The sequence below is a fragment of the Pinus tabuliformis genome, chromosome 8, assembly GCF_031772625.1.
Source record: "Pinus tabuliformis cultivar Carrire ecotype Pingquan chromosome 8, CPIR1, whole genome shotgun sequence".
NCBI lineage: Eukaryota > Viridiplantae > Streptophyta > Pinopsida > Pinales > Pinaceae > Pinus > Pinus tabuliformis.
Genome location: NC_142294.1, coordinates 334149600 through 334221688, shown reverse-complemented (window position 1 = coordinate 334221688; position 72089 = coordinate 334149600). Strand labels below are relative to the sequence as shown.

The 72089-nt window shown below is 35.3% G+C and overlaps 3 pseudogenes across 1 annotated transcript; 1 reads left to right on the top strand and 2 right to left on the bottom strand.

Annotated features, from left to right (window-relative positions):
* The first annotated feature begins 39309 nt into the window (after positions 1 to 39309).
* LOC149235497 (protein SULFUR DEFICIENCY-INDUCED 2-like) lies at positions 39310 to 42842 on the top strand (annotated as a pseudogene). Its single transcript, XR_016245877.1, has 5 exons — positions 39310 to 39458; positions 39548 to 39703; positions 39788 to 39849; positions 39948 to 40298; positions 42630 to 42842. The product of XR_016245877.1 is annotated as a protein SULFUR DEFICIENCY-INDUCED 2-like (transcript).
* A 1490-nt stretch (positions 42843 to 44332) lies between these two features.
* On the bottom strand, positions 44333 to 46018 carry LOC149235496 (putative pectinesterase 11; annotated as a pseudogene).
* A 23552-nt stretch (positions 46019 to 69570) lies between these two features.
* Positions 69571 to 71334, bottom strand: LOC149235495 (putative pectinesterase 11; annotated as a pseudogene).
* Positions 71335 to 72089: the final 755 nt, after the last annotated feature.

Sequence of the window (72089 nt, the reverse complement as noted above, 5' to 3'; positions counted from 1 at the left end):
AAGCTTGATCGCTTGAAGGAAGATCTAACATCATGAGCAACTACGAGAGGGAAGCATCAATCAGGCCACCGATCTTTGATGGAACAAACTTCGTATATTGGAAGGTAAGAGTTACTGCCTCTCTTCAATCTTTGGGTACAGAAGTATGGGACATTATAGAAACAGGGTATACTTTTCCATCAGCTACTCCTACAGATTCAGCTGAGAAGAAGAAATATGAAGCAAATGCAAAGGCGGTTAATACTCTTCTAGGATGTCTATCTCAATCTGAACTCGTGAAGGTTATGCAATATAAATCCGCAAAAGAAATATGGGACAAGATTGTTTTGAGATACGAAGGAGATGAACAGGTAAAACGTGCAAAACTTCAAACCCTCAGGATTCAGTATGAGAATCTCAAAATGTATAATGATGAAAGTGTGGCTAACTATTTCCTTCGGGTAGATGAGATTGTTAATTGTATGAAAAACATGGGTGAAGAAATAAAAGAGGCTATTGTGGTTGAAAAAGTCCTAAGATCATTGTCCCCAAAGTTTGAATCTAAAGTGTCTGCAATAGAAGAAAAGGAAAATCTACGAACTCTTACTATGTCTCAGCTACACGGAATTCTAACTGCTTATGAAATGAGAAAAGGAGGTCCATCAAACAGGAGAGAAGCTGCTTTTAAGGCTTCAGGCAAAGGAGACTACTATGAATCAAGTCACGTGCCAGAAGAAGAAGAAGAATCAAATTTTGTCAGAAATCTTTGACGGGGTACTGGAAGGTTCAGAGGTAAGCCACCTTTGAAATGTTTTGCTTGTGGAAGAGTAGGTCATTATGCTGCCAAATGTCCTCATAAGGATAAGATTGACAAAGGAAAGGAACCTGCCAGATGGAACAAGAAACGGAATGCAAATAAGAAAAGCTACTACACTCATGAAGATAGTGATGGTCTATCAAATAGTGATGAAGATGAACGAGGTAATGACTATAAACTTTTAATGGCATTTGAAGATGATGATTACATGGATGCTATAGATGTGGATAGTTTTTATGAAGAGATTTCTAGACTTAAGACATGTATAGAAGAAAAGAATATGATCATTGATACTCTACAATTTCAAATTGATGAAAAAGAAAAATATCTTGAAAAGTTAGAAGGTGAAATTGTTGGCCTTAGAAAATAAATTGAGAAAACAAAGGTTATTAATCTTAAGTTTGTCAAAGGATCTGAAACTCTGGATGAGATCATCAATGTACAGCGTTCTCCGCTAAACAAGACAGGTCTGGGATATAATGGAGAAACATATCAAGCATCCACCTCAAAGAGTTATCTTGGTGCAGCAAGAAGGAATGAGCAAAAGCACAATGGAGATCACCAGGTAAAGCAGGGACGAATTACATCAAAAACTAACAAAGACTACCAGGTAAACCAGGGGAAATCTGTCTTAAGGGTGAACAAAAGCTACAACCAGCCACAGGTAAAATCTTCTCAATTTGCTTCAAGAATGGATGACAATAAGAATTGCAATCATTTGAGTGGTAGATTTGATAAGCGCAGAAGTTTCTTCAATGGCCAATGTTTCTCTTGCCATAACTTTGGTCACAAAGCAGTTCAATGTGTTGCATATAAAACAATCATGACTAGAGAAGCTCAAAAACAAAGAAGTATGACTGGGATTACAAAAAGGACCTATAACAACTTTTCGGCTCTTGAAAATGAAATTGAATGTTCTATTTGTAATAACTTCAGTCATGAAGATTCTGAATGCAGGAGCAGATTTCAGCAGACAAAGGAAAAAGCCTCAAGAACCAGAACATGGAGAATAAAGGAACCACAATCAGAAAGATGTGGGATAGCCTTTTATGCAGAGGGATAGGAAAATCTATGGTACATCGACAGTGGATGTTCGAAGCATATGACAGGTGATAAGGAAAAACTTGAATCATATTCTGCTTTAGAAAAGGGAAAGAAAGTTTCTTTTGGAAATGATACTACAGCAGCTATAAAAGGAAAAGGCACAGCTCAGTTAAAAGAAAAGGTCAAAGCTGGAAATGTTTTGTATGTTGATGGCTTGAAGCATAACCTTCTGAGTGTCAGTCAGATGTGCGATCAAGGAACCGAGGTAATATTTCGATCAAATGGATGTAGCATTCGTGATCTTGATACAGGGAAAACAGTGATCAAAGGTAGAAGAACTCCAAATAATCTATACATATTTGAAGAAGGACAACAACAATGCTATTTGCGCAAGGATGATGAACATTGGTTATGGCACCGGAGGTTGGGGCATCTACGCTTTTCACAAATAAGGAAGGCATGCAAATATCAGGCAGTTCGTGGTCTTCCAAATATCAAAATTCCTGACAACACTATATGAAAATCATGTCAGTTTGGTAAGCAAACCAGAACCAACTTCCCGGAGAAGGAAGGATCAGCCAGCAGGCCTCTTGAACTAGTCCATACAGATGTATGTGGTCCTTTCAGGACGAGGTCACCTCGAGGAGAAGAATACTTGATATTATTCATTGACGATTTCTCCAGGTTTGTTTGGTTAGGACTTTTGAAGCACAAAGATGAAGCATTCGAAAAATTCAAATCCTTCAAAGCCTTGGTTGAAAATGAATCAGGTTACAAAATTAAGTGCCTCGGGTCCGACAGAGGTGGGGAGTTTACCTCAAATGAATTTTTCGATTTCTGTGAAGAACATGGGATAAGAAGGGAATTCTCTACAGCTAGAACTCCTCAGCAAAATGGAGTGGTGGAAAGGATGAATAGAACAGTCCAACAAATGGCCCGTGCTATGCTTGATGAGTCCGAAACTCCCGCAACTTTCTGGGGTGAAGATGCATATGCTGCGATTGTTATTCTCAATAAAACAAATGTACGAGTGAACAGCACTCAAACTCCTCATGAACTCTAGTATGGTGAGACTCCTTCGGTAAAACACTTCAAAATCTTTGGGAGAAAATGCTATATTAAGAATACTAATGAGAAACTTGGCAAACTTGAACCTAGAGCAGATGAAGGAATTCTTCTTGGTTATTCTCCACACAGCAAAGCATATAAGTGCTACAAAAAAAGATTTGGAAGAATTGTTGACAGCATTGATGTAGTGGTTGATGAAAAAGGATACATTCCTAGGCAAGTAAATCATGAAAATATCGAAGAAGATGAAGACTACCCTCAAAGAGAGAATGATGAAGAAGAAGAACCTCAAGAAGCACCAGAGGAACAGATAAGGGTAGAAGAGAAGACTCCATCCAGGTACGTTCAGAAGAATCATCCAGAATCTCAGATTTTGGGGCAAAAATAAGCAGGTGTACAAACAAGAAGAACAATTGCAGAAGCTTCAAGCTATTTGGCATTACTCTCATCCACTGAACCACAAAATGTAAAAGAGGCATACAAAGATGAATGTTGGGTCAAATCAATGGATGAAGAACTTGAGCAGATCAAAAAGAACAACACTTGGGAGTTGGTTCCTAGACCAAAGGATAAGAATGTTATAGGGACAAAATGGGTCTTCAAAAATAAGTTGAATGAAAATGGGGAAGTAATTAGAAACAAGGCCAGACTTGTTTGTATAGGGTATGCGCAGCAAGAAGGAATAGATTTTGAAGAAACTTTTGCTCCTGTTGCAAGACTTGAGGCCATCTGAATGTTCCTTGCTCTCTCAAGCTTTCAAAAGTTCAAAGTATTTCAAATGGACGTGGAATCAGCCTTTCTGAATGGAGACTTAGAAGAAGAAGTATACATTGAGCAGCCAGATGGTTTCATTCTTGGAAATGATCCAAATCTTGTATGCAGATTGAAAAAGGCTCTCTATGGTCTTAAACAAGCTCCAAGGGCTTGGTACTATCGTTTGGACAAATATCTTCATCAACAAGGTTTTTCAAAAGGATCAATAGATAGCAATCTTTATATAAAAATTGAAAATGACAAATTGCTAATACTTGTTGTGTATGTAGATGACATTATCTTTGGCAGCAATGAAGAATCTATGAGTCAAAGCTTTGCCTTGGTGATGCAGAAAGAATTCAAAATGTCCTTGCTTGGAGAATTGACATATTTTCTTGGTTTGCAAATCCAACAAAATGAAGGAGGGATCTTCTTGTCTCAAACCAAGTATCTCAAGAAGATTTTGAAGAAATATGGTATGGAAGAAGCAAAACTAGTATGTACACCCATGGTCACAGGATGTAACCTCAGTGCAAATGATGAATCAGCAGCAGTGCATCAACCAACTTACAGATCTATGATTGGAAGTCTACTTTATTTGACAGGTACCCGACCAGACATCATGCATGCAGTGGGAATAGTTGGAAGATTTCAGGCAAATCCAAAGGAAACTCATCTTCAGGCAGTGAAGAGAATCTTCAAATATCTTCAAGAGACTCAAAACTATGGCTTATGGTATCTTAGAGATACAGATCTCACACTTCATGCTTATACAGATGCAGATTGGGCCGGAAGCATGGATGACAGGAAGAGCACAAGTGGTGGTGCATTCTTTATGGGTTCCAGATTAGTATCTTGGTTCAGCAAGAAACAGAGTTCGATTGCCTTGTCTACAGCTGAAGCAGAATATGTTGCTACTGCATCTTGCTGCACTCAACTCCTTTGGATGATGCAGACCTTGCAGGATTTTCAAATCACTTGTACACCACCCATCTCCATCTTATGTGATAATACAAGTGCAATCAGCATTTCAAAGAACCCAGTCATGCATTCAAAAACCAAGCACATACCAATCAAGTATCACTTTCTCTGGGAACAAGTGCTTGAACAAAAGGTCAAGTTGGAGTATATTCCTTCTAAGGAACAGGTTGCTGATATACTCACCAAACCATTGCCTAGGGAGACCTTTGAATACCTTAGGCAAAAGCTGGGGGTTGTTGATGCATCATCTTGTTGTTGAATCTCTTCTGATTGTTGGTTGTATGCAAGGTTCATCTGAAGTATATGCGTACATGTGCTGGGTTGCGGATTGGTCAAAGATCGAATGGCACAGGTTCAGGGGGAGCATATCATGCATTGTTGGCATTATGGAGGAAGTACAGAAGGAGATCATGGATGCTGGTCTGAATATTGCTGCAATACGTCTCTATCTCTTTCATGGTCATGGATTATGGTTCTTATTTTCAGATCTGGTTTATAGTCAGGGGGAGCATGTTCTTAGGGGGAGCATAACCCTTTGATCTTGATGTCAAAGGGGGAGAGTGATTGTTTGTTATGGCCATCAAGTCCAAACGGGGAGATTGTTGGCATTATGATACATATGTTGTACTTGATGGCAACCCACTCATCTCAGATGATAAATTATAGTGCAACAAAGTTCACGCACTTTCATGAAGATAAAAGTTTCTTTCATGAAGATAAAAGTTTATTTCATGTAGAGAAAAGTTCACGCACTTATATGCAGAGAAAAGTTTATTTCATGTAGAGAAAAGTTCACGCACTTTTATGCAGAGAAAAGTTTATTTCATATAGAGAAAAGTTCACGCACTTTTATGCAGAGAAATGTTTATTTCATGTAGAGAAAAGTTCACGCACTTTTATGCAGAGAAAAGTTTATTTCATGTAGAGAAAATTTCACGCACTTTTATGCAGAGAAACGTTTATTTCATGTAGAGAAAAAGTTCACGCACTTTCATGCAAGGAAAAGCGCGTATATGTTGGAGAACTTACCTTTGGTCCATGGTATTTAGTCCTTGGTATTTGAACTATGGTTTTGGACCATGCTACCTCGTCAGAAGTGTTGATCCCAAGTATTGGGTTCGTGGTATTGGTTTATTATGGTTTTGGTCTGTGGTATTGCATCCAAAAGTGTTGATCTCACGCACTTTCATGGTTGGTTCATGGTATTAGTCCGATAGTTTTTGATCCTATGGTTTTGGTTCGTGGTATTGCATCCAAAAGTGTTGATCTCACGCACTTTCATGGTTGGTTCATGGTACTAGTCCAACAGTTTTTTGATCCTATGGTTTTGGACCGTGGTATTGTAGAAGGCCTAAGACTATATAAGAGGAAGAAGATCATTTGGCAAGGTATCATCGAATGAATTGAATATCTAATAAGTGCTAGATCTGAAATATTTGTGATTGGGTTATGGTGCAGATATGGATCTGAATGAAGGAGGAACCTTAGCGCATAAAGAAGGATAAGTTAATTGAATATCTAATAAGTGCTAGATCTGAAATATTTGTGATTGGGTTATGGTGCAGATCTGGATCTGAATGAAGGAGGAACCTTAGCGCATAAAGAAGGATAAGTTCTATTGATGGGTCATAATCTTTATGCTTGAATAATAGTATCTTTGTATGATTTTGATCTGTTATATAAGGCGCATGCTTGATCTATAAATCTGGCAATCTGGGTAAATTAGTGTCTGAATATTTGAAAGAAGGAATTATTCTTTATAGATCTGCACGCAGGTTTCAAGTTGTTGAAGTACCGTATATCTTTAAATTATTATCTAGCTGCCTCTGTCTATTGCAGCAGTATTCCGGGTTCAGAATTTGGTGTGTGGTTACTGTTACTGTGTTCTGGGTACAACTGTCAGAGAAGTGTTTACTTGATTCAGTGCTAATTGGGAAAAGGAGATTGTTTGATGCAGATATACTTGATGATTGGTTGATGTTCATGGATCAAGTTTGAAAATTTATGAAAAGTGGTCCTTGAAAGAAAAGAAGTAGGGGGTTGTAACTCCCTTCCAGGAGAGAGAGTTGTAGCTCTCTTTAGGTTGCAGCCTGCGTACTGGTAAAGGACTGCACCAGTACAAAATCATTGTAAAAGGAGTTTCTAATTGAAAGAAGATAGAGACATATTGTAGCAGGTGGTTTTCACCCACATTGGGTTTCCACCTTATATCTGGTGTTCTTTGGTGTGACTATCTGTTTTTCTTGTTCATGCTCATTATTTTATGGTACTGACATACAATAATTCAAAGTATAAATATATTGAAAAAGAATTAGATAATGCTGATTCACCCCCCCCTCTCAGTATTATTTCCAACACATTTCATGTTCCATCTCTACTAGCATGTCCAGTACAATCAATACCCAGTTCACTGGATCTCTCTAGCTAATAGGAGTGTTACAAATATGCCCACATAGTGCTTCAAATGGACTCATCCTTAGTGACTCATGGGATCCATTATTATAAGAAAAATCAATCAGTGGAAGGTACTCCTCCCACCTCCTTTGTTGGTGCATAACATACATCCTCAACATGTCCTCCATAATCTTGTTGACTCTCTCTATCTTTCGATATGTCAATGGATGATAAGCCGTAATGAAGGCCAATTCTGTACCCAAACCTGCAAATAACTTCTTCCAAAATGTGGAAGTGAACTTGACATCTTTGTTTGACACAACAGTCTTAGGAATACCATGCAACATCACTATGTCCCTGATGAATAACGAAGCTACCTCACTATCTAAATTAGTATACTTCACTAGAATGAAGTGAGCTACCTTGGTTAATGATAACCATGATGGAATCATGATGTCTAGATGTCCTTGGCAAACTTGTAATAAAATCCTTGGAAATGACCTCCCATTTTCACTATGGAATCAACTAATGAACCACCTAGGTGCTGGCACTCTACTTTTACCTATTGAAAATCCAAACACCTTGTGATGAAATAAGCCACCTAATCCATCAAATTTGGCCAATAGTAAAATTTCTTCACAACTATTAAAGTCTTTTGATATCCCATATGACCTGAATATGGCTTAACATGAAATTCACTCAAGATCAGATTTTTGAGCTCACTTTTGTCTAACACATAGATCATGTCCCTAAATCTCACCAAACTATCTCCATGAGATGATAATCCACATTTTGGTCACCTGTACCGTTTTTTTGTAACATATGATTAAGTTATTGGTACATATCATCCTGTTTTCCTACCTACAAGGTCTAATATTGTAAATCTATCCCATATGAACTCATTGCTACAATGTGATTTACCTGCACTCTTATGCTAAGAGCATCTACAACCCTATTCTCCTTACCCTTAATGTACTTAATCTCAATGTCAAACTCACTGAGGATGGCCAAACATATAGCTTGTCTGACATTCAGATTAGGTTGGTCAAACAAGTGTCTCATCCCACTATCATCACTCATCAACAAAAACTCATGCAAATAAGATAATTCTTGTGACATATTCAATGCATGAATGAATGTTTCCAACTCAACATCATGAATCACATAGTTTTTCTCATGCTCATTCATTGTCCTTGACTTGTAGAATACCAACTATCCCTCCCGCATCAAGGCTCCACCAAGTACTCTCTTGCAAGCATCCGTACACACCACAAACTCTTTATTTGGATCTACAATATTTATAACTTGAGAATTTGTAAGAAACTTCTTCAACTGCTCAAAACTAACTACACATTCCTTTATCCATTCAAATTTATTTCCTTTCCTCTGCAAGGATGTAACATGATAGGTAATCTATGAGATGTTCTTTATGAACCTCCTGTAATAACCTGGTAACCCCATGAATAATTTGAACTCATCCACATTCCTAGGAGTTTCGCACTCCATGATAGCTCTGATATTTTTCGAGTGCACTGCTATAACTTCCTTAGAAACAACATGTCCCAAGTAATGTACCTTTTCTAAAAGAAACTACATTTACTAACCTTGGCATACAACTAATGCTCTCTCAACATTCATAACAATGCTTCTAGGTGTTCTACATGCTCTTCCTCATTCTTAGAATATATCAATATATCATAAATGAATACTATCACAAACTTATCCAAATAAGGACACAACACTTTATTCATGAAACACATAAAAGTAGTTGGAGTATTAGACAAAACTATAGAAACCACAACAAACTCATAATGCTCGTACTTGGTAAGAAAAGAAGTCTTGTAAATCTCTTCTTCTTTCATGCATACCTAATGATATCCTCATCTCAGGTCAATCTTCAAGAACATTGTCTCTCCATTCAATTGATCAAAAAATTCATCAATCCTCGACTATGGGTACTTGTCCTTGATCATCAACTTGTTTAGCTACTTGTAATAAATACACAACCTGAGAGAACGATCCTTGTTCTTCACAAACAAAACTAGTGCACGCAAAGGTGACACACTTGTCCTAATGTATCTCCTGCCAATCATTCCTTCAACTAAAACCTCAATTCCACTAACTCTGTAGTGCTCATCCTGTAAGGTGCTTTCCATGCTTATGTTACCCCTAGTGCCAACTCAATAGAGAAATCCACTTCCCTGTGGGGAGAAAATTATCAAATCTTTGTTGGAAATACATCCTGAAACTGCTGCAAAATCAAATACCCCTTCAAGACTTCTACATCCTAAAAATCCTTACCTTTATCACTAGAAACATGCACTGCAAACAATACACACCCTTTGTTGTGGATGTGTTTTTCCTGCATAGTTGTAACCATTCTCACCGATGTAGGCTTCTTCTTACCCTATAATATTTTCTTCTCTCCATCATCATCCAAGAACTCAATAGCCTTCTCATAAAAATCCACCTTAGTCCTATGAAGGTACAACCAATCCATACCTAGAAGCATACTGTGTGAACCCAATGGAAGAAGATTTAGATGTGTTGATATAGGCATACCATTAAGCTTAACTACATAAGCTCTTACCCAATGGTGAACCCTTTTCTTAGTACCTGTAGCCAATTACACCAACCACGACTCTGGATGCACTTCTTTTCTCAAACCACACTAATCCATTAGGTCAACATTAATATAAATATAATTAGATCCCAGGTCAATCAAAATGGAAACAAATTGATCAAAAAGCTTATCTTCCATCTCAATAATGGATGTCTGGTGATCAACTTTATTGTTATCAAAATATGTACAAATCTCAGGAATTCTTTGGCCCACATCCCCAACACTATGCACCTCTTGAGCATTGTAGATATGAGTTCTACCACCCTTATGCAATGGAAAATACTTCTTTCGATGATCCTTTCCACATATACAATAGTGCAAAATTTTCCTTCCACTACCTTTATTTTGATGCTCTACAGGCTGAGACCCATGTCCCTTCTAACCTACAATAAAATTCTTGTAAGGAGCAACATTTTCCTTCTCAATTGCATCCTGAGGTATTTCTCGCTTTGGTAGCCATTTACCTTTATTATTATCATTCCCCTTTCGATCCTTACTTAGATTTTTTCTTAAAATTTGATTTCTCATAACATTGCTTCGTCTTTCCAATGACTTCTTCCAGAGACCAAGGTTCATCATACTCAATCCGATCCTTAAATGCTAATGGTAGTTGACTGATAAATCTCTAAAATTTTGTCTTCTCATCCCTATGGTAAGGAACATACTTCAATAACTCCAGGAAAGTCGTCGTGTACTCCTTATATGTCATAGATCCTATCTTCAACTCATACAACTCCTTAGACTTACCGTCATAATATCTCTCTGAAAAGTACTTCTTCCTGATGAGTCTCTTGAATTCATGTCAGGTCAACTCCTTTGTCCTGATGTCCTTGACACACTCCACATCTTCCCACTAGATGTCTACTTTCTCTTTGAGGATGAAAATATCTATCTTGGCCTCCATGTTCTCTGTATAGTCATGCATCTCACAGAACTTCTTCATCCCAGGAAACCCTGCCTCTGCTTCTTCTGACTTCTTCAACTCTCCATCAAATTTAGATGGCTTGGGTTTATTGAACTGATCTGGGAAATATCCCCTCCCACTCCTCCTTTAAGGGTGATAAAGAAAATGATCATGACACATGTATGAACCAGAACTAGAGTATAATCCATATCCATAGCCTCTCCTACCAAGTGTATCCAAGAACCTTTCATCTCAAATTGTGTCATCTATGTCCGGCCTATGCCCACCATGAGGCCTACTACCATATGCCCCATTAATATTGTCCTCTTGTCCATAACGGATCCTTGGATGTCCCTCTCTCTACAATTTTAACAAACTCTGAAGGATAACTGCATTAACTTCTGTTTGTTTTTCATGTACCCTGCTAAGTATTTCCTATAACTAAATCATCTTATCATTATCTTCCTTGCAAATTATAATTTATCCCTATAAAATTCTCAAGGTATCTACTATGTATACAAAGTACTCATATCTGTGTTTCTCATATGATCTATAAGGAGAATTTCATGAACTATAATCCACCATTTTGCTAGTCATTTCTAATCGTCTTGTTCATGCAAACATACCATGTCATATAACCAAATATAAACATAGTCAACATGCCTCAGTGAAGTTCAAAAGAGGGTATGTCATCTGCAAAATCAATTCAGGTTAGCACGATACATGTATATACATAATAATACCAATATATTTGCATCATGCATGATGACACTAACTGCATTCAATGACCTCATGTATGAAAACTATAACCATGACAATGCATGCATAACAACTACATAGACATTAACATGCATGCATGACAAACAAATTTTTCCCATCCAGTCCAAGTGTTGAACCTAGGAGATCTTATACCAATATGTATTATCATATATAACCCAAAGAGAATGAAACTCAATCAGATACCAATCTATAGCCACCCCTCCCACATTTACCCAATTTCTCCAATTTGTTAGGGTAAACATGAGACGAAGAGTTACTATGACATGACCTGACCTCCAAGATTTAGTTACGGAAGGTGGATGAATAACTAGAACTTACATACCATAATTTGACATCCTACAAGGCTTACAAGATACTTAAGGGCCAAAGAACAACCCCAAGTGACCAAACCCTAAGATAAATTACTTTTTCAGTTCCCTGGGCCCACACTCGCACCCTTGACACTGCATACATTTGACTATGAGGCTATAACCACACCCATAGGCTTGCCTCCATGTAGTTATGGCCCAAAATCCTTAGTTATGTGGTTGTAGTACCAATATTTGAGCCACAATTGTAGGCCATCCACCAGACCACTGCCCAAACTTCCTAAAACTTTCTCAAATGATAAATAACTTAATGAAAATGCTAAACATACAAAACTTGATGAAGGACTTGACCTAACCAGGCCTAACCATGACACTCATTTTTTCAAACATATAGTGAGCATGTAATCCACAGATCATGAATGCATATTTGAACATAGGAGTCTGAAAATTATCAGAAAATCACCAAAAAGTTCTAAGTCCCTCTCATAATAGTTATAATACTTCTTATTATCCCATGCATTCGTTAAGAATCATATATTTAAGGAATTTAGACTTCTGTGATCCATAGCATTGTTTAGATAATCTTCGGCAAAATCACATAACCAATCTTTTGTCGACGCGTTTCGAACCAACCAGTGTGGTTCATCGTCAGGACAAGTTGAAGAACAGATCCAGCTTAGCCTGTTTAAATAGCTAGAGCAGAGACACCAACGGTTACCTGGCCAAAGGTTGACTCAAGGAGCAAGGTCAAAATTAGTTATATAAGGTAAGAAATACATAAATATATCAATGATAAAATTATAAATAAATCAAAAATAAATAAATATATATAAATTTAGTTAAAATTAGGTGTGAGATAACCAAATTAATATATAAATAAAGTAATAATAAATTATTTATTTATTAAAAATATATAACTATATAAATAATAATTTATATTTATTTATTTAAATAAATAAAATTAATAATAATTTCTATTTATTTATTTATTAAATAAATATAAATATAAAAATAAATACATAAATATATCAATGATAAAATTATAAATAAATCAAAAATAAATATATATATATATATATAAATTTCGTTAAAATTAGGTGTGAGATAACCAAATTAATATATAAATATATAAATAAAGTAATAATAAATTATTTATTTATTAAAAATATATAACTATATAAATAGTAATTTATATTTATTTATTTAAATAAATAAAATTAATAATAATTTATATTTATTTATTTATTAAATAAAAATAAATATAAAAAATATAAATTAATACATATAATAGCAAAGGTAAATTATTTACTTAATTTATATAAATGGTATTATTAGTGAGGTAAATAAATATAAAATCATATATAAACATATAAGATTAGTTATATTAGGTGGAGATAACTAAATATATAGATATATAAATAAAATAGTAAATTATTTATTTTTTAAATAAATATATCAATAATAAAAATATATTTGTTTATTTATTAAAGAAATAAATAAATAGTAAATTAATAATTAATAATTATAATAGTAAATTATTTATTTAATTTATATAAATGGTAATTATTAGTGAGGTAAATAACTATATAAATTTAGTTATATTAGGTGTAAGATAATTGGGCAAAAGATAGTTATATTAGATAAATATTCCAATAAAATTATTAAAGTTAATTCTGTCATTAGGTAATTAAATTATTACTTATATGGTTTAAAAAGAGTTATAGAAGAACTAAATATAAAGGCATAAACAGTTGACATTAAGGAAACAAAAATTCAAATTTAATTAAAATATATCCAATAGTATCATAAACGGGATAGGTCAATACACTAATAGCCTGAAATTAATTAATAACCTAAAAAACTCAAACACTCCACAATATTAGGACCAACCCGCCAAAAACAAACTAAGGGAGAGGGAAGACAGAAACCCTAAGACCTAACAAACGGGGAATGAGGAGGCTTAGGAAGCCAAGGCTGGGACCCAGCAACTGCTAATCCTCCAGCCATCATCCCTATTAAGATTGTTTGGCCTTTTCTCAATCTCCAGGGCCTCTCTAAATTTGCGATGGTGAAACTGCGTAACTTTGGCAATGACTTGAGCCTCCTCTATACATACATGATGCATAGTCTTCTCTGCATGCTCAGCCAGGGCTGAGGACTTGGTCCTACCATGCCTTAAGTCAGCCGAATGACCTCACTAATAATACCATTTATATAGATTAAGTAAATAATTTACGTTTGCTATTATATGTATTAATTTATATTTTTTGTATTTATTTTTATTTAATAAATAAATAAATATAAATTATTATTAATTTTATTTATTTAAATAAATAAATATAAATTATTATTAATTTTATTTATTTAAATAAATAAATATAAATTATTATTTATATAGTTATATATTTTTAATAAATAAATAGTTTATTATTACTTTATTTATATATTTATATATTAATTTGGTTATCTCACACCTAATTTTAACGAAATTTATATATATTTATTTATTTTTGATTTATTTATAATTTTATCATTGATATATTTATGTATTTATTTTTATATTTATTTTTATTTAATAAATAAATAAATAGAAATTATTATTAATTTTATTTATTTAAATAAATAAATATAAATTATTATTTATATAGTTATATATTTTTAATAAATAAATAATTTATTATTACTTTATTTATATATTTATATATTAATTTGGTTATCTCACACCTAATTTTAACTAAATTTATATATATTTATTTATTTTTTATTTATTTATAATTTTATCATTGATATATTTATGTATTTCTTACCTTATATAACTAATTTTGACCTTGCTCCTTGAGTCAACCTTTGGCCAGGTAACCGTTGGTGTCTTTGCTCTAGCTATTTAAACAGGCTAAGCTGGATCTGTTCTTCAACTTGTCCTGATGATGAACCACACTGGTTGGTTCGAAACGCGTCGACAAAAGATTGGTTATGTGATTTTGCCGAAGATTATCTAAACAATCATATATTTATCAAATCTTGAACAAGACATAGCTAGATTAGATTACAAATCCATCCTTATAACGAACATATAACCATAATATTAACCATGATAGAATAGCCATCGAATCACCATAATAGAACGTAAAAATTCTCATAGAATCCAATAGGAAAAATAACTCTTATTAATAAATGAAAAATCCAACCAAGTCAGCAACTTCCACGTAACGCTCGACCATAGATTGGGTTGAACCAAATATTTCTCTTGGCCAATAACCCCCATGCCATATTCCAAGCATGAATGTGGGAACTCCAAACATAACCAACCAGGGTTTCTCGAAGATTAAGCCACCTCCTCCATTAGGATATCGTGATCCCACTAAAATCGGTCAAGAGATCACAATGCCCAAAACAAGATTGGTGATGAAAACTCAATTGTTTTGAAAATTTTCAACAATTAGCCCCGCGTTTTCTATCTCCTTTACAGTCCAACCTTCCATTGTGCCACTATGATTTCCTCTTAAACAATCCCAACAATAGATATTTCACTTTATTTAAGAGAGTCGCTTGCAATTCTCTGTAGGTCGTCTCACCTTAGATCCTAGAGTCCACATTGTATCGCATAATCACAAGTCAAAAAGGTTTTCGGCACAGTGCTTTCCCCTTTGAATTATTGCGATGTGATGTATTGCAATCAAATATTGCACTTTTCCACGGCTGGGGTCCGATAACACATAAAGGCTTTATGCAATGCAATATTTTAGCGATCGCACTTCGTAACTTCTTAAGGCCTGCGGTCCGACCACACACTAATGTTTTACTACGATGTGATATTGCGGTGATCGCACATCGCAATTCTTCAAGGCCTGAGGTCTGCTCCCTTGTAAACAAACATTGCGATGTGATATGGGATGATCCAACGGTTGGCGGGATTTCGCACCGTTGGTTGGAACTTAGATCAACGACTAGAATTTAAGTAGGCTTCAACCATTGTTATTAATAGTAAGGACTACAATTTCCGTTGAACTCCAAGTTTTATAACGTAAAGCATAAAACAAGGAAGAGTGCTTCATTTGTTCCAAATGCAAATAAATATAGGAAACGAGAGTTTTCAATGGAAACGACACAATAATGCACATTGAATCATTTATTCAATACAATAAAACTTAAAGTGTCTCGGCCTTCTAGCTCGATTACAGAAATTAAAAATACCCCTATTTTAATATGGAAATCCTCGCTCTATTACTTGACTCTCGCTTCACTGAATCCTCTCTCATCTCTGCCGATCCTTTTTCATTACATTTTTCTTCTTTTTATCAATCCAATCCTGCCTAACAACTCAATCTCTATTTTTAAACATTCTAACAGTCAATCTCTATTTTCCAGCTTTATCAGATACCTATGCTAACAACTTATCTTTCGATCTAAAATAAGACAATTTCTACTTATTACAATAATGAAATACAACTCATTTCTTGAGAGATCCAACCCTCTCGGTAAAACTGACTTTTGACCACTCAGGTCAGTGAAATTCAACTTGTTTAGCCACAACATGTGAACAGACTTTCACATTGCTGGCTAAGTCCAGATGCTCCTACATCAGACTCCCAAGGAAGAAAAGAATCATCCTTCAAACTTTCAGGGCTTACTCCATACTTCTACAACTTTGTTGTTGTCAACCAGCTAGCATCCTCCACTGGTTGTCCTTTCCATTTGACTAGATATTGAAAATAAATCTGTCCTCTGGTTCTTTTGGATACTCTTTTCTCCAAAACAGCTTCAACTTCTTTCTTAATGGCCTTTGGCATTTTTTCTTCCCAGTTCAAGGTTTGAACTTCATCTTCTTTAGTTTCCTCCTATAGCTCTATCTTTGTCACTTTGCATGGATACAAATCTATAATATTGAAAATAGGTGATATCCCAATCACTTATGGCAATTCAATTTCATATGCATTAGCTGAAAACTTTCTTACAATTGTACATGGTCCTACCTTTTTCATCTTTAGTTTATTGTAATTTGTAGCAGGAAATATTTTTTTCTTAAATATACCATCACTAAATCTCCCACTTGGAATTCTTTCTCTCTTCTTTTCATATCCACTCTCTGTTTGTATTTACCATTGCTTTCCTGCAATCTGCCTTTGACATCTTCTTGTAGTCTTTGCATCTGTTCTACAAACTCTTCAGCTTTTTCACTTCTTGTCTCCTGTTTACCCAAATTTCTGAGCTCATACACACCCTTTGGATTCATTCCAAAAACGATCTGAAATGAACTCATTGCAGTACTTCGGTTTGGACTGTGATTATAAGAAAATTTAGCCTGAGCTAGTGCTAAATCCCATTGTTTAGGATTTTGATACACTAAACTTCTCAATATGTTTGCCAAGCTCCTGTTTACTACTTCGATTTGTCCATCTGTTTGAGGGTGGTATGTTGAACTAAAACCAAGGTTAGCTCCTAGTTTCTTTCAAAGAGTTCTCTAGAAATGTCCTACAAACTTTGTATCTCTATCAGACACAATACTTACAGGTAATCCATGTATTCTTACAATTTCTGAAAAAAAAAAATAGATTAGCTATATGTGTTGCATCACTAGTATTATTACAAGCATTAAAATGTGCCATCTTGGAAAATCTATCTACCACAACATAAATGGAATCATTCCCTCATTGAGTTTTTGGTAATCCCAAAACAAAATCCATGCTAACTGCATCCCACGGTCAGTCTGGTATTGGCAATGGCTGATACAATCCTGTGTTCTAACTTCTCCCCTTAGCATGCTGACATATCCTGCACTTGTCAACAAATATCTTAACATCAGTTTGCATTTTTGGCCAATAATAAAAAGCATTCACCTAAGAAAAGGTTTTATCTTGTCCAAAGTGACCAAATAATCCTCCATTATGTTTCTCCTCCATTATGTTTTCCCTCATAGAAAATTTGGGAATACACAACTTGTTACCTTTAAACAATAAGCCTCCTTGGATGAGATAATCTAATCATTGACTTATGTTATGAACTATTGGATTTTGAACCGCTGTATAGATATCTTTGAAATCGGCATCATCTTTGTACATTTCAATCATTTCTTCAAATCCTACAACACCAACTTTGAATTCTTGCACAATAAAACTTACCCTGCTGAACACATCAACAACTTTATTCAAATTACCACTTGTATGCTTTATCACAAAAGTAAAGCTCTGCAAAAATTCTACCCACTTGGCATGTTTATGGTTCAATTTCAGCTGGTTATTTATGAACTACAATGCAAGATTGTCCGAATACAATATGAATTCCTTTGGCAATAAATATTGTCTCCATTTTTTCAAGGCTTGCACAATAGCGTAAAACTCTTTATCGTAAGAAGAATACTTCTTCTTCGGTTCATTCAATTTCTCACTGAAGTATGCTATTGGTCTTTCTTCTTGACTCAAAACTGCGCCAACTGCAACTCCGCTAGCATCTATTTCAACTTGAAATACTTTTTCAAAATCAGGTAAATCTAAAATTGGTTCCTCTGTGATTTTCCTCTTCTGAAATTTAAATTCCTGTCTACTGCTTCCGTCCACTTGAATGACTAATTAGTCTCCTTAATTGTTTCAAGAATTGGTGCACAAATTTGACTAAAACATCTGATAAACTTACTATAAAAGCTTGCAATATCATGGAAGCTTCTTACCTCTAATATATTTCTAAGAATAGGCCAGTTCCAAATTGCTTGGACTTTCTCTGGGTCCATTTTCAATCCTTCTTTAGAAACTACAAATCTCAAGTAAATTAATTCTTCTTTCATGAAACTACATTTCTTCAGATTTATCATTAGTTTCTCTTTCTGCGGAGTTTTTAAAACCAATTTAAGATGCTCTAGATGTTCTTCCTTACTCTTACTAAAAACTAGAATATCATCAAGATAATCAATAACAAACTTTCCTGCATATTCCTTCAAGACTTTGTTCATTAATCTCATGAACGTGCTAGGTGCATTAGTGAGTCCAAAAGGCATCACTAACCACTCATACAACCCACTATTTGTTTTAAATGCAGTCTTCCACTCATCTCCTTCTCGAATTCTTATTTGATAATATCCACTCTTCAGATCGATTTTAGTAAAATACTTTGATCCACTCAAACAATCCGTTAAATCATCCATGTGTGGCAAAGGAAATCTATACCTGATTGTGATCTTGTTTATGGCTCTGGAATCTATGCACATACGCCATTCACCTCCTTTCTTTGGACTGAGTGTTGTTGGTACAGCACATGGACTAAGACTTTCTCTGATTAGTCCCTTATCCATCAGCTCTTGCACTTGTCTTCCAACTTCTGCATTCTCTTGAGGAGTTAATCTATACGCTGCTTTATTTGGCAAACTCGCTCCTAATATTAAGTCAATGTGATGACTGATACTTCGAACAAGTGGTAATGCATTCGACAACTCAACCACAATAATATTAGCGAAATCATCTAACAGAGTTTTAACTTCTTCAGGAAAATCATCCAAGTTCATGGAAGTTAAAATTACCTTCGGTCTCCCTATGACAGCAAAATGCATTTCTTGACCCTTTCCAATCTCTTGCAACAACTCCTTTCTTCTCATCAGCGTATCACTACTTCCAAGCGCTCCTTTGTCAGTGTCATCCTTAAATGGCAACAATGTATGTTTAGTTCCATCCTTCTCGAGAGTAAAAGTGTTTCTCCTCGCATCATGAATAGCTTTCCGATCAAACTGCCACGGTCTACCCAAAAATACATGGCATACATCCATTGGCATTACATAACATAATATTGCATCCTTATACGTACCAATTTGTATCTCAACCTTACATTGTTCTGTCACAATGATCTGATGTCATTTTTGCAACAATGACACTTTGTAAGGAGTAGGGTGCATTGTCTTCACTAATCTAAGCTTGTCCACCATCTTTGTAGAAATAAGGTTATCAGTACTTCTACTGTCAATTATTACTTAACAACACTTACCTTTGGATTTACAGGTATCTTCGAATAAATTCTTCCTCTACACTGGTTCTTCAATCTCTTTCTCTGTCTTAAGCAATGTCCTTCTCAACAATAGGGATTCTCCTACTTCAGGGGGTTCTTCCTTTTCCATAAGTCGAGGTGTTTCTGGCTTTGCCTCAGCCACATTCGCATTCCTCTTACTTGTTGGTTTATTATGAGGATATTCCCATGATACGTGTCCCCATTCTCCACATGTGTAGCACCGAATATCTCTACCTCAGCCTCTTCCTCTGGGCGCAAATCTTCATATATTAAAATCTCCTCTCTGTGGTGGTCTTCTACTTGAACTGCCTTCTTCATGTTGATATTGTTGTCCCCTTGGTCTAGTAGTTCCTCTACCTCTTACTACGTTTCTTCCTCTATTAGTCTGATTTTGTTTTCTCAACATCTTCTCCTCTTCCTTCAAACTTGCTTGATAGGCATGCTCAATAGTCTTCAGACTTAACGAGCCGATCTTGTCTTGTATGTCATATCTTAAGCCATTGATACATCTCGCTACCTTCTCCATGTCATCCTCTGCATATCCTGCTCTAATACTTAATATATAAAAAAAATTGTGTACTCTTTAACAAACATTCCTTTTTGCCTTAAATTCTACAACTATTTATAAAGATTTAACTGATAATCTTTAGGCATAAATTTGGCTTTCATCTTACTTAACATTTTGTCCCATTGCTTGATCTTGGACTTTCCTTTCCTCTTTCTGGATATCTGTAGCTCATCCCACCAAATAGCTGCATGACCCTTCAATCTAGTAACTGCAAATTTCACCTTCTTCTTGTCATCAACTCCCTCTTCATAGTCAAATTATTTGTCTAATGATCTCATCCAATCCATTAGCTCTTCTGCATTGAGACTCCCTTCATACGTAGGAATTTCCACCTTTGGTTTTCCTCCTACTTTCGCCAGCATCTTAACAACTCTAATAGTTTCATTTTCCTCCTCTTCTTCTTCCTCAGAAGATTCTTCTTTAGCACTGTCATCCCCTTCATTAGGTGTTCTTCTCTGAGAAGTCTCAATTGTTTCCATCCTCGTACGCAGACTTCGGACCTCTTGCAGCAGAACTGCATTTGCTTCTGGTCTTCCTCGACCAATGCCAGCTCCTCTCCTTGGCATCATGTTTACTGCAATCAATCTTTAATCTCTCTTTGCTCTGATAACACAAATGAAGTAGAACTCAATTATTTTGAGAAATCTCAACAATCGGCCCCGCGTTTGCTATCTCCTTTACAGTCCAACCTTCCACTATGCTACTCTGGTTTCCTCTTAAACAAGCCCGACAACAGATATTTCACTTTATTTAACAGAGCCGCTTGCAATTCTTCATAGGTCGTCCCACCCTAGATTCCATGGTCCACATTGTATCACATAATCGCAAGTCGCAAAGGTTTTCAGCCCAGTCCTTTCCCCTTTGAATTATCGTGATGTGATGTATCGCAATCGAATATCGCATTATTCCACGATTGGGGTCCGATAACACACAAAGGATTTATGTGATGTGATATTTCGGCGATTGCACTACGCAACTTCTTAAGGCCTGCAGTCCGACCACACATTAATGTTTTACTATGATGCGATATTGCAGTGATCGCACATCGCAATTCTTCAAGGCCTGAGGTCCATTCCCTCGTAAATAAACATTGCGATGTGATATGGGATGATCCAATGGACGGTGGGATTTCACACTATTGGTTGGAACTTGGATCAACGACTGGGATTTAAGTGGGCTTCAACCACTGTTATTAACACTAAGGACTGCAATTTCCATTGAACTCCGAGTTTTATAATGTAAAGCATAAAACAGAGAAGAGTGCTTTATTTGTTCCAAATGCAAATAAACAGAGGCAACGAGAGTTTTCAATGGAAACGACACATTAATGCACATTGAATCATTTATTCAATACAATAACACTTACAGAGTCTCGGCCTTCTGGCTCGATTACAGCAATTAAAAAGACCCCTGTTTCAATATGGAAATCCTCGCTCTATTACTTGACTCTCGCTTCACTCAATCCTCTCTCATCTCTGCCGATCCTTTTGCATTACATTTTTCTTCTTTTTATCAATCCAATCCTACCTAACAACTCAATCTCTATTTTTAAACATTCTAACAGTAAATCTCTATTTTCCATCTCTATCACACACCTATGCTAACAACTTATCTTTGGGTCCAAAATAAGGCAATTTTTACTTATTACAATAATGAAATACAACTCATTTCTTGAGAGATCCAACCCTCTCGGTAAAAGCTAACTTTTTACCACTCAGGTCAAATTCAGCTTGTTTAGCAACAACATGTGAACAGATTTTCACATTAATGGCTAAGTCCAGATGCTCCTGCATCAAATGGATGCCTCATAATTTCTTCAAACTTAATTTAAGTAATTTTCCTCTCTCTACCCACCTATTGAGGGATTCCAGTACATTAAGCCACCTCCACCCCGAAACCTTGGGAATTTTTCTGAGACCACCTCACCTGGTTCGAAAACCTTCCAGTAATCCAAATTTCAACCAAATAAAAGAATCACATCACACCATGATTATCAGGAAATGGAAAGGAAAGGCTGAAACCATTGACAAACCTGGAAAAACCCATCTGAATGATAGAAAATGAACTAAATACGCCAATGCATGTACCATGCATTCACAAAGTAGAGCCAAATACGCCAATGCATGTACCATGCATTCATAAACTAGCTGGGAAATCACACATACAACTTGTTACATGCAAGTCTTCATGTTGAAGATGATTGATCCAACCTTCCTTTCTTGCCCTTTTCTTTCCTTGTCCTTCCTTTTCCAATTCTAGAGTGCTCCAATAATTCTCTAAATATGAAATAGTGTGAGAGAATAGAGAGAACTACAAAACTCAACTGGGAAAAAGCTAAACCAACAAAAATCTAAACTAACCAAAATATTGTGAACTGATCATCATAAGCATTTTTATTATTCAGGCCTCTATTTTCTTTAGTTTCCTCTATTTTTCCTTCAATTTTCCTCTCATGCAAATTTGTGACCCTTCATCTCCCTTTCCTCCTACTTTCCTTTAGTTTCATAAATAAAATGACAATGATTTCCTCTTTTCCTTTATCAATGTCTTTGACAATTTCCTTAGCCATAATAAACCAAAATTGACACCCACTAGGATATTTTTCCCAACATTTAGCTTGGAATACGTGTCTCATGACCTTGGCATTATTCTTTTTCCTTTATTAAATTTATTACGTGAAATTTTAACCCGGGGCTGTTACAGGGGAATGAATTGATCATTAGTAAAAGGGGCCACATCAACATTCTTAAAATATTTTAGCAGAATCAGACCAGCATGTCTAGCAGGATAATCTAGAGGAATGTCAAACAATTCCCATAAAAATTAATGCTTGGTGGCGTATTTAATCACCTTCCAAGTATGTGAGCCTCTAACCTCTAGCCTCATAATCATATGTATGGAATATAGGAAGTGGATGTGTGGGCCTTCTCTCTAGTATGTCTCGATCAACCTATTGATGCTATCTAGAATCAAAGATAAATTATGAATAGTAGGAAAATTATCAGAGATTTTATCCATCTTGCATTTGATCCATGTCTGTTGAGCCCTAACATCCCCAACTGTGATACTAGATAGAGCATCATTCCATGGAGGGATTGAAGCTACATTGTGATCCTCATCTTTTCCTGCTAATGATCTACAAATCATAAACATAATTTAACATATATATAAACTAGAAGCATAATAAAATATACATTAAATTCAAACACATCAAATGAAGATGATTTAAAAAACAAAGACAATTTCAAGACATAAACACATAAAGTTTAAAGAGGATTTAGAATGCAAGATATGTACCTATAACTGGTGAAGAAGTTCCACTATTAGTAGAAATATCATTAATAGAGATTGAAACACTACTTCTGACACTTCGGCTAGTGCCAGAGGGAGAATCTATGAATGGGAGACACACTCTATCTAGGCTACATGATAGAAGATTCCCCAATTCTCCGACAGGTTGTGGTTGGGGGGTGTATGGGAGGTGGCTTTGTATATTACATATAAAATGTTCACATAGAAAAAATGTTGACAAGAAAACCATTTATAAACTCAAGTAGAATAATCTAGGCTAAAGTCCCATTAGGGGACTTTTGAGGTCTAAAATGGACCTCCTAAGGAAATTATAAAATAATAGTGAAAATAATAAAATAAGATTAGATTACATCATCAAATTTTAGAGGGGGAAAATAAAAAACCATTTGTTCAACTCTTATTTTCAACTTATCTCCCTATGTATTTACTCAAGTTTTGAGCAGAAACACCCGTTGGATGAAAAATTTGATTCCTCATCCAAAGAGTATCCATGTTGCATACTTTTGATGGACCCTACTACACGAAGAATGAGAAATATATGAAAAACGTGATTGCAATGACGTTTTTTCATGTATTTCTCATTTTTCATATAACAGAGACCATCAAAAGTATGCAACATGGGTACTTCTTGGATGGGGAATTAAATTTTTCATCCAAGTACAACCACTCGAAATTTGAGTAAAACCTTAGGGAGATATGTTGAAAATACAAGTTGAAAAAGTAGTTTTATTATTTTATTATTTTTAAATCTTTTTACTTTTATACTCCAAAAATGGTGAATCATCCCCCATGGTTGACATCATCATCTTAAATCCTATTAGTTTTCATAAAGTTTATTATGGTTGTATTTTATTCATAGAGAAAAAATATGTAAATATATGTAAAAATTTGAAATAAACCTATTTGCAAAACCAATAAAATTTCATGACAACCAAGTACTCGATAAGACAAGTTCTTATAATGTTTTTTGTTTACACATAACATGTACTAGGTGCAAGCACATGAAGACAATGTTTTTGGTACAGCACACTACATAATGAAACAATATTGTAGAAATTAGAAAAGAGACAAGATGCTTATATTCACTTTAAATGCACTTTTCATCATGTATTTAATGTATGCATCAATGATGCATAGTTGAAACATGAACTTATATATATATGTTATGTTATGTTGCTAAATAAAAATATAGGAAGTGTAAGTTACAAAATCATTTCTCAACTAATAAATTTAATGAGTGTGGGAACTAAGAGATATATAGTTGTCATATCATTAAATTAAAATAATTCTACAATATGAGTAGTGAAATTTTTCATTTGAAGATGTTATAGCTATAGTTATGTTATATATAATAATGTTACATGCTATCCTATGTTATAGAATTATTGTGCAGAGAGGCACAAATTGGTGCTTCACAACCCAGTATAAGCTATATGTGTATATGTAATGTAAGTATGTAAATAATTTTAAATGTCGGCCCAATTTAAAAAAAGAAGAAGTTAAAATTGATATCTGAAATGAGTGTAAACATTTAAATGTTTGCTCAATTCATAATAAAAATATAAAGTAATAAACATAATAAAATTCAATTTGTTATATTTCGATTTTTTTATTAATTTTTGAATAGGCTTTGTTACATACTATGGGTCAATCCCACATGCCCAAAAATCATAACCTATTTGAAAATATTTTATAACAATACAAGATTCTTAACGATGGGTATTCATCCCCACTGTATAGTGGATATTATTAACTTGTAAAAAATAGACGTTTTTAGAATACCATGAGCCAATACCATGGATTATCAATACCACATGCCCAAAACACATAACTTATTTTACAATCAAAATATTTTATATCACTATGAAAAAATTTTCAACCATGGATATTTACTTCCACTTTACCATGGATATTATTAACTTGCAAATATGCTTTGTTACAATACCATGGCTTATCAATACCACATGCCTAAAAAACATAACTTATTTCAGAATCAAAATATTTTATAACAATATGAAGATCTTCTTAACCATGGAAATTCACCCCCACTTTACCATAGATATTATTAACTTGTAATTAGGCTTTGTTACAATGCCATGGCTTATTAATACCACATGCCCAAAAAACATATTTCACAATCAAAATATTTTATAGCAATATGACAAGATTCTTAACCATAGATATTGACCTCCACTTTTTCCATTCATACTTTTGAATAAGATTTGTAACAATACCACTGGCCAATACCATGTGTAATTAATACCACATGTCCAAAACAAATAACTTATTTATTTTATAACAACATGAAAAGATTCTTAACCACAAATATTATTAACTTGTAAATAGGTTTTGTTACAATACCATGGGCCAATACCATAGCTTATCAATACCACTTGCCCAAAAAACGTAACTTATTTGACAATATAAATATTTATTTTAATTTAATTTTATAACATTTCTTTAATTGAATCAAAAAAGAAAAATTTATAATTACTTTTGAGATATATATGTAAACCTTGTATCCTCCTGACTACTAAAAATATTCCTATAGAAATTAAGTTAAGGTTTTAATAAAGTTGAAAATGAGAATACTTTTATATATAAAGATGTGAAATTTATATAATATAAATAATATTATTAAAAACTAGTATAGTTCCATCCTAACTAAGGTTCTAAGCGATGAGAGAAAGAAGAGTGATTAATATAGTGTATGGCATGATTTTTTTAAGTATTTCATTATTGTATTTCAGTTAACATGATTGATCCAAAATAGAGGTTCAATATTTTACAACCAATTATTTTTTTTTTAATTTAGATACTTTTCTAAACACAATACAACGAGATCAAATTTAAGAGAGGAGGGTGGGGTGTCAAGGAGAGAGGGAATAAATAACAAATACATAGAGAGATATAGGTGGAGAGAGAGAGAAAGTGACAAAGGAGAGGTGGAGAGAGGAGAGGGGGGGAGAAAAATAAGGGGAGAGGAGAGAGATAGGGAGAGAAGGGGAAGAGACAGATGAGGGCAAAAAGATAGATGGGAGAGAGAGATGGAGAGAGGGAGGGAGATAGTGATAATTTTAGGGAGAGATGGAGAGAGGGAGGGAGATAGTGATAATTTTGGGGAGAGAGAGAGAGAGAGTTGGAGGGGAGGGAGGAAGGAAGATAGTGACAGATTTGAAGGGAAGAGATAGAGAGAGAAGAGGGGAGAGACAGAGGGAGGAGGGAGATAAAGGGAGAGAGAGGATGGAATAGAGAGATGATTAAAGAGAGATAAGGAGAGAGAGTTGAAGTTGAATGGGGAGAGAGAGGGAGAGAAGAAGAAATACATAAAGGGAGAAAGGTGGAGAGAGAGAGGGAGTGACAAGGGAGCAATGGAAAGAGAGTGAGAGAGCGAGAGATGGATAGATATAGAGAGAGAATTTGTATGTTTTGGGGGTGAGATAGAGAGATATAATAACAAAGAGACACATAGATAAAAATATAGATATTATATAGAATTATATAACTAGTCTTGATCCATCTTAAACACATATCTATGAGGGATAAAATCTCTAGAGGTGCAATCCACTCCTCATTTATCACTAAAGAAATAGGTTTTCACCTTGAGAGATTGGATCCCTCTTGGTGCTTGATAAATTTGGGGTTAAGATGGATCTAGGCTGGTATATAGTTATAGTTATGTTATATACTAGATGTTTTATATAGTTATATTATATCGTAATATATATATATATATATATATATATATAACAAAATTTAATTAAATAACAAAAATTCTCGTTTTGGACTTTTAATTTACTTAATATATTATTTAAGTATAATTAATTTTTTAAAACAAATTACTATATTTATTATTAAAAAAATATTTAAAATATAAATTAATTTAAATTTAAAATAAGATCTCAAATAAAATTTCTTATTTGATTTAACAAAGATTCACCATGAGCAACCATATTCATCATTTGAAAACAATTTCAGAAGAAATCACATTGGTAGATTTAGGCCGACGCGTTTCGAACCAACCAATGTGGTTCATCACTGGTTGGTTCGAAACCACATTGGTTTGTTCAAACATGTCGGCCTAAATCTACCAATCTGATTTCTTACGAAATTGTTTTCAAATCAAAATATAGATCACAGAAACTTGAATTTGAACATATTCATCATGTGAATCTACAACTCCCACTTTATTTATTTATTAGTTATAGTTTAGTTGTTTTATGTTTTGGAATTTTTGTGGGCATATTTCTGTCAAATTTGTTTGAAATTTAAAATGCATTTTAAATAACATATTTGTTTTGTTTGAAAATTTATTTCACTAAATTCCTAAAAAAAAAATTAAAACCTAAAAAAATTAAAAAATAAATCTTTTAAAATAGAAAATATTCATAGTAAACATGCTACCATTGCAGATAACTAATACGATGAAAAAAAAAAAAAAAAAAAACCTAAATTATAGGTTTTGTTTTTGTGGTTTTGAAGGGTTTTCTTGGTGTTTTTCTAAGTTTTTTTTTGGCCTTCAAGGGTTTTCTTGGATTATTTTTATGGTTTTGAAAGGTTTTCTTAACATATTTTGTGGTTTTCTATGGTGGTTTTGTGGTTTTTTTTGCAATTTTTGTATGGTAAGTTTATTTTTACCAAATCAAATTATCTTAGTTTGCAAGAAAAAATAAACAAAAGAGACAAAAATGACAAAAAAGCTACCTTGGCTTGAGCCTCTAGGTCATTGGGATGGTTTATGAGCCACTAGATTGAGTTCTTCCATCTCAGTCGAGCTTATAAAACTTTCGTCGAACTCCTTTTTGCTCACAGTTTACTTAAAATTGTTTGTGCAAACCACAACCTAGGGCTTTTAATAAGAAATAGGTTTTGATTGACCCATAGCACTTGAGAGAGCCATAGAGCTTGATCAAACCATATAGCTTAATTAATCCCTAACTCTCAATCGAGCTTCTAACTAAGTTTAGAAAGGATCTCGATCAAGGGTTTTCTTGAACGCGCGATCAAGTTATTTTTAAACCCCTAAGAAACTTGATTGAGCATTTACAAATTAATTGATTGAGCACTTAAAATTGTTTGATTGAGCATCATTTTTTCACCAAAAAATTCCCTCACTTTTCTAAAATGTGTAACCCAAGTCCATGTGCTCACTCCTGTGCTAAATCAGAGATGCTCATACAATAAGGTGCCTTACATACTGGAGCAGCCCCTGGAATTAGCTAAATTTTAAAATCAATATTGCATTTAGGGGGTAGCCCAAGGATATCTTTAGGAAATATGTCTACAAAGTCTTAAAAAATAAGCAGATCTTCTAAATTTGTTGTCTTTTCCTTCAAATTAGTATATCCCACCTAATAACATAGATTTGATAGCCTTTCCTTATACTTTTCTTAAACTAATCTGTCTCAACCTTACTGATGTCACTCTTCCTTGAATATCCTACCTCGCACCTCTCCCATTAATATAGTTAATAATTATGTCTTTATAGTTTATAATAGACCAATATTTTTCTAGCCAATCCATCCATATGAAAATATCATAAGATCCCAAAGGTAAAATATTTAGGTGTGCCTCTATTGGCTATCCTGCTAATTCTAATGAACATTTTTCAAATTGTGTTATTACTTTTTTTTTGGCTCCAATGACCAACTGAACCAACCAAGGAAACTTAAATTTATTAATTTGTAAGTGACACAACTCCACTATCTTGGGGTTAATATAGCTCAAACGTGCCCCAAGATCTATTAAAACTGATATATAATGGTTATAGTTTCATCTTCAAACTTGATCATTGTCAATTGGTGTTAAGCATGTCAAGCTTCTAGAGTAGCATTAACCTTAGACATGCTTGGTGCCACCTCTTCTACCATAGATTCCTCATGGAAATTTGTTGTTTGTTTTGTCTTTTCATGATAAGGGAATTATCGAAGGTAGTTTGGTCCCCCAAAACCCCAACACTAGGTTGGGGGTTTCTAAGGTTGCTAAAATTCATTTCACTTGGTAACTCCAACTATTTGGACCCACTTTTACGTTGAACTTTACCTTGCTACCCTTTACTAAAATTCTCGGACACAACCCCCTTTACACCTTTATTACTTGAAGAATATTTCAACCCCTTCTTAGTTGACCAAGACTTATTATTTTCTGCCTTTCGTTTCTGTTGTTGCTAGTAGTAGATTCATGCCTTATGAACAACTTCGCCCATTGTCTTAGGATTATTAAACTCTAGGTGCTATTTCATGGTCAATGACATACTTCTTATAAAATTCTATACTTTAGCCTTCTCCTCCCGTATATAAGGTACATATCGCGATAGGGAAGTAAACTTGGAAACACATTCATCCATAGTCAGTTGTCCTATTCAAAGGTCATGGAACTCCTTCAATTTTTTGTCATAATATTGTTTAGTTAAATATTTATTCTAAAAATGTTGCTAAAAATTATCCCATAATACTTCTTACTCATTGCTTCCATGAACTTCCACGGTTTCTTCCCAACACAAGGCTACCTTCCCTTGAAGCTGGTAAATTTCTAAATGAGACTTTAGATTTCTATCCTATTCATACACATGGAAATATTTCTTAATTTTTAACAATCATGCCTCTACTCCTTCTTTGATTTTTCCATCAAACGTTGGGAGTTTAATTTTCTAAAATTCCCCTTGGAGCTCCATCCTCTATCCTTTTACTTGTTTCTGAGATTTTTTCTAGGAAATGTTTTCTGACTCCTCTTGCTCAAACTCTTTACCATCCCCAAATTCACATGAAATGATTCTCTCGGGAACAATATCCCCTCTATGCATATATGATTATAATTTATTTCCATTATCAGGAGTTGGGGCCGATATCCTTTGGTTCTTCCTATCATTCAGAATTTTAAGTGTTCTTTCTTGATCCCACAATAATCATTCATTGTGAGTCCTCAAGTTGGCCATTTCGTCTCTCAGCCACTACACTATTTCAAATAGCAATAGAAATGTGCACCAGGGTTCTTCACCCAAATGTACGCACATTCTTGGATTAGGTCTTGGAAATAGTATAAAACTTGGTCAAGTAGGTAATGATGTAACATTATTAGACCCTCTTTCTTCCATTCGGTGAATCATAGAACACAATTTTGTTGCTTTTCAACTTACTTATGAACAGACCACAATGCTGGAACCATGGCTCTAATAACACATGTAACATTCCTTCACAACCATTTCTTTTTCTCTACTCAATGTTACCACACTCAACCTCCAGAGGTCAAGATTACATTTTACTTTACTAAATTATATTTCACTAAAGGTTAAATTTTTTACTTTCCATTGAGTTTTGTAATCTCTTTATTAGACTTTATTAACAATGTATATATATATATATTAGATTAAGCAATCTTATGATATCTCCACCATATACTTCCCTTTAAGGTTAATCAGTAATGGTATGGTGTTTATCTGAATGTTAGGGACTTGAGCTCTTGAATTGTTTATATCCAAACTTCGAACTATTGATTCAATCATTTAACATGTGTCTTAACTTTACTTTGGTTTATCACACGGTCTCTCTTTTTGTTTGTGGTGCTCTAATATTTAACACAATACATTAAGGTTTTAATTTAATATGGGTTCATTGAACCCTCCATAAGTGTTAGCTGACGGCTTGGATTTCACGTTCGGTAGCGACAAGCCTCACTTGGACTAATGAGGTGTCGATGATATGATGCATTGAGTTTTAGGGTTTACGAATCGACAATGTGGAGGGTGAGTGGGTCGTAATGGTAACTACCACACCCCGACCTAACTACTAGTGCTTAGTTTACATCGTTCCTCTCGTTGTTGGTGAGCTCTTCAATTGTTTCCCTTTACGACCCTAACATTTCTTCATTGATTAGCTAGTCACTTCATCTCTAAACCTCTGTATCAAGGACAAATATGATGGCCTCCAATGCCTTTACTCTCATTACGAAGGATTTTCATGGTTATATATTGTTATCATCACTTAGCTATCAATTATTTCGTGTTTTAGGTTATTCACAACCTTCTTTTCATTTGTATATTGCAAACATCCACAACAGAGGGAATTCTAAGACTTCGGATGTTTCTCATCTTCTTCTAGGTCTCGATGTTAAGGTTTGAAAATAACAGTCAACTCGTAAGTGTACCTCAACCCCATATGAAAAATTCTAGTTGTTTATTTTCTAACACCTTATAATTTCTCGTTTTACTAACAAAAGGATCTTTTTATCATTAATTTTTTGTTCACAGATTGTTGGACCCATGGTGTTCGAACCCCTCTCAACAGGTAATACCCTAACATCAAGTTTTAACTTTGTTAAATTTTACTCAAAGGATTTCCACTAATAATCCTAGTAGGGACTGTTCCCTTGTAGGTATGCCTTTGACCCTTTGGAATTAGTAGGGGTTTAAGTGTTAACTTGGTCTTTGGTCATGCTCTAGGTTCTTTTTATCCTTTTACTGTAATTTCAAGTTTTGGTTCGAGAAACCTTCTCTAGGCTTGAAGGCTTATGACTTAGGGTTAAGAACCTTACCTAGAATTTTTGAAGAATTTATTTAGGGCCTAGGGTTAATAACTCCTATCCATAATTTTCTTAAAGTATTTATTCCATCCTGTATGAAGAATTTGATGGCCACTTATAGTCGTGGTCCTATTTGCTTAATTTCGCCCGTGAGGCTGCCTATAAAGTCACAGATCTATTTTTATATATATGTTTAGAGGATTCTTTAAAAATAATACTTCTATGTCAAAACTGCATTCAACACATATGAGTAAAATGTATAAAAGACCCGGGTCCCTCAGGCAAATTGTATGCACTATTTTGATCATAATTTTTTTTCCAAGTAGAATTTAAGGGTATTGCGGTGTTATATACTAGTTTCTAGGATTTTCTCTTTTAGTTATTCTATCCCTTAAAGAAAAAAGTAATATAATGGCAAGTAAATTTAAGATCTATTGGTTGAATGCGAAATTATCACAATAAAATATTTTATTTCATCTTTGGCTTGTTCGACACATATGAATGACGTTAATTAGTTTATTTTCCAGTTTTACTTAGTCTCTTTGGTGTTATTATTTGACAGTTTATTTGTTTCTTACATCATCCCTTAGTGTTAACTTGAAAGCCCTTGTTACAGTCCTTTGTCAATACCTCTTAAACAACAAGGCAACTACCCATAGTTTCATATACAATCTGTGCAATCTTTTTCATTTTGAATTTCTTTTCCTATGCTTTCAAAGCTTTTGCCGGCCCATCCCAGGGCCTGCATAATATTCAGACCTATTAAATAGGATAAAGGAATGTTTCCCTCTAGTTATGACTCTTAGTCAGTCTTGACCTGGGTAACTAACTTAACCCAAGAACACTTTATAGTCTTATATGTTGCTTTTATTTCATACTAAACAATTTGCAGAACATAAATACTTAGTATAACCATAGAACATGAAAACAAGGTTAAACAAAAAAATAAAATCAAATGTTGAACATTAATTCACTTATCTGCATAAATAACTTGACCTGCCACATAACCCAATGGATAGAAAGATTCTCCACCTGACCAATGAGAATTGGTAACTCTACCAGTGCTTCCCTGAGCCAATTTCACATTGAAAGCAACGTTTAAATAGTGACCTCTCTGGGTCCAAGAGGATTCCTTCTAAATATAGTGTCATGTCCTTGAGTTAAGTAGCACCACAACTACTTAGTTACTTGGGCCCCTGCTACCATGCTCGAAGTCCATAAGGTTTCTTTAGGATTTTCCCCTCTCACCCTCGGCCAACCATTTTTTCCAAAATTAAGATAACCTATCTCTCGGAGGAAAGAATCAAGACACGCCACTGCCTCTGTATAGTTTCCCTTCTTGGGCTTCCCTCGCTATTTTCCTTCACTGTATGAGTGTGAAAGAATCTTTTTCCCACTATAATTTTCCTAGTCGACCCAATGGAACATTTTATTAATATAAAATTTGGAAAAGAAAGAAAACATTTATTTACGTCACATATTCGTACTTGACCTCAAGATGGCAACTGTCGTAAAAGTAAACTCACAAGAGAGTAAATGAAATATATACTAGTCGCTAGGGGAAGTTACATGGAGGCTTTTAACATTGATAAATACGAGGTTAATTCATTTTTCTTCCAAGCTAGGTCCTTGTCAAGTACGAGAGCCATTATTCTTAAGCAACTCGAAGACACCCCTCATCATCCTCCATTGCGTCTACGACACTCACATAAGTCCAAACCCCAATAAATGAAAAGCGACAGGTAGATCGGAATGGTTGAGCATGTTATAATGTATCTCTTCAATTTTGTGGATTTAAAGATTGGCTAAGATATATCTTCACCAAGCCACTCGAAATAAACATTTTTTAGTTTCAAATACAACACTTAAGCATTGTAAGTTTGAATGTAACCATAAATTAAGGGAAAGTGATTAAGTATTGCAATCTCTCCTCTTAATATTATTGTGAAGTTAGTTGCATGTCAACTCGAGTAAGACACTCCTTGTGGTTCTCAATAAATTTTAAATAAATAATATTTTTAAAATTAATTAATTCTAGTTATCTCTAAAATCTCATATTGCTAAAGAATCTTAGAGTTTTCTCCATGCTCTATAAAATCTAATATATTTATAATGATAAGCAAATTGTGCCTCATAGTATTTTGCAGTGCCTTCATTAGTGTGTGTCTTATCTGTCTTTCAAAAAAATCAATTATAATAATATGAAGACACCCTTGGTCATCTTCTACCGCAACTACGACACTTGCATAAGTCCAAATCCCAATAAACTAAAAGCGAAGGGCAGATAAGAATGGTTGAGCATGTTATAATGTATTTCTTCAATTTTATGGATGTAAAGATCATCTAATTGATATCTTCACTTCACTAAGCCATTGGGAAGAATTGTTTTTACTTTCAAAGAAAACACTTAAACATTGTCCGTAAATGTAATAGTTAGGATGTCCGTACATGTAATAGTTAGGATTAAGGGGAAGTGTTTAAAATAGAGCAAGCTCCCCTATTAATTATAGGGTTAGTTGTATGGGTAGGAGATTTAGTTGTTTTTCTCAACCAATTTTGAATAACGACTATTTTTAGATATGGTTAATTCTTGTTATTTCTAAAATGTCCAATGCTAATTCTAGAGATTTCTCCATGCTCTCTAAAAATGTATTTCTTTTAAAAATTAGTTAATTCTTGCTATTTTTAAAATCATAGATAATTCTATAAATTTCTCCTGTATTATAAAGTCTAGTCTATTTATAACGAGAAGCAAACTATAGTCTTTTCAATTGTCTTTGTTAGCGTATCTGTTCTCTCTTTCAAAAAGATCCATTATAAGTATGAAATTATTGGGAACAAGATGAACAAGTGAATAACCATCATTATGAAGGTTTCAAGAGCGATGAAAGTTGATTTAAGTCCTAGAATTAAGTCATTTGAAATTCAATAATGTTTCCCTTTGAAATCAACTATCCTAACTACTTTCGTGTAATAACCTATGCCATTAGATATTTTTTTAGACGATTAGGTTAAGATGATCCGTTGATTTGAATTGGATGACGGTTGCTAGCTTTCCCAACCGCACAAACTACTCTGGCTCGCTTGTGAGCAGGGTTGGAATTTGACGGGCATTTTGCCCGTAAAATACGTTGAACTTTTTTAAATGACCGTCAGGCATGACGTGTTTGGAAGGATACAGAACGTATTTTTGACGGCTAAGGTTTTTCTGAAAACGTTATTGAAATCTTATCCAGAGTCTATACCTATCCATTCATCTTGGAACGGACACTAAATTTGAACAAAGTGTTACTATAACACTTAATTTTGAAATCCCGACAATGGGTTTGTAGTGTAATTTTGAAATCCGAACAATTTGCTTGCAGTGTAATTTTATCTTCATAATTATAGGATTTCCTGGTTATTCTAGTCTTGCGGTTATAACCCTAATATTTGCGCTTATAACCATAATATTTGTAGAGTTGTATAATTGTTGAAGTTGTGTCAATTTGCAGTTATGACCATAATATTTGTAGTGTTGTATAGTTGTTGAAGTTGTGTCAATTTGTGAATAAGGGTTTCAAAATTGGTTATAGAAAAAAAAGCTAGTTACTTTCTCATGATTATTTTGAAGGATTGAAAAAATGAGAGGACGATAAGGGCAGTTTTCTCGACTTTATTTTAGAGCTGAAATTAAAATTAGTGTGCATCATAAGCTTCGTTATTGTGGCTTCGATAATAATTGTTGAAATATATTATTCATGACCACCCAGCTCAGAGCGCTGGGTTATTATTAACTATTTTTTTGGATTAGAACTAAGTATAATATGTTTTAAACAAATTGTAGATTTATGTGGATTAAATCCTTTTTTTAATGTATAAATTAATTCACTGCATTTAAAACTCTCTTTAACTTCAAACCATTAAAAATTATATATTTATATATATATATATATATATATATATATATATATATATATATATAATTTAGTGTTTTTTTAAAATATGAGGATGATAAAGGCAGTTTCCTCGGCTTTATTTTACACGTGTGGCTGAAATTAAAATTCGTGTGGACGATAAGCTCCATGATTTTGGCTTCGACCATACTTACTGAAATATATTATTCATGACCATCCAGCTCACGGCTGGGTTATTATTAACTATATATTTATTTTGGATTGGAATTAAGTAGGGTGTGTTTTAAAGAAATTGTGGATTTATGTGGATTAAACCACTTTTTTTAATGTATAATTCAATTCTGTATGTTTAAAACTCTCCTCAATTTTAAACCATCAAAATTTGACAAATGTAATTTTTTAAAAATGTTTAGTGTTTTCTTTATGATGTTTTAGTTAAAAATATACTTGAAATATATTCAGTAAAATTAGTGAATTGCTCTCTATAATATTTTAATATTTTTTGTTTATTTTTTTAACATAGTGGGGAAAATGATTATAATTCAATTGAGAAATTCACATTGGGGACAATCATCACTCATAGTTATCCATAATGCAGGTTGACTCATCATTGCCTTGGAATTACCTAATGCAAGTTGATTCATCATGGTTATTCAAGAAAAACCATACCCTAGAATTACCTTACTAGTAGTCTGAGTGTTCATTTCATTCTTACCAAATGTCTCTGAGCCTTGGGCTATTATCCTATTTCCTTAAATTCCATGAAAACAAACTCTTAGCCCAACAAAAGCAATTTTAAGACATACTATAGAACTAAAAATAAAATCGTGAACAATTCTGATTTATAAATACAATTCTTCTATAAAATTTGTAAAAAATGTGTATATATTTAACTATTACTATGGTTTATGTTTACTCTATCCATCACCAACAAGGTGTGTTACTTAAACACATACTTGTAGTACGTTAAGCGGGCTTAAACACGTGTAGTACGTTAAGTGGGTTAAGCATTCAAGTAAACCAAAATCTAATTTATTAATTTTACAACTTGACCATGAGAATGAAACGAATCTAAAACATCACTAGAAACTATTTATTAATTTATTAAAATTAATAAATGTAGAGATGGTGTTGAAGAACTGAATTGTAAACATAATAATTTTTGCAAAACCGTCTAGAAATGACCTTTGTTTGGCTCTTTTATGCTTTAGGAATTATTACAAAAAGAAACTATAAACTTATAGATAACAATTTTAGGTACTTTTATTCCCAGGCTTCACATTCTTAGCTTTTCTCTATTATCTTTTGTCCCATTAATATTACAAGCTTTCAATTTTCCTTGGGTAAATATATTTAGACCCCTTTTTCACCTTTGAATAATTTGCTTTCTTGTTGATGCAACTTGAGGTGCATATGAGTGGACCATGCCAATTGAAGAGAGTTCTTGAGTGAATTTGAATATGCACACACATAGAAAGAAAAACATATTTTTATTAACCTATAGCCTAAGGATACACAACCATGGAAAATGAATCTGAGACCATTTAACAAAGGTTATTACCTACTCTACTTAAATATATATCTAGAAAACTAAGTGATCAATAAGAATCTAGTCTAAGAGAGACTTTATATCAAATAATGTCATATATATATATATATGTGTGTGTGTGTGTGTGTGTGTATGTATGTATGTATGTGCCCACAACTCAACAAATTTGGCTTCGTTTGAAATGTTTTTGTTCATGATGAGGTCTCATCAAATGCTCGATCTTAGTATTATTGAATTCCCATAGGTGTCACCTAGAAGGGACAAGGGGAAGAAAAAATATATATTTCATACTTCTTAAAAGGAATGTTGTTCAATAACTCACAATTCTTTCATTTGATCACTGTAAGTTGGATTAGAATCCGAGTCAAAATAGTTTCTTGAAATCCAATGAATATGTATATATCTCTTATGCAAACATCATTAAAATTCTCACTTGAATGAAACAAACAATCAATCCATGAGTGTGTTAGTGCATCATCGAACCTACATAGATAAAAGAACAAAACCTCTTCCTTGTCATAATAAATTTGGACCACAATCTTTCTTGTAGCCACTTGCTCTCCTTGAGTGTATTGGCCACCCAACTTTATTGGATTGTTTGGGCAAGAGGCTTGTCAAAGTGTCACCGACTCACCACTCACTTATGAAGGTTATCTTATGTCACAATGTCGCCTGTGGAACAGTGGAAGTGTCAATTCAACTACAATATGCACCAGATATCGAGTGTCTCAACATATCACTTAAAAGCTTTGAATGATATGGCTTATGAAGAATGACATACCGCCACTTATGAAATACTAAAACACTTTCAATACATTGTACTTTCTTGAATACAAACTCTCCGCGGTGGACCCCGACGTTGATTCCATGTGATTATAATCATGGAGAGGATGTAGAGGATAGTCCATCTTATAGTTTTACTTTGTTGGTCATCTTATATATCCCATAAGATATCCTTAGTAATATCTCATATATACAAATGCTATGGCATGTCTGCATCAAGGACATTTGATTTCAGAGTTATGAAGATTTTATTGTGAGTGTTCCATACAATTTCAAACCAAAATTGAGAATTCAATAAGTCATTTATGTGTTATGGTAATTTTGTTTTTTTTTTTATTATTATGATAGATATGTGTTTTTAATGAAACATTTATGAGTGAAGGGTTAATTTATCATCAAAACATCACTCTTGAAGGGTAAAATTTTAAACATAATGCTTCCTGAAGGGCAGAATAAATACCTAAAACGTCAAAAAAAATTGTATGATGGGTAAAGAGGAATCCAAATTTAGAGTGAAACATGTTTATTTTTCATCCCATTTTGTTGTGGATAGTTAATCCGTTGCAACTGCTCTGGAGATGGCCCGGCACCACGCGGTTGGACTCCTCACCATCATGGCCAGCGACAGATCTACGGCCAATTTCACTGCTCGAATTCGAGCAGAGAGCCTGGTCGAGCGTTGATGGATTTTTCTACGGCGTAGCAGAGAGGAGCCCGCTCAGATATTTCTATTGGAAATCGACTCTCCATGGTGCCCATTTCCCACCTCCAGAACATAGTGTCATATGATAAGCAGCTTAGCAAATTTCCAAACTAAATTTCTAATGTTCCCCTAAGAGATGGAGACAGGGAGCTGCACAGACATGTGCTCAGCTTCACTCGGGCTTTAAAGAGAACTATTTTGTCCGATATTCTTATAACAAGCTATTTTATTCATGATTTATGTGTGAAAAGTCAAAGTAATTGGAATTTTGGGGATATAGCTTAGGGAGAAGGATCCCGCTGGTGCCATCTTATGGTTCAGGGAAGCTATTAATGCCGGAGACCGTGTTGACAGTGCATTGAAGGATATGGCCGTCGTGATGAACCAGCAGAACCGGCCATTGGAAGCCATCGAGGCCATAAAATCCTTTAGACACCTTTGCTCCAAGCAAGCACAAGAGCCTCTTGATAATGTGCTAATTGATCTCTTTAAGGTATAATCTCAAACAAATCCCATATTTATAGGCAGTACACAACATGTACTCTGCTCTGTAACATTCTACGTCCTGTGTTTGTATTGCAGAAATGTGGGAGATTTGCTGAGCAGATTAGTCTATTGAAGCATAAGCTCTGCTTAATTCAGCAAGGAGTTGCATTCAATGGCAAATCGACCAAAACTGCACGGTCACATGGAAGGAAGTTTCAGGCTTCCGTAAAGCAAGAGACCACTCGGGTTCTGGTACATAGCATTGATAACCTTCTCCTGTTCTTTTAGTATTTCTGTGTAACAGTGGTTGAAAGAGAATGTAATGGTTGTTGGCAGGGTAATTTGGGATGGGCGTATATGATGCAACATGACTACTGTTCTGCAGAAATCGTTTACAGGTGGATTTCAATTGAAGTTGAATGATTGACTTTTTGTTATTCAATGACAATGTTAGAAATTGGAATAATGTGGTGTGTTAATGAATAATTGCAAGCAGGAAAGCACAGGCATTGGAGCCAGATGACAACAAAGCCTGTAATCTAAGCCTCTGTGTGATGAGGCAGGGGAAGGTGGAGGAGGCCTTGGGTCTTCTACAGGGGGTGTTGAACAACAACAGAGAGGAAAATCGAAGTCGTTGGATCGTGTCGAAGCGTTGTTGAAGGAAATCGTGGATTCGAAGACAGAGGTAAGGACCAGGGAAGAATGTCAATCAGCGGCATCGCGTCTTGAAGATTTGGAGTGGGTTTGGTGTTGTGAAGATGGAGGATCACAAGAAGAAGAGTGGGATGCAGCAGTTGAGGTGCATCGCAAATGGAATCGATTAAGAGTTTTCCAAGAGATAACTTCTGTAAAGATATAGTTTTTACTTTTTATCCCATAGTTAGCTATAAAAAGGTATAAAATATAAACTGATTCTCAGCAGATTGAATCCACCATTACACTGGTTGTTTTTTGACTTTACAACTTCCTTTTATTAGATAACCAATCTAACAGAATATATTTGATATTTGCTAATTGCTAATTGCCCGCAAGTTGTATTATACTATACATAATATTCCAATAACTTTCTCCATTGTTTGGCATTAGAGAAGGCAGTTTCTGCTGCACCAAGACCGATAACAGAGAAGCATCACACATTTATTTTTATTCACAGTAACAAAAGCTTCATTAACCTGGCACCCTACTAGATTGTTGTATATTTATATCTATTGAATTGAAAGACAAAATCGATATCTAACATTCTGTATATTAACTACAAAGTATTCCGTGTTGGGGATTTTTCTCTCAAAATCCCAAAAACAACATAAACTGGACATAGAACAGAGAAAAAAACTCTGTTTTTCACACACACACCACAAATTTCTATTCATTAATAAAAAAAAACTGTTGTTACAAACTATGGTTCTTCCTCTCTCACAGAGGGATTTACAAAAAAAAACAAAAGACTCAGACTGCTGTGTCTGCTGTATATTCTATTTTGCTGCTGCTGTCTTTCTTTTTCATTCACGCGCTGTTGCGTTCTATATTTTCACTTCTTCGCACTGCTGTGCATTACAACACAATTTACACTGCTGTGTATTACAATTCTATTACCTGGGCGCTGCTGCGTCTCCCCTCTTCACACACTAACGCAAAAAAAACATTACAAATATATATATGACAAAAAAAGGACTTACATACGTTTTCATACGTTTTCACTTGCCAAGCTGCCGTAAAATAAAAAACAATAAAATTAAATGATTTTACCAGCTTTTACTTGTGCCCATACTAGCGTTTACTTGTGCCCATACTCCCGCTGAAATAAAATTAAAAACTTTACCAAAACTTACCAACCCACAGTAAATAGCATTTACTGTTTTACTGACATTTACTGGCAGTAAGTAAAAACTTTTACTTCACGGTAAAATTTCATTTAATGTTGGCCTAATTGGGGCACACACATATGATGCCATCTGCGATGGATCGCATCGCACCATCGCAATCGCAGAAAATACAACACATATGGGAGGGTGACAAGGTGAGTTGCGATTTGCGATATGCGATAGATCACATCGCAAATAAAATAAACTTGCAGTTGAAATTATATTTCAACATTCCGCCTCTCATCAATTTTGATTAAAAAAAATTCATATTAGTTATTGAACTTCTGTTCAAGTTGAGATTTGGGTTTCGAAGTATTGAGTGATGGAGTGAGGCTTTGTATAATAAATTTTTAAGGCTACATAACACATAGCTACAAGATGACAATCCTCCAATCTAACAAACATATTTGTAGAGAAATGTTTGTGATTCAAATAATTTACTATAGATCTTCCTTCCATTCTACCTAACAAAGATGGGTTGTAAGCAATGTTTTAAAAATAATAATATTTTATCTTATTTTTCTCTAATAGAAATTGTTCATATATTATAATATCAGTTCGTCTAGCCGTCTACTCAAAAGTGGTTGCGAAACGAATGAGCTTGCAATTTTACCCTGAATAACACGACATATCCCCAATTGATATTCACAGTAAATTTGAGATTAATGTTAACTTAAAACGATAATCAACATCATTTTAAATCAGAATCATTCAAAAATAATTAACATATATTTTTTATTATTTATAAATTTAGTTTCAATAAATATTAATAAAAATTTATTTTATTGTTTTACAGTGAAAATGTGTATAAACTTTCCTCAGTTTTAAGTAAAAATTATGGATTACTAAAAACTATAATCTATAAATAATTTTATAGATAATATCTTTTTACTAGTAAGAAATCAAAAGTTGATTTTAAAAATCAATTATATTTTGAAAAATTATTTTGTTATCAAGTTAAAAATTAAACATCCCTGTCAAGGTAAGATTTTACTGATTAACTTGTCAAAAGTAAAATTTTACTAATAAACTTGTAATTTAAAAATTCAATTCATATAACTACATAAATAAATTGAACTAAATGTGTTTGTAATCACTTGGGTTTGTCTAATAATTAAGTAAAGAAAAAATTGCAAATTTATGTGGCAGAGAGTAGCACTTATTTGATAATGATAAATGACCTTGTCACAATATCTATGGTATATTGGTACTAAAATAAAAAAAAATGATTAAATATAATTAAAAACCAAGTGAAAGCTATTTTATTCATGATTTCTGTGTGAAAAGTCAAAGTAATTGGAATTTTGGGGATACAGCTTAGGGAGAAGGATCCCGTTGGTGCCATCTTATGGTTCAGGGAAGCTATTAATGCCGGAGACTTGTCAGCGCATTGGAGACTCGTCAGCGCATTGAAGGATATGGTCATTCAGCCATTGGAAGCCAATGGTCGTCATGATGAACCAGCAGAACCAGCCATTCAGCCATTGGAAGCCATCGAGGCCATAAAATCTTTGTTCCTCAAGTTTTAGAAAATACTAGAAAATACTCAAATTAATATCTAACTTGGTCAATCTTGAAACCCTCAACTTTATTAAAATGTTTGTGGTTGAATAATTGTGATTAAGTTTGATTAAAAAATAGCATGTATTGATGTTTTGATGTTTTGTTGGTTGAAAAATAGTTTATCCTTGTTCTTAAAGTTTTAGAAAATATTAGAAAATACCCAAATTAATATCCAAGTTGGTTGAGAATTCTGAAGTTTTAGAAAATACTAGAAAATACCCAAATTAATATCCAAGTTGGTGGATCCTGACATTAAAATGTATGTATCCTTTACTTTCTTTTCCTACAATAGTATTTTCTATGAACACCTCAACTTTATTAAAATGTGTGTATCCTCTACCTTATTTTCTTACAATGGTATTTTCTATAAACACACAAAAAGAATCACAATAGGATCTAATGATTTTTTATATCTCATGATTCTTTTTTAATTTAATAGTTATAATTTATATTTTTCAAAATCTTGTTTTAATTTTTGCTATTTTTTTTTTTTAGCTAAAATTGTGATTCAGAGAAGCTACAATTTCCCTGAGAAAATAGTGGAAATTCAAGTAAAATTTTGAAAAAATCCAAAAAAAAATAAAAAATATATATATTACCATTATTAGATTTTTTAATAAAATATGGCCGCCAAAAATAGCTTTAACTACAGAATTGTGGCCTCGGTAGAACTAAAATTATTATGAATGAGAAGAAAAAGTGAACAACCGGACTATGAACGTACCACGAATGAGGAAAGCTGGTAGACAAACCTGACAACCCTAACACACTCATTCAGGACTATTTTAATCCTTAACTAGTATTTAGATCCGGCTGATGGTTTACTTTCTATGACGATATCATAATCGATCCTAAGCAAATCACGAGGTGCAGTAAGGTCAGATTTAGGATTTAGCTTTGCCTCATCATCATTGAGATGGATTAAATGTGTAGATCAAAGGGATATACCATACTACATAAAATCGTAAACCAGATGATCCAACCATTGCATTCTGCTAAGAACATACATGGTACACGCTATTTCACTTGGTATAGCCTTTCAAACTAAATTTGTTTGCAAAGTGGAATAACTCGAGTCGTTATTAATGAAGGGAGTCACAATTCATGAGTGCATGAGTCGACGAACGGCTGATTATTCAGGAAACAGGTTGAATTGCTAAATTGAAGTCTCTGAAATAAGATTTATTCCCAAAAAACAAGAGGCAAATTGATTAGCATTCTTCTCCGGGGTGTACCTACACATTTCAATTTTACCCCGAGATAAACGATGGAAGGAATTCTACAAAGACATTGACTGATGGGCCAGTTTCGTTTTGCCAGTCTTTGATCGCATGAGACAAGAGAGACAGCTACACTTTTAAATATCAAGTTCTCATTCCGGAACAATCCAGAATTGTGGGATGATATTTCAGCCACTTCGTGGAGCCAAATTGATAGCTCTCTCAACGCTATATGGTTAATTTCTGATCCAATTCTCCCCATCAATGAAACTCGTGCTCAAAAACGGTGCAGCCTCCACGTCACTTAGTTCACGCGACCATGAAACTCTTCCTTTATTAGTTGCACCAGGTCCAGAACATTTGTACAGTCCATAAACCACAGTGCTGCACATAGACAATTAAAAACAATTACATTATTAGAACAGGAGTCTTGTAGCTCACTCATAGAAGTGTGCATTTTATTTGCTGAGATGGAAGGCAGTAACTTACGAATCTCTTATGGGATCCTTCCAATTATCCCATCCCTCTGGAAAGATAATGTCAGCAATGTAAGTGTAAGCAAATACTACTCTCAAGTAACGTCCCCAAGCCCTGCCGAGGTACATTAAACCAATCCCTGTAATCTTGCAATTTAGAAAGGTGAAGCCCGTGTCTTCACTCGGAGAGGATCTACTCTGAGCTGTAATAGCACCATTTAATTGAGGGATAGTATGCAGATGGCATCTCTGCGAATAAGCAACCGCCAGCATTGTTTATCGTTTGTGAACCGTATAACAGAAAATACATTGAAAATGGATTATTTGTATTTAGTTTACCTCATAGAGAGATTATCCATCACCGCATATGAAATCGACTGCACCTTCAATGAAACAGTCACTGAAGTAATGCTTGCCGCTGTCATCCAGGACAGTGTCTTGGTAACCAAGAAGGTGACATCCGTAAAATGAACAGCGATCTCCCGAAATCCTCAGCGCCACAGCTTGATCGCCCGGACCATATGAATTCTGTGCCACAGCTCTATACTTCTCAATAATCTCAACTTTCATGACTATGACATCATAAATTATATTGTGGCTTAATAACCAAATACCTGGATTGTAATATATCTAGCCGTGAAATCTGAAGCGAAAACAGACACCGTTGCGCAGTAATATGTACCCCCACTCGATTTCGCACTGTCATTCCAAGTGATGACGGTGTTGTTAGCGCCAGAGCCACTCAGAATTATGAATGATTTCTCTGCAGGAATCGTCACCTTCTCCCTCTTCACATTAAGGCACTCACATTTCAGTGTCCCATCCTAAAAATCACTTCTCTGCAAATAATTTTATCTATAACTATAATATTCTATCAAAGATTATATTGATCTTCAGAAAAAGTTTGATGACAAATAGTTTTCCAAAATTGATGCGGCATCTATGCACCAAAAAAAGTGAAATTCCTGCATGCCTTTCCCTCCGGAATAGGCCGAATAAACCCATTTTCTATACTTGAATTTCTGAATGGATCATAGGCATAAAACGGAGAACAGAAGGCGCTAAGAGCCAAATGACTGCTGCGAGGTCTATGCTGCATACATGTATCCGTTCTCCGTTCTCCAGGACATATCTTTAATGAAACGAGACGGGTTCATTTGTTACTCACTTGTAAATACCGGGCTTGATAAGAATTAAGATCAAGTTCGCATTGTTGGCTGGAACTGCATTGATAGCGTCCTGAACTGTTGTAAAATCGCCGTTGGCCTTCTCCTTGGCTACGACTATAACTCTGGCCGCTACATCGTTCAGTTTTCGAGACGATCCGCTATTTAATTTAGCATGGCCTTGAGATATCGTACTTACACAGTGGGTAGGTTGTAGAGAAAAGAGACGGAGTGATGCAAGAAACAAAACGGTAACGGCTAGTTTCTGACAGTTAGACATCATGGATCATACAGCAACCGCACTAGATAGAGGTGATGTTTTCAAGAATATTGAAAGTACTGCAAAAAAATAGGTAGCTACAGAGGAACTGAATATTGCATGGGAGACCTGTTGATGAATGGTATATATAAGCAGAAGGCTAAGTAGGATCCCTTCAACTGCGCACGCCCCGTAGAGAGATTGCTTTCTAATGAATCGTTTAACACGTGAACAAGACCTAGCTGTGAGTTATCCGCCGAATTATTTTGCCAACAAGCTTCTTGTTAAATCTCAAGAAAACGTGACTTCCGTCACTCCATTTGAGGTTTGCCTCGTTTTAAAGCAGCGGCTTAGCTTCTGCATTTAAATTGGTAACGAATAGCGTGGCCAACAATCTTGTTGCTAAGCCTTGAATAAAATGTGAGTACCATCCCTCCATTAAAGTCGGCTTAGCTTCTGCATTTAAATTGCTAATGAATTTACTGTGATAGAATTGGACTCGTAAAATTGTGAAGACATATTAATAGCGTTGACTTTGCCGCATAAATTCAAAACCACGTCCTTTTCCTGAAAAGGTAACAACACTAATTTTTGCTTTCAAACAGTGACGGCCTAATCTCATGGCATATGCCTTGTATAATATCCATGTAGCACCAAATCCTCTGTTGGAATATTAATCACGGCAAACGGCGCCGCCCCACTGTTCCCACGTCATGTAATTTAATGTGAGTGGGCGAGAGTCGCTAAGACATCATTTCAAGACGGCGGAGTTTGGCGGAGATCATTATTGATTCTCCCCGGTATGTATTTATAAATTTCAATGTTTAGTAATGAAATAATAAGCTTATTCTACGAGTTTTCAGTGTGTCTGATATGGTATCAGAGCCGAGAGTTTATGTTGTGTCCACTGTGTGAGGAAGAGCGAGCGTTGTGGAAGTGCAACCAATGCGTAGATCAAACACTTAAGTGGAGGGCTCGGTGGTGTGTGATACGAACACTTATCAGAAGAGTAGGTGGGAGAGTTGTTGCCACCGTATGAGGAGCTAGTGTGGCTTGAAGAGTTGTTGTGCGTGTGCCACCGTGTGAGGAGCCAATGTGGCTTGAAGCGTTGTTGTGCGTGTGTGAAGCTGTAAATCCAAGCCAACGCTGGACTGTGGTGCTATGCCCAGTAGAGATTGTGGCGTTGTATGAGGAGGGCGCCGAGTTGCCATTACATTTGAGCCACGGATGTGGAAGTGGCCCAGATTTCTAGTATGCGCGAGTCTGAAACTTGTGTGAAGCTGTGTAGAGGGGCAGTGGCGTGGAGGAGCTGCCTAGAGAAGCAACGAGCAAACGCTGCGAGGTGAAGCGGACTGTAGAATCTGTCGCTCATCAAAAAGCGTGTGGAGGACGCTGCATTGCTAGTGGGATCAGATATGTTGTTAAAAGACCCCAGCTTGGAGGAAGAGTAACTGTGAAGAAGATCCCAGCCAAAATTTGTAAGCAACAACGATTACTTGAACTTGTGTGAAGAGTCTGTGAAATTCGCTTTAAGATCTTTTGTTTGAGTGTTTTCTCCTGTAACCGTTTGTTTATTAAGTTGTAGAATAGAGGGGATAAAAGGGGCCCAATTGGGGTTGGCTGGAACTTTATTCTAGTGTAAAGGCGCTACGTAAAGAAGCCTTAGCTGCAAATTATTTTGAATTTGACTCTATGGTAGAGTGATGGGTCCACATAGGAGATAGTTTTGGAGAGAATGGAAACAAGTGAGGAGAAAGAATGAAATGGCAATAGTTGCAGAAGAATATGAAACAGTTTTGGAAAGAATGGAAACAAGTGAGGAGAAAGAATGAAATGGCAATAGTTGCAGAAGAATATGAAACGCTTCAACCAAAAGTAGTTCTAAATCAGATAGAAAAATTTAAAGACACTTATGCAATACTGAAACGATTAATGTTAGTTCTGCTAATTTTCTCAGGGAAAAGTTTTGAACTTTGAGCAATAAAAATGGAGGGATTGTTTGGTTCAGTGAATTTATGGCAATTTGTTCAAAGAATTTCCATAAATGCCAATGATAAAAGTAGAGGTGCAGTAGTAGCATTGTTTCTCATCATATCAGCGTTAGATGAAAATATTTTGTCTAGTCTTTTGTATGAATTTGGTGAAATATGTGATGCAAAAATATTTTGGGATATTCTTGAAATGAAATAAGTAGCTGAAGTTGATGAGGGTGTTGTTGCTAAAGGTGATTGTGTTGAAAGCATCATAACTGGGATTAAGGCTGAAAGTATGTCTTTCAATGACAATAAAGTAGTATGTGATATTAAGGAAACTCCTTGTGATGCAGAGATTTATGAAGTCAAATTTGATAACAATTATGTATCCCATGAAGAGTGGTTCAATATGATGCATGAAGAGCATTTTATTGATGAGTTGTTGTTTGGTGAGAAGAGTTGATTACCTCCATACACAAATCAAATGGAGGACAACATGTTTGCATCGACATAATTGACGAAAGAGTTTGAAGACATGAATCAACCAACTAAGTCAGCAAAGAAAAATGAAGGAAGCAAAGTTCCTTTCAAAGAGCACAATGACAAAAATCAATATGGTTCTATTTATGAATCTAATATTGTTTTTGAGTGTGCAGATATTGACAATTTGGAAGAAGCAACAAAACTTGAAGAAATTGCAAGCATTAAGGACAGGTATAAATCCCAAGAACGTGAAGCAATGTTGAATACAAAGAACGTTACCTGCAATCAAGAAAGGAGAAGCTCAATCACTATCTTATGACAAGAAAGGTGAAGATGAAACCCCATCAACAAATGAACAAGCATGGACCCTTTAGCAAGAAGACAAAATGAAATGTTTTGTTGTAATCTTAGCTGGGACTTAGACTAGCAGGAAAGCTAAATTTTATGTTGTCGTGATTAAGGGGAGGTGTTAGAATATTAATCACAACTACGGATTATGTTCCCACTTCATGTAATTTAATGTGAGTCAGCAAGAGTCGCTAAGACGTCATTTCAAGACGGGGGAGATCAGCGAAGATCATTATTAATTCTCCTGGGTATATATCTATAAATTTCAATGTTTAGTAATGAAATAATAAGCTCATTATATGAGTTTTCAGTGTTTATGATATCCTCCGTGATAACTTGTCATGAAATTTAATTCTGATCGAAATTTTCATTTGGTTCGGACTTTTATTGAACACTGAGATGACAAAGGAAGCACGATTATATCCTTGTTTCCAACCAAATCGACCTAAACAAATAAAAAATTAACTAAACTACCTGCGGCTCCCGTACTTCAATCTCAAGCTTAAAGGCGTGTCCGCAACAAATTGTTTAGCCAATTATCTTTGTTCGTTTTTATCTGAAATGTCAACCTATATGCCTTTTAAAAAAAGTTTTAATCGTGGGAGACGCCTTTCTTTCAACGGAGCGTTAATAAAGTGAGAAGCATTCTAAATAAAACTAGGATACGGTCCGTATCTATCTTTGTTCGTTTTTATCTGAAATGTCAACCTATATGCCTTTTAAAAAACAGATTTAATCGTGGGAGACGCCTTTCTTTCAACGGAGCGTTAATAAAGTGAGAAGCATTCTAAACAAAACTAGGATACGGTCCGTATCGTTCAAAATTTTCAATGCTATTTCACTCATATCGAGAATGAGATGACAACTCCATGCACAAACCTTTGGAAACGATTTGCCCAGTACTTTGAAGCTTCTCATCAACCAAAACACTTTGAAATATAGGTGCACAATCTAATCCGAACCTTTGGAGGACAAATTCTTGTTATCTTATATGTGCACATAGAGCTGCAACTATAAACTTATCAATCATATTATTTGTAATTTAGAGAAAATCTGTTTCTACATGTGCTTTCTAAATTAAAACTATGAAAATAAGTATGAATGCGTTAGGAACTTCTAATTCTAATATATCACTGTGTACGTTTGGATAATAGTTCTAAATAATGGTTCATGCATGTTTACATTTGGATAATAGTTCTAAATAATGATTCATGTTTTTAATTTTAAATAGTCTGATTTAATTTAGATAATTTAGAATGTAATGAGACTCATAATCAGAGTTGGAATTTGGATTCCTCTTTACCCATCATACAATTTTTTTTTGATGTTTTAGGTATTTATTCTGCCTTCAGGAAACATTATGTTTAAAATTTTACCCTTTAAGAGTGATGTTTTGATGATAAATTAACCCTTCACTAATAAATGTTTCATTAAACACACATATCTATCATAATAATAAAAAAAAACAAAATTACCATAACACATAAATGACTTATTGAATTCTCAATTTTGGTTTGAAATTGTATGGAACACTCACAATAAAATCTTCATAACTAATCAAATGTCCTTGATGCAGACATGCCATAGCATTTGTATAAATGAGATATTACTAAGGATATCTTATGGGATATATAAGATGACCAACAAAGTAAAACTATAAGATGGACTATCCTCTACATCCTCTCCATGATTATAATCACATGGAATCAACGTCGGGGTCCATCGGGGAGAGTTTGTATTCAAGAAAGTACAATGTATTGAAAGTGTTTTAGTATTTCATAAGTGGCGGTATGTCATTCTTCATAAGCCATATCATTCAAAGCTTTTAAGTGATATGTTGAGACACTTGATATCTGGTGCATATTGTAGTCGAATTGACACTTCCACTGTTCCACATGCGACATTGTGACATAAGATAACCTTCATGAGTGGTGAGTCGGTGACACTTTGACAAGCCTCTCGCCCAAACAATCCAATAAAGTTGGGTGGCCAATACCCTCAGGGAGAGCAAGTGGCTACAAGAAAGATTGTGGTCCAAATTTATTATGACAAGGAAGAGGTTTTGTTCTTTTATCTACGTAGGTTCGATGATGCACTAACACACTCATGGATTGATTGTTTGTTTCATTCAAGTGAGAATTTTAATGATGTTTGCATAAGAGATATATACATATTCATTGGATTTCAAGAAACTATTTTGACTCGAATTCTAATCCAACTTACAGTGATCAAATGAAAGAATTGTGAGTTATTGAACAACATTCCTTTTAAGAAGTATGAAATATATATTTTTTCTTCCCCTTGTCCCTTCTAGGTGACACCTATGGGAATTCAATAATACTAAGATCGAGCATTTGATGAGACCTCATCATGAACAAAAACATTTCAAACCAAGCCAAATTTGTTGAGTTGTGGGCACATACATACATATATATATATATATATATATATATATATATATATATATATATATATATATATATATGACATTATTTGATATAAAGTCTCTATTAGACTAGATGCTTATTGATCACTTAGTTTTCTAGATATATATTTAAGTAGAGTAGGTAATAACCTTTGTTAAATGGTCTCAGATTCATTTTCCATGGTTGTGTATCCTTAGACTATAGGTTAATAAAAATATGTTTTTCTTTCTATGTGTGTGCATATTCAAATTCACTCAAAAACTCTCTTCAATTGGCATGGTCCACTCATATGCACCTCAAGTTGCATCAACAAGAAAGAAAATTATTCAAAGGTGAAAAAGGGGTCTAAATATGTTTACCCAAGGAAAATTGAAAGCTTGTAATATTAATGGGATAAAAGATAATAGAGAAAAGCTAATAATGTGAAACCTGGGAATAAAAGTACCTAGAATTGTTATCTATAAGTTTATAGTTTCTTTTTGTAATAATTCCTAAAGCATAAAAGAGCCAAACAAAGGTCATTTCTAGACGGTTTTGCAAAAATTATTATGTTTACAATTCAGTTATTCAACACCATCTCTACATTTATTAATTTTAATAAATTAATAAATAGTTACTAGTGATGTTTTAGATTCGTTTCATTCTCATGGTCAAGTTGTAAAATTAATAAATTAGATTTTGGTTTACTTGAATGCTTAACCCACTTAACGTACTACACGTGTTTAAGCCCACTTAATGTACTACAAGTATGTGTTTAAGTAACACACCTTGTTGGTGATGGATAGAGTAAACATAAACCATAGTAATAGTTAAATATATACACATTTTTTACAAATTTTATAGAAGAATTGTATTTATAAATCAGAATTGTTCACGATTTTATTTTTAGTTCTATAGTATGTCTTAAAATTGCTTTTGTTTGGCTAAGAGTTTGATTTCATGGAATTTAAGGAAATAGGATAATAGCCCAAGGCTCAGAGACATTTGGTAAGAGTGAAATGAACACTCAGACTACTAGTAAGGTAATTCTAGGGTATGGTTTTTCTTGAATAACCATGATGAATCAACTTGCATTAGGTAATTCCAAGGCAATGATGAGTCAACCTGCATTATGGATAACTATGAGTGATGATTGTCCCAATTTGAATTTCTCAATTGAATTATAATCATTTTCCCCACTATGTTAAAAAAATAAACAAAAAATATTAAAATATTATAGAGAGCAATTCACTAATTTTACTGAATATATTTCAAGTATATTTTTAACTAAAACATCATAAAGAAAACACTAAACTTTTTTAAAAAATTACATTTGTCAAATTTTGATGGTTTAAAATTGAAGAGAATTTTAAACATACGGAATTGAATTATACATTAAAAAAAGTGATTTAATCCACATAAATCCACAATTTCTTTAAAACACACCCTACTTAATTCCAATCCAAAAGAAATATATAGTTAATAATAACCCAGCCGTGAGCTGGATGGTCATGAATAATATATTTCAGTAAGTATGGTCTAAGCCAAAATCATGGAGCTTATCGTCCACACGAATTTTAATTTCAGCCACACACGTGTAAAATAAAGAGGAGGAAACTGCCTTTATCATCCTCATATTTTTAATTAAAACATCATTAAAAAAACACTAAATTATATATATATATATATATATATATATATATATATATATATAATTTTTAATGGTTTAAAGTTAAAGAGAGTTTTAAATGCACTGAATTAATTTATACATTAAAAAAATGATTTAATCCACATAAATCTACAATTTGTTTAAAACATATTATACTTAGTTCTAATCCAAAAAAATAGTTAATAATAACCCAGCGCTCTGAGCTGGGTGGTCATGAATAATATATTTCAGCAATTATTATCGAAGCCACAATCACGAAGCTTATGATGCACACTAATTTTAATTTCAGCTGTAAAATAAAGTCGAGAAAACTGCCCTTATCGTCCTCTCATTTTTTCAATCCTTCAAAATAATCATCAGAAAGCAACTAGGTTTTTTTTCTATAACCAATTTTCAAACCCTTATTCACAAATTGACACAACTTCAACAACTATACAACTCTACAAATATTATGGTCATAACCGCAAATTGACACAGCTTCAACAATTATACAACTCTACAAATATTATGGTTATAAGCGCAAATATTAGGGTTATAACCGCAAGACTAGAATAACCAGGAAATCCTATAATTATGAAGATAAAATTACACGGCAAGCAAATTGTTTGGATTTCAAAATTACACTGCAAACCCATTGTCGGGATTTCAAAATTAAGTGTTATAGTAACAATTTGTTCAAATTAGTGTCTGTTCCAAGATGAATGGATAGGTATAGACTTTGGATAAGATTTCAATAACGTTTTCAGAAAAACCTTAGCCGTCAAAAATACGTTCTGTATCCTTCCAAACACGTCATGCCTGACGGTCATTTAAAAAAGTTCAACGTATTTTACGGGCGAAATGGCCTCTGACGGGCAAAATGCCCGTCAAATTCCAACCCTGGTACCCGTGAACGTTGTATGCCAATATAAGTGGGCGGCACAAATATCCGATGCACAATTTGAGCCGACATAATTTTAGCAGGACCAATTTTCTTGTTTTCTCCTCCTCCCATATAATGTGCTGCTAAGTTATTGGTAGTGAAGAAATTCAGTGTTATAAGTAGATATGTATCGTAACTTGAAGGTGTCTTGTCAACTTTGGCAAAAGCTATTGGTTTTTATTGAAATAATATTATTTTCGAGTGCCTCATTAATGAGAGGTTGCAAATCGACAAAAAGTTGATGCAAATCATGCAATAATTTTGGTAACTTAAGGCATTGGCACCCATATATTATCAATCCTTCCCAATCTAAGAGTTTTGAATATCAATATGAACAACCCACACCTAGTTTCCTTATAAGAATTTTTTTTCGAATAACTTCTTTTGAAGTTTGATTTCCTCTTTAACAACAAAGTTGACCAGTTGGTCACATTGTTATAGTTCATATTTCCAGCTAGATATAGTTGTAGATGACATAACAATAAGAGTAAGTCGAACCGACTAAATGAGATGAAGTTTTTTTGTACAAGAAGTTGGGCATAGTCAACCACAACCATGTCCTGCTTTGCGTCATGTGATGGTGCCATTTACTTGCAAATGTTGGGATTCCCCTTATGGATCTTCTCTGTGAAGTACATGTATCTCTTATTTATTTCCGACTTATCACCTACAATACCAGTGAGACCATCACACCAATATAAGAAATATAAACACATTTCATATCATAAAATATTAAAAGCATGAAATTAGATGGGGAACTTACACATTCTCCTGAATTTCTCCTTGACCTCTGTTATATGCTCGTTGTTGGTGATTTTGAAGTAATAATCGAGATAAGTGGTCTAATCAACCGCATTGGTAGGAGTGGCAGTGCCAATAGTGAGGATCATAGTGGGGCCATCTGCCCTTTGAGCCTTCCAGAATGCCTCTAGATCTTAGCACTTAGAAGTGGGGACCTAGTTTTCTGTCCATTGTGCTACCTTATTCAAAAGGAGCTGAAAGATTTCGGGGTAGAGGATATTTTCCCTCTAGACTTCCATTGCAGTAATCAAATCACAACTAAAATGGAGCTAAAAACACAAAAAATTAACACACAATGGAACAAAGTAAAACACAGTGGTTGTGGGGTAAAAACCATAAGTGAAATTTCCTAAAACATATATTAACAAAACATACTTTAGATTATATTTTCAAATACATGAAATACATTAACATGGAGGATTTGGCTCCTTCACCTAAGTAGAACAAAAATTCTTACTGGGATTTACACTTCACCAGGAGTTGCAGAGTAACTCTCTGTAAAACCCAGTACTTGTTTGTTTTCAAGCGCCTACAACAATTTTATCCACTATTTTCTCCTCTTGACCTCTCAGACTTACACCCTCGACTATATAAAATACTTTTACATACATATGTTTCAAAACATACAATTTTGACTCAGTAATAAATGACAGAGAAAAACTTTAAGACACAAGATGGGCCATTATACAGAAAATGTTTTTCTATGTTGTGGAGTGAATATTTTCCCACACGGTTTACCAACGATTCATTAAATATACATTCCTTCTTAATTACTTGTTGTGTGTTGCAGAATGGAGAATGTGTACTCCTACTCAGAGCTTCATTTAATTTGTCCTTTAGTCTGCGAACAAAAAATCTGCAACCTGCAAGTAAAATCTATTTGGAAGTATGGTTGTTGTCAGTGTATTTAACACGGTGGTTGGGATTAATTTTCAAAAACTCCCCCTTAATCACAACTGCCTCCATTGACAATTCCCAAACAATCTCTGAGATAAAAAAAAAAAATCATGTGCCAATGGCTTTGTGAAAATATCCACAACTTGTTCTTTTGACCTATAGTGCTGCAAAACAATTTCACCATTGTTAATCAATTCTATAATAAAATGATATTTAGCATCAATGTGTTTGGTCCTCTTATGAAAAACATAATTATTTGATAATGCAATTGTGGAATTGTTGTCGGAGAAAATAGTTGTTATTCCCTCTTGGTCGTGGCATAAATCCCTCAACATTTTGCTCATCAAAACTACTTGACACGTTATTGTTGCTGCAATGACATATTCAAATTCTTCTATTGACAGTGACACTATTGGCCGCTTCTTCGAGGCCCTTGAAATGGCTACGAACCCAAATAGAAAACATATCCTTACGTGCTCTTTCTATCATCGACACTTCCTGCCCAATCATTGTCAGTATAACCAACTAGTCTAAAATCATTTGTTGTGGTGCACAAAATACCATACTCCTTTGTCCCATTGACATACCTTAGAATCCTTTTGGCTGCTTGCCAATGCGTCTCCCTGGGTGTCTCCATTAACCTTGACATCAGGCTTACTACATTATATCCGGCCTAGTTTTTGTCAAATACATCAAGTTGCCCACCATACATTATATCCGGCCTAGTTTTTGTCAAATACATCAAGTTGCCCACTATACTTTTGTATAATTTTGGATTCACATTGTTGCTGCAATCTTATTTTCTCAACTTCAAACCCCTGATAGTTGGAGTTGGTGTGTACTTCCTATTCTGCATATTAAACCTCTCCAAAATGTCTGCTACATACTTTTCTTGGGAAATAAAAATACCATTTTATGTTTGCTTCACTTCTATGCCCAAAAAATACCTTAACAACCCCAAGTCAATCATTTCAAACTCACTTTTCATGAATTCTTTGAAATCAACGATGAGGAAATCATCACTGCCTGTAAAAATCAAATCATCTACATATAAAACAACAATAAGAATCTTACCATCACTCTCTTTGATGTAGAGAGTAGGCTCACCGTCACATTTGTCGAAGCCATTGTCCATCAAGTAAGCATCTATCCTGCTATACCATGCATGTGGTGCTTGCTTCAGCCCATAAATATCTTTCCTCAACCTATACACCTTGTCTTCTTGGACTTCTACCTCATAACCAGGTGGTTGCACAACATATACTTCCTCTTTCAGCACTCCATTCAAGAACGTTGATTTTATGTCCATTTGATACACTTTCCATTTATGTTGTTGGCAATTGACACCACTGTACACACTATCTCCATACTCGGCACTGGCGCAAATGTCTCCGCATAATATCTTCCATGTTGTTGCTTGTAGACTTTGACAACTAGCCTTGTTTTACGCCTTTCAATATTTCCTTCAATGTTGCTCTTGGTTTTATAGACCCACTTAACTCCAATGACTTATTTTCCATGTGGAAGGTCCACTAATTCCCATGTATCATTATTTTCTATTGCTTCTATTCCTTCATCCATTGACACAACCCATTTTTCTTTTTTGAATGCATCCTCAAAATGGATTGGGTCATCTACATGACAAAACAATGCAAATAAGGAATTTAGACTAGCACTACTATCGACTTCATTTTTCTCATATATTTCACTTAAATTTCTGAATTTTTGTCTTCTTATGCTTTTCGAATATGGACTCGACATGTCACTTGATGTTGCGCTTGAAGTATACGAGGTTGCGGGTCTTTGCGTTGTGCTTGGAGTATTAATTTCTTGACTACGTGATGTTGTTCTATTATTTGTTGACAGTGTCGCTTGTTGACCACTTTGTTGAGCTTGAATAGGAGTAGATGGAGTCATTGTTGAGGAATTACTTGTTGCGGTCAATTCATGTTTGTCCTCATGTGGTATACATGCTTTCACATTAATTGTACTATGAACTTCCATCCCATGCTTCCTCTTCTATGAATTGTACCTATGTTGATTATGACCTTCTTGGTTGATGGATTGTAGAGCTTGTATGCCTTGGATTCATCACTATATCCAACAAATATGCATTTCTCCCCCTTTCTATCCAACTTATTCCTTAACTCATCTGGGACATGTGCATATGCCACACATCCAAACACTCTCATGTGATTACACTATGATTTCTTCCACTCCATGCCTCTTCAGGAACCACATTCTTGACACTTTTGGTTGGACACATATTAATGATATATGTTGCACAAGTGACAACTTCAGCCTAATAGTCATTTGGAAAATGATTTTCCTTCAACATACTCCTTTCCATTTCCATAATGGTCCTATTTTTTCTTTCGTGACACCATTTTGTTGAGGTGTATACCTTGTTGTAAATTTCTTGTGAATTCCATTTTCTCTACAAAAGTGTAGGAAGTCATTTAAGATATATTCTCCACCTCTGTCAGTCCTTAAGAATTTGATGTAGTGTCCACATTGCTTTTCAACAAGAACCTTGTATTGGCGGAAGCACTCAAACACTTCACTTTTTTGTTTTAGGAAGTAGACCCCTGTCTTCCTTGTATAATCATCTATGAAAGTCAAAAAATAATAGTTGCCCCCAACTGATGGTGTTAGCATTGGTCCACATAAGTCTGAATGGACAATATCCAATGGTGCATGTGCCCTTATTGACTTTCCTCTTGGAAATGTATCTCTATGTTGCTTGCCCAAGATGCATCCTTCACATAGGTTGTCTGGGTTTTCTATAAGTGGAAACCCCTTCAACATGCCTTTCCTATGTAAAAAATTTAAACCTCCAAAGTTGAGATGACCAAATCTCAAATTCCATAACTTGTTTTCATCTTTGACCTCTACTTGAAATTTTACTTGTGTGACCTGCAACTTTTCTTTCATCCTCTTGTGCATCCATTGATAGTTGTGCTTGTGCACCTTATTCCTTCAAATATGATTTTATCTTTAGGGGAAACATTCTATTGCTTGTCATCTATACTTTTACAATCAATTGTCTACTTGGAGACTTATCCAAAATTGTGCACTCGTCATTTTTGGAAAAGACCTTGGAGCTCTTTTGCATGAATCGTTCAATGATTATGAGGTTATGCTTCAAACCAAAGACAAAATAAACATCTTCAATGTACTTCTTCTCCCCCTTCTTTGTTATAATATTGACTCTTCCTTTTCCCATGACAAAGACTTTGCTATCAGTCCCTAATGTCACTTCAAATTTCACACTTTCATCTAGATTAGAAACATTTCTATGCTCCCTGTCATGTGGTTGCTGCAACCTGAATCTAGAAACCATACATCACTTTGTTTTTCTTGTGCTACATTACAAGCTAAAAACATGCTATCTTATTTCTGATTTTCCTTTGTGAAATTTTCACTTGGTTTGTTACTTATGTCATGTTGCTTCTTTCTACATTCATTTTCATAATGACCATACTTCTTAAAATAATCACATTGAACTTGAGATTTGTCATACCTCGGACCTTGTGCTTGATTCTGCCTTGGGCATTGACTTGAAATTTGATTGCTGCCCCTTCCACTTGAGCTTGAAGGGCTAAATCTTCCGCCTCTGTGTGGGCTTCTTCCTTTTCCTCTAGCATTTGATCTTCCTCTACCTCTACCTGGACCAAATGAAACTTGTGTCTTGAAGGCATGCTCCAATGACGAGTTTATTGCTCTATTCAATCTATCTTCATGAGAAATCAACGATGCATGAAATTCATCCATTGAAAATTGTCAGAAATCCTTTGTCTCTTCTATGGCCACAATAAGGGCATCAAATCTTACTGGCAGGCTTCTCAAAACTTTCTCAACTATTCTCCTTTCCTCAAGTGTCTCACCATGAGACTTGATTTGAGTAACCAGTCCAATGGCTTGTGTAAAAATGAGTCTACATTCTCAGACTCTTCCATACAAATTGTCTCAAAATATCTCCTTAGCATTTGTAGCTTTGCAGTCTTCACTTTTTCCATGCCTTGGTAGGTTGTCTCGATTGTCCCATGCTTGCTTGGACTTTGTTATTGTTGCAATCCTAGGAAAATACTTTCATGAACTACTTGAAAAATATAAAAGAGGGCTTTTGAATCCTTCTTCTTGTTTTCCCTCAACAAATCCTTTTTTGCTTATGTCAACGCATTGTATGTTGTTGCATCTACTGGTTCTTGAAACCCATTCTCCGCCAAATCCCAAATATCCTTAGAAGAAAATAGAGCCTTCATTGTTATAGCCTAATAATCATAATTTTTTCCCTTAAACTGAGGTATCTTAGGATTAGTCAAGATTGTGCTTGATGATGCTGTAAAAAAAGACTTTCTCCTTCTTGGTGAATACGCTCCAACAATCTTCCTTCAATATGCCTTCAAAACATTGTTTTTTAACTCCAAGTAAAAATACTTGTTCTTACACTAACAGCGACCACATCAAAGATTTAAGGGTAGAGGAGTCTTTCCCTCAAGAATTCACCTACAATCAAATAACAACTAAAATGGAGCTAAAAACACAGAAGAGTCTTTCCCTCAAGACTTGAGCTACAATCAAATCACATCTAAAATGGAGCTAAAAACACAGAAATTTAATGCATAGTAGAACAATGGAACAAAGTAAAACACAGTGGTTTGGACGTAAAAACCACAAGTGGAATTTCCATAAACATATATTAAAAAACCATATTTTAGATTATATTTTCAAATACATGAAATACATTCACATGGAGGTTGCAACTCCTCCACCTAAGTAAAATAAAAGTTCTTACTACTATTTACACTTCAGCCGGAGTTACAAAGTAACTCTTTGTCAAACATAGTAACTCTTTGTTTCCACGATTTTCTTCTCTTGACCTCTTAGACCATATAAAATACTTTTACATACAAATGTTTCAAAACATACAATTTTGACTCATTAATAAATGACAAAGAAAACCATTAAGACACATGATGGATGATTATAAAAAAATGCTTTTCTATATGGCGGAGTGAGTATTTGCCCATATATTTTACCAAGTTCATTAAATACATATTACAGAATGGAGAATTTTTACTCCTAATCAGAGCTTCATTTAATCTATCTTTTAGTTTGCAAACAAAAAATCTGCAACCTGTAAAACAAAATCTACTTAACAAGTATGGTTGTTGTCCATATATTTAACGCGATGGTTGGGATTAATTTTCCAACCAAAGCGATATGCTCACTAAGAATGCCATTCCAAAGAATAAGCAAGAGAACTTGTTATCTGATTATTGTTAGAATTAATGGAGAATAGGTTATTCTTGTTACATAGTTATGCATTCTACTTTTCTTAGTCATTCAGTTTCTATTATTCAGGGATATGACTTGTTGTCACTAACAAATTGTATCTATTTATTATTGCAGATTAATGTGAATCCTGCATGGCGTTTTTCTTGTAGGAGCTCCTGGTGATCCGCCCCTGTGAGCTCCTTTTGTGTTTATTTGTCATTTCACATCTTCCATGTGCAACTCTTGACATGGTACCAGAGCTGCAGGACTCTTAATCCTGTAGGCTGAGTGAAGGGAGTGACTCCAGTGAAATCGTCGCGAGTCTTGTGTGGAAAAGTGCGATGACCACCCTGTGATCCTTCTACTCATCGCCCTTTAAAAAATTGGTGCAAGTGGTGGATAGACCTTTGCGGATAAGTTTTGTTTTTCAGCGAAGATCTTCGCGATCCCATGGTGTATAAAAGCGTCGAGTGGATCAGAAGACAAAGTTGGCTACGAGGGCTCCGTGGTGGCTAAAGCTTCATGTTTTTTTTCTTGAAAGCGTGAGTCAATGTGTAAGCCTGGAGTTAGCAGTGAGGCAGCGTGATTGGTAGTAGAAGTGTGGTGGTGTTGCGTCGTAGAAGACCCAACCATCCTGCTTTGTGGATCCAGGTTCAATCAGATCATAAAGAAGGTTGTTTAAAGAACTGATCAAGAAGATTGTCTGTGCCATTTGTTCAAGTCTCAGGTGTTTTTTGGATCGGATCAACCTGTGTTTTTCTTTACAGTGGAAGCCTTGGATCGAATCCCTCGTGCTTTGCTGGTACTTCCTATCGCCAGGAAGGTCATCATATCCGTGGGAGGTGCTGGAGTTGTGGAACGTTGAGCAGAGGCAGCGTCTTTTAGTGGGATCCTTCAAGTTCTTGAACGCTGGATCTGTTAGTAGAGGTGACTAAACAGAGTTGGAGCTAGAGTTGGTGTATTGATAGGGCCGTGAAGCTGCGAAAATTCGTGTAGCTGGTTTTGTGGAGCGATCATGACGCCCTGGCCTGCTGAGAAGAAGTAATATGTAAAGGTGGAGAGGTGCCTGTGCAATCGTTTGAGAGGTTGTTTGTTGAGGAGACTGCCAGTGAAGTCAACGAGGAAGTGGAGAGTAGCCGCGGGTGTGGTGAAATTGGTTGGTGAAAACTGAAAGTGCCATTTTTGTTGCGATGGTCCCTTAAGAATAGATAATTAAGCTTTTTTGAATTGAAGTCTTTTCTTCTAAGCTTTAATTAAAAAGAAAAAAAATGCAATTCTTTTTTGATTAAAGGGATTATTATCTGATATTAAGAGGGCGTTTCATAAAAAAAGAGGGAATCTGGGGTCAACATTTTTTTTTAAAGGAGATCTGGGTTTCTTTAAATTATTGAAGATTTTATTCATTCAAGATGAATAATCAAATTATTGAAGCTTATCTCAATGAGAATAATAATCTCGTTGGTTCCAATTACACTAATTGGAAGTTTAAGCTCCAGACTTTGCTTGAGGGACAGAATGCTTATGGCATTTCCACTGGTGATGAGGTGAAGCCGATCACTATAGCTGGTGGATCGAATACAGCGATTCAAGACTGGGAGAAAAGGGAGATGAAGGCAACGGTTCTTCTCAAGTTATCAGTCAAATATTTCATCATCCCTCACATTCGGAATTGCAAGACAGCGAATGACATATGGACGATTCTCAAAGAAATGTACGAGATCAAGAACACCAGTCGAACCTTGTACAGGAAGAATATTCTCTCCATCAAGATGGAGGAAAATGACTCTATTTCTTCATTCATATCCTGGATAAAGGAAGTTAAAGATAAACTAATTGATATTGGTCACACCGTGGAGAATGATGATTTGGTGACAATTACCATGAACGGCATGACAGATTACTATCAAATGTTTATAACAGGATTGAACGCAAGAGAAAAGCCTCTAGGCTTTGAAGAGCTCACTGGGATCTTGCTATAAGAAGAGGAAAGGAGGTTGTCTCTCAAACCTCAAAATCCAGATATTGCATTCATAACAAAGTTCAAGCCAATGAGGAAAGCAATCGCTAATCACAGGAAAGGTAATGTATCACGAAAAAGGACACCACAAGGTATGACCTTGCCTAAACATGACTCTACTCCTAAATTATTTTATTGTGGTAAGATAGGCCATATTGCTAAATTTTTCCATAAGAAAAAGGCAGACGGGGAGAGGTACGAGAAAAGAAGACATGCAGGTCATCTGGCTAATGCAGATCAGAACCAGGATGTCGCATTATTTATGGTTGAAACTTTGCTAGCAACTGAGGAGGATAAATCAGATATTTGGTTCGTAGATTCTGGAGCCTCCTCACATATGACAGGTAAAAAGCAATGGTTCAAAAATTTTAGAGAATCCAACACTGGAGTAAAAGTATAACTTGAAGATAATAGAGGGTACGAGATCAAGGGACATGGAGATGTCCTTGTCACTTTGCCTTATGGAAAGATCAGGAATATATATGATGTGTGGTATGTACCTGGTATTAAGAAGAACTTGATTTCTGTATCAAAGATTACAGATCAGGATCTCAAGGTATAATTCTTTAAATCTTATTGTACTATTAAAAACTTGTTGGACTAGATGAATCCTATTGCTACAGGTATTCTTTTAGGAGGACTCTACAAATTGGATGTGAAGAGTACGCCGCAACAAGCATTGATGTCATCGGATAAGTCCATTGAAAATTTGTGGCATCAGCGACTTGGGCACATCAATTTCAGTGACCTTCTTCTGTTGCAGAAGAAAGGTATGGTAGATGGTCTTCCTATTTTGAAAAAGTTGCAATGTGCATTCAGTAAACACCATAGAGATGATTTCCTGTTGTTAAAGATAGGAAACAAAGGGATACACTCGAACTTGTACACACTGATTTATGTGGCCCTACATAAACAATATTGTTAGGTGGGGCCTACTATTTTCTAATCTTTGTTGATGATTGTACAAGATTCACATGGGTGTATTTTCTTAGACAGAAGAGTCATGACTTTTAGTATTTCACGCAGTTCAGGAACATGATCGAGAAGTACACATGAAAGTTCATCAGGATTCTTCGATCAGATCAAGGCGGAGAATTCAAGAAAGGGGATTTCAACAAATACTGTAAAGAGCATGGGATACAACAGTAGTTTACAACACCTTACACTCCTCAACAGAATGGAGTAGCTGAGAGGAAAAACAGAACACTGGTGGAATGTGCGCGCGCTATGTTGAAAGGTAAGAATCTAACTAATGGTTTTTGGGCAGAAGCTGTCAATACTGTAGTGTATTTGAAGAATAGGAGTCCCATTAAAAGTCTTGATTACAAAACTCCTTTTGAAGCGTTGTATGGCTTCAAGGCTGTAGTAAGTCACCTTAGAGTATTTGGTTGTAAAGCTTTTGCGCATGTTCGTAAAAAAAACAGGAAGAAGTTAGATTCAAAGGCCATTAAATGTACCTTCATTGGATACTACAGTGAGTACAAGGCTTATAAATTGTTTGATCCTTCTACTCACAAGGTGTTTGTTAGTAGAGACGTAATATTCCATGAATAGGTTGATGATGGAAATCATGTTCAAAACAATGAAGAATGGCATGTACCATTACTTTCAGATGAGGATGTTGAAACAGGGATCAATCAACAGCAGCAGCGGCATGATAAAGAAGAGGAAATTGAGTTCAATCCACAAAGAGAAGAATAGAGCAGAATAGTTCACACCCCACCACTCAGGAGATCTAGCAGGTAGAAACAGTTACTAGCTCGGTATAGGGATTGTACGGTCATGAATGGTATGTTAAACATTGCAAAACCTTCTAATTTTTATGAAGCTAGTAAGAGTTCAGAATGGAAGGAAACAATGAAGGAGGAATATGAATCTATTATTAAGAATAATACTTGGGATCTAGTAAAGCTTCCTCATGATAAACAACCCATAGGTTGCAGATGATTATTTAAGTTGAAATTTAAAGCAGATGGGTCTATTGATAAGCATAAAGCAAGGTTGTTTGCAAAGGGGTATTCCCAGAAAGAAAGTATTGATTTTGAGGAAACATTTGCCCCTATTGCAAAATTAAATACCATTAGATTGATTATTTCTTCAACCACTAAGCATCGTTGGAAAATACATCAATTAGATGTTATATCTACTTTCTTAAATGGTGAATTAAAAGAAGAAGTATACTTAGTGCAGCCTGAGGGGTTTGTTAAGAAGGGAGAAGAGCATTTAGTATGTAGAGTAAAGAAAGCTTTATATGGTTTAAAGAAAACTCCTAGATCCTAGTATGAAAAAATTGATTCATTTTTTCTCATGCATGGTTATAAACAGGGCAAAAATGATCCTAATTTTTATACTGTGGTTAATGATGAGGGGCAGATAGTGTTGATTTCTTTATATGTAGATGATCTGATCATGATAGGGAGTGCAGACAATCTCATTGAAGAAATCAAGCAGCAGTTATCACAGAAATTTGAGATGAAGGACCTTGGAGAAATGCATCACTGTTTGGGTCTAGAAGTTTAGAGAGATTCAAGCCAAACTTTCTTGTCCCAGGGTAAGTATGCTAAGAGTTTGTTGACTAAATTCAAAATGGATGAGTGCAAGGCTGCATTTGTGCCTTTACAGTAGAACATCAAACTTCAGGTGAATGATGGTTTGAAATATGCAGATGCAACATTGTACAGACAATTGGTTGGTAGTCTTATCTATTTGACTACAACGAGACTAGATCTAGCTTATGCAGTGAGTGTGTTCATGACTCAACCTCATGAGAACCATTGACTTGTAGCGAAAGGAGTACTGAGGTATCTGCAAGGAACTTCAGAGTTTGGTATTTTGTATTCTGACTCATTTGATGTTAGCTTGACAGGTTATACAGACTCTGATTGAGCGGGAAATTTAGATGACAAAAGATCAATTATAGGTTACGTCTTTAGCATTGGGTCCGGGGTCATCTCTTGGGGCAGCAAGAAGCAGCGCACTGTAGCCTTATCCTCAGCAGAAGCAGAATATTAAGCTATGTGTGCAACAACATGTGAGGCAGTTTGGTTGCGCAGACTTCTCCAAGATGCAGGGGAAGAACAGACAGAACCTACAGTTATCAATTGTAATAGTCAAAGTTCCATCAAACTGGCTTACAATCTTGTGTTTCATAAAAACACTAAGCACATAGACACTCAAATTCATTTTGTTAGGGAAAAGGTGCAGTCCAAAGCGATTTGTGTTGAATATTGTAATTCTTGTGATAATATGGCTGATATTTACTAAGCCTCTAGGAACACTGAAGTTTGAATTGTTTAGGGACATATTAGGTGTGTTTAAGAACCCTTTCTCCATTAAGGGGGAGTGTTAGAATTAATGGAGAATAGGTTATTCTTGTTATGTAGTTATGCATTCTACTTTTCTTAGTCATTCAGTTTCTATTATTCAGGGATATGATTTGTTGTCCCTAACAAATTGTATCTATTTATTATTGGAGATTAATGTGAACCCTGCGTGGCGTTTTGCTTGTAGGAGCTCCTGGTTATCCGCACTTGTGAGCTCTTCTTGTGTTGATTTGTGATTTCAAGTCTTCTGTGTGAAAATCTTAACAATTACACAGACAACTTACTCTGATTAGAGATTCCCAACTTATTTACAGGTTTTTCTAATCCAAGATTCCAGCCAGCAGTATTTTTTGTTGGAGTCACAATTGTCGTTACACCAAAACCCGCAGGTGTTAGTAAACAAACACATCACTAGATTTAAGCACATGCCACGAAACACACGGGGAGTGTTGACCTTCTACACCGCCATTAATGGGGAGCCAACAATCTCCCCCCCAACGCGAGCCCAGTGTGTTTCGAACTCGAGACCTTTGGCTCCAATACCACTTGTTGGAGTCACGATTGCCGTTACACCAAAACCCGCAGGTGTTAGTAAACAGACACATTGTTAGTGTTAAGCACATGCCACGAAACACACGGGAGCGTTGGATTAACACCACCATTAACGGGGAGCGCAACAATCTCCCCCCTCAACGCAAGCCAGGTGTGTTTCGAACTCGAGACCTTTGGCTCTGATACCACTTGTTAGAGTCACGATTGCCGTTACACCAAAACCCGTAGGTGTTAATAAACAGACACATCGCTAGATTTAAGCACATGCCACAAAACACCCGGGTAGCGTTGACCTTCTACACCGCCATTAACGGGGAGCCAACATTTTTTATAATACAGAGATTTTTGCCTTCTCAGTTCGGGAATGACGTTGATAGAGTGAATGCAATGGATCCTGCAAAGAGTTCGTATTTTGCGGTAAAAGCTTAACTTCCACTTCGTCGTACAATCGAGATCAACTCAAATAACATAGCTGAAGTAAGTCGAGAGCGGTGGAAATCTATGAAAGCCTTTGTAACTATACTCTGTCATGGTTAATAGATGGAATTTTGATTCATTTCTTGTTTACATATAGTGTAACCATCTTGTTCTTGGACCCAATGTACCCAAGTAGAGAACCATTGAATCATGACAGAGCTACGTATATATATTATAAAATAGTCTCTAGTTATTTCCAAAAGTGTAGCATTCCTGTACTTACCGAGTGCGAGGACCGTGAATAATAATAAGACTTCTAGTGCGGGGACCGTGAATAATAAGACTTCTTGTCAATCGAAAAGGAAGGCATTGCCAGTCTGGCCATAGGCAACTCGATCAGATCCATGAAATGTAACTAAGCCAGATATGAAATATGTCTTCGCATTGAATCAAGAGCCGAAGAGTCGAGTTAGCGCTGTACTTGAACGTGGTCAATACTTAGGCGGTCTAGAGGAAAGTTTTACAAACCAGAATTCCAACCCAGCGTTGGAGCACGGGTGCTCGAGCACTATGAAACGGACAGTGAAGATGACCAACCGCCGAAGCTGGTCGCCATCCACGGTCAACCAAACGACCATCACTGCCAGGCCTTTCCTCGCGTACGTTTTTTATTCGCCGAATGAGGATGAAAATGCAACGCCCGGATTGGCTTGTATGAACAGTGTTTGTGCAGAGAGAATGCCTTCAGCCTAATCAACCAAACAACGATCACGAAGCCTTTCCACGCGTACATATTTTATTCGCCGACGGAGAATGAAAATGCAACGCCCGATTGGGTTGTATGAACAGTGGACATACAAAGTCTGCAGAGAGAATGCCTTCAGCCTAATTAATTCAAAGGTCAGGGGCATTTGAAGTGCAGTTGTCTACCTTGAAATTTTATTTTAAGGAATCAAGGAATCAGAAATAATTTTTTTAAGAAATTGAATGTGGGTTTTTTAATTATTTTTTTAAGAGTGGAAATGGATTTAACACTTGTAATTTATATTACTAAAAATATACAATTGTCCATCATTCTGATATTCCAAAATTTAAAAAATTCGTACAACAAATTTAATAAAAAAAATATTTAAAAATTCTTAAACAACCACTATTTTCTTTACATCAGGTAGTTGTGAAAATAGGAGCGATGGATTTATGAAATGCCCACAGGGGGTTTCCAATGCTTTTAAAGACTGGTGATGATGGCATTGAGGCCCTGCCTGGCATCTTGCGGTGATCAGAGCGGTATTCCGGTCATTGTTAAATTTTACAGTAGAACTTTTCAGCAGTAAGACGTTTAGATCTTCCAGGAGATGGGAGCTTGCGCTCGAATTTTGAAACGAAGAAATAAGAGAGATGATGTGCAAAGAAGTTCGAGAAAGGGAAAGGAAGCATGTTTGCGCGCTGCCATGGAATATTTGAAGTGATGGACTAGAAAATGTTCCACGAAATCTCGACATTTTCTGTTTTTTTTATCTTCGGCCATGATTATATTGAATTGCTTTGCTATAGGAAATACTTATTTTGCAGGAATTGAAGTGCAGATTCGACGCAGGAATTGAAGTACGGGTTCGGCGATCCGTCAGGCGCGTTGAAGAACTTGAATGAGAATGATGACGAACTCAGCCACATTCCACAACCTATGAGGTTCGGTGCCAAGCCATGAGATATACCGTTAAGACAGGTTATATGGTGGTCATATGACATCAACAACCTAGAACCGTTTAAAGGTCACTTCAAGACATAAGATGCACCACAGTAACGCGTTACCCGTAATTAAGAGAATCTCATTCCTAACTTAATTTTAGGGTGCAGCAAGTCGTCACATGAGTTTTAGGATTTAGCTTTACCCAACTATCATTGAGATGGCTTAAATATGCAGTTTAAAGTGCTACACGATATTATATAAGATCTTAAACCAGGTGACCAACCATTGCTTTTTGCTAAGAACAACATTGTGCACACTATTTCGTTTAGCATTAAGTGCCAAAATAAATTCGACTCTTTCACATAGTATTAACTGCGAAAATAAATTCGATTCTTTCACATAGTATATACTATACTCTGCCAAAATAATTCGTTTTCCATCGTTATTAAGGCAGGGAGTCACAATTCATAACAAGAGTATGAGTGGACGACGGGTGCGGCATTCAGCATACACGTTGAATTCTGAAAGTGAAGACTATAGAATAAGATTTATTCCCGAAAAACGAAATGAGGCATTTTGATTCGCATTCTTCTCCGGGGTGTGTACCTATACATTCAAATTTAAGCCCGAGATATGATACAATGAATTCTAGAAAGGCGTTGACTGCTGGACCTGTTTCCTCTTCGCTGTCTTCGATTGCTCGAGACGAGAGAGGCAGCTTAATCTTTAAATATCAACTTCTCATTCTGGAGCGATCCAGGTGTTGTTAAAAAAGAGACAATTGTGGGATCATATGTCAGCCACGTTGTGGAGCCAAATTAATAGCTCTCTCAACACTATATGGTATTCTTGATCCAATTCTCCCCATTAATGAAACTCTTGCTCAAAAACGGTGCGGCCTCGTCATTACTTAGTTCACGCGACCATGAAACTCTTCCTTTCTTAGTTGCACCAGGTCCAGAGCACTTGTACAGTCCATAAACCACAGTCCTGCACATAGACAATTAAAAACAATTACATTATTAGAACAGGATTCTTCTAAACCACTCATAGACGTGTGTATTAAACTTGCTGAGATTGAAAGCAGTAACTTACGAATCTCTTGTGGGATCCTTCCAATTATCCCATCCTTCTGGAAAGATAATGTCGGCAATGTAAGTGTATGCAAATACTACTCTCGAGTAACGTCCCCAAGCCCTGCCGAGGTACATTAAACCAACCCCTGTAATCTTGCAATTTAAAAAGGTGAAGCCCGTTTCTTCACCCGGAGAGGATCTACTCTGAGCTGTAATTGCGCCATTTAACTGAGGGATCGTATGTAGATGGCATCTCTGCGAAAAAGCAACCACCAACAGTGTTTATCATCTGTGAAGTGCATAACAGAAAATACAATCATTATTAGTTTTTAGTTTACCTCATAAACAGATTGTCCATCACCGCATATGAAATCGATTGCACCTTCAATGAAACAGTTACTGAAGTAATGCTTGCCGCTCTCATCCAGGACAGTGTCTTGGTAACCCAGAAAGCGACATCCGTAAAATGCACAGCGATCTCCCGAAATCCTCAGCGCCACAGCCTGATCGCCCGGACCATATGAATTCTGCGCCACAGCTCTATACTTTTCAATAATCTCAACTTTCATGACTATGACATCACAAATTATACCGTGACTAACTAACGAAATACCTGGATTGTAATGTATCTAGCGGTGAAATCTGAAGCGAACACAGACACCGTTGCGCAGTAATATGTGCCCCCACTCGATTTCGCATTATCATTCCATGTGATGAAGGTGTTGTTAGCGCCGGAGCCACTCAGAATTATAAATGGTTTCTCTGCAGGTATCGTCACCTTCTCCCTGTTCACATTAAGGCACTCACATTTCAGTTTCCCATCCTAAAAACTTCTTCTCTGCATATAATTTAATCCATAACTAATATTCTATCAGATATTATATTGATCTTCACAAAAAGTTTGATGACAAATAGATTTCCAAAATTGATGCGGCATCTATGCACCAAAAAAAAAGTGAATTTCCCGCATGCCTTTCCCTCCGTTTTAGGCCGAATAAACCCATTTTCTATACTTGCGTTTCTGAATGGATCATATGCATAAAACGGAGAAAGATATATAATGGATCATATGCTGCGAAGTCTGTGCCGCATATAAGCATTCGTTCTCTGATAGATTATAATGTTCCGAGACATATCATTTAATGAAACCCAGCGGGTTCATTTGTTACTCACTTGTAAATGCCGGGCTTGACAAGAATTAAGATTAAGTTCGTATTGTTGGCTGGAACTGCATTGATAGCGTCTTGAACTGTTGTAAAATCGCCTTTGGCCTTCTCTTTGGCTACGACTATAACTCTGGCCGGTATATTGTTCAGTTTTCGAGACGATCCGCTATTTAACTCGCTCAAATTCTTGTCTCCGCGACTGTCGTCCGTGGCATGGCCTTGAGATATCGTACTTACACAGTGGGTAGATTGTAGAGAAAAGAGACGGAGTGATGCAAGAAACAAAACGGTAACGGCTAGTTTCTGACAGTTAGACATCATGGAGCATATAGCAACCGCACTAGATAGAACAACACTGATGGGACTACTCAAATCGATTCCAAGCACCAAAATTCTAGAGGTGATATTACTGATGGGACTACTCAAATCGATTCCAAGCACCAAAACTCTAGAGGTGATTTTTTGAAAAATATTGATAGCACTCGAAAAAAAACTCTAGAGGTAATTTTTTGAAAAATATTGATAGCACTCCACAAAGTAGATAGCTAGAGAGTAACTGAACATTGCATGGGAGACCTGCTGATGAATATATATATATAACCAGAAAGCCAAGTAGGATCACGCCAGAGCCGTCTTAGTCTCCCTTCAACTGCGCACGCTGCGTAGGAATCGATAGCCGCTGGAAAGAAGTTGACAGTGCAAGGCAAAGATTGCTTTCTAATGAATCGTTTAACACGTTTAAGGCCGAGCTGTGAGTTATCCGCCGTATTATTTGGCCAACAAGCTTCTTGTTAAACCTGAATAAAACGTGACTGCCGTCATTCCATTTGAGGTTTGCTTAGTTTTAAAGCAGCGGCTTTGCTTCTGCATTTAAATTGCTAATGAATAGGGTGGCCAACAATCCTATTGTTAAGCGTTGAATAAAATGTGAGTACCATCACTCCATTTGAAATACGCTTTTCTTTTTAAAGAAGCCGTCTTAGCTTCTGCATTTAAATTGCTAATGAATTTGCCGTAATAGCTTTGGGGTGGTAAAATTGTGATAACATATCAATAGCGTTCACTTTGCTGCA